The following is a 72,089-nucleotide window of genomic DNA, read 5'->3' as shown; positions in this document are numbered from 1 at the left end:
CACTATTTTCTTGGAAAGTTCTTTCATTTCTGTGTTGACCATTAGGCTCTAATTTATCTTATTAAGGTCATTATCTAAGGAAGATTGATCAAATGGATGATGTTCCTTCTCAAATTTGATTTAAGATATTTCATAAGCCTGGAAAGGCTCACTATGGTATAGACTTCCTATCCAAAAGTATGGAAGGTATCTTATCAATGTCCTTAAGAGACGAACCAGTGGGTGCTGAAATGTTTCAGACCATGACTACAGAAGAGCAAGATCTAAAGTGGCAGGATATGTATAATTTCCTAAAATATGGTGGAATAATAGAAGAGCTTTCACAATCGAGTAAAAAGGCCCTTATTCTCAAAAGTCTGAATTTTACTATCATAGCAAGGTAGTTAGGTACGTAGTGTTCGGTACAAATTCGGTACGTAGTACAGAATGGATTGAGTTTTTAGGTATGTAAAAATTCTTCCTTTTTTCCACAAAGCCTAAAACTGAGAGTACTTCATACATTTACTTATGTATTTAGCAAGACTTCAAATAAAGACTAGCAAATCAACAATACACCGTTACAAATGCCGAAAATGGAGTCCACGACTCTAACTGAACAATGAAAAGGCAAAGCTGAGATTAGCTAACAACTGATCAATGTCTACAAACAAATAATATCAGATGTCTGCTATCATGGTCACATAAAACTAAGAGCATCAAAATAAATACATAATTAATTATGAAAATGATAAATCCAAGACTGCAGTCTAGAGTCCCGACTCTAATAACTAGTAAGCACTAAAAACCGCACAGTCAGCTGAAACAGGGCTGAAATAGGACTGAAGATGATGATGAGGACTGAAATCGGCTGAAATAGGATTGAGGGACCCACCAGAGGGGGGAAAAAAACGTGTACGAAACCTATCCGTACATACTGAACCGTGCGGTACAGATGTACGATACGGATAGAATCCGTACGTACGTACGGATAGAATCCGTACTTATGTATGTATGCAACATTGTATCATAGCACGATCTTTATACAGACTAAGTATTGATGGAGTGTTAAGAAGGTGTGTACCATTGCAAGATAGCAAGTAATTATTGAAGTCCACACTGAGAGCTCATTGGGACACTTTACACAAGCATTACATACAAGAAAATTATTCAAGATGCTTTATGGTGGCATATATGATATCTGATGTGAGAACTTATTGCAAGACATGATATTTGCTAGAGCATGGGAAAACCACAAAAACAATATGTACATAGTCACGGCAACATGCTATGTTAATAAATGGGTGGAAACTAAGGTACTACTTAACAATACAACCAACTCCATAGCATGGTTCATATATGAGCTTATGATATGTCAGTATGGCTATCCTCTGGAGATAGTTCTAGATCACAAAAGCATTTCATAAATGATACTATTTGAATCTTGATTGAAATATTTTCTATCAAGCATCGAAAGTCAATGCCTTATTATTCTAGATGCAATGGACAGGCTGAGAGTATCAACAAGACCATCAAGATCATTTTAACTAAGATTGTATAAAAGGAAACCCACAACTAGGATGAGAAGCTTTTGTAACATTTAATGTACTAATAACTTGTGTGTAGAGGAAATTGATAACATAGTGAGCATTTCATTAAGAACAAGTTCTTAATGAGCATAGAGAGAGTACTTAATTGAGAAAGCAACATAGCAATTTACACCTAGCTAATTTGGCATTGACAATACTTGAAAGAGAGAGAAATAGAACAATTGACAAAACTTGAGGACCAGATTTACATGGAGCCGGTGCCCCCTCCATAAAGGCTTTGTATTATACCTTCTATCATCAAAGGAGACTTTTGTACAATACAATCTTTGTGTTCCTTGATAAAACTAGTTGGTGTGATGAAGATGGAAGCTTCATACACCAAATTATGCTTGAAAAACACACCTAGTGTCCCTAGCCTCAGTCCCAAGACCTTACACACCTTCAAAAATGGTGAGAGCTAGCAGGGAATGAGGATAGATTGAGAGGAAGAAGAGATATCTTACGAGAAAGAAGTATTCTCCTCACATAATCACTCTAATAGCATAGCTTAGCTTAGTAATTAGCATGGTAGAGGAGATGAGCATGTCATTGAGGCTTGGCTCTTGGTTGGATTTGCATTCCATAGCCAAAAGTTGTTGGTGTAGGCCTCCCTTCTCAAAAGATTGGGGAAGGTGATGAGCTTTCCATTAAATCTTGGAGAAGGAGAGAGAGTTCTTTGCTCCACACATGAGTTGTGTGAGCGTGTGTGTGATAATGCCTTTGCAAAATCAGCCCCCCCCCTCTCTCTTGGTCGACCCCTCTTGCTATTTCATCATGCTGGCATCCCATTGGCCCCTGTAAAGCTTAGCCAATCATAAATTAGAAGCATAATTGCCAGCCTTGTGACATGTGTCCCCCTTTCCCCTTTTGTGAGAGCTTTAGGTATTTAAATAATTCAATTAAACTTTCATTGGACCTCTTAGTCTTCTGGTCAATAGGAATCAGGCAAACCATTAGGTTGCTAAATGGCCATTGGACCCCTTGGTAGATTGTCCAATAGTCTTCTAGGGAGCTTAATTTCTATATTTTCTTTTATCAAGCATTTTTAAATTGTCCAATAGTCTTCTAGGGAGCTTAATTTCTATATTTTCTTTTATCAAGCATTTTTAAATTGATTAGACTAAATTTACTCTAGCCTATTTCTCACTGGTCCAACTCTATGGCCATCCAATAGGATTTGAGGGGAGGTTGGGGGCAACTGACCTAGGAGCTTGACATGTGCACAATATTCCCTTTGTGTAAAGGGGAAGCCTTGGAGTGTGTGTGTGTGTGTGTGTGTGTGTGTGTGTTTCTCTCTTATCCCCTACAAAATGGGCTCGCCCCCTCCTTCCTAGGGATGTGGGAAGACTTTTTAGTCTTCCCATAACCATCCACTTTCCCCTATGCTTTGGCCATTGGATAAAATGTTTAATTTTTGGAACCTTAGCCTATGGAAGCCTTAATGGAGCTAAACCTTAGGTCTTTTAAGCCCCATTGAAGCACATTTCTCTTTTGCAGGCTATCCCCCTTTGGATCCCTATTTTCCCTCCTTTGGATCCTTGACAGAGACCAGCGGCGGTCTGTAGCCTTACCGATATTCTAGCTTTTACTCCCCTGGTACTTCCCCATATTAAATCATGAGAAAATTTGGGAGTATTAGATATTAGTTTTGATGACATTACCTCTCTCTTGAAATCATAGTCGTCCTTGACTGTGAGGTAGAGAAGATAAATCCTAGTCATTAGTCCGTTTGCTAGCGGGTAGAGGATCCCTATTTAACCCTACGACATCGTCCCAGAATGGATGACTAGTCCATTTGGTGCTTGAGAGCATTAGCTACCGCAAGCATGTCTGCACATTAGTCCGTATCAATCTTCCATATTAGAGTGACAAGCTCTACTTGGTGTACGGGAGATGTCGTCTCCACAAACATGATCGTAAGCATGCATACTTATTAAAATTTGCGCACAATAAATAGAAAGAGAGTCTTATAAGACAAAAACTTTGTTCCTTTAAACATATTTACATTTGCTTACTCTACGGAAACATTGTAAGCATTGAGAAGGTTTAGGGTATCCTTTAGTTGTATGCCTTGCATCCATCTAGCATTTTCAAAAGGATAATTTTTAAACTTGATAAGATATCATCGGATAGTCTTACCGCCTTGTAATACCTTGTCTTTGTGTCGGAGAATGGACTCAGGCTTAGCACCTCTTTTTGGTCCTCGATCTCCGGTGGGTCTTCAATAATTGGTTCTTGAGGTGGCTCTCCTTTGTAAGGCTTTAGTAGGCTCACATGCAAAGCATTGTGTATGAGCCAATGGATGGGCAATTTGAGTTGATAGGCCATCTCATTGATTGGTCTAAAAATCTGGAAGGGACCATAGTACCTTTTTGCTAACTTAGCATAGTACTTTTGGTGTCTCGTAGGATTCTTGCCCATTGTGTGCCTTAATCGAGCCTTGGAAAACTTTAGCAAAACCCAATCATTTTGTTTAAAGGCTTGAGCTCTTTTGTGCTTTTTAGCAGCAGCCTTTTGCCTTTGCTGTGAGATAGAGATAGCATCCTTAATCTTTTGGAAAGATTCTTGTAGGTCTCGGCTATACTCATCTGCAGCAGCGAAGATCTTCCCATGTACCTTGAGTAGCAAGGGACTTTTTGATCTTCCCTCTATCACCTCAAAAGGTGCTTTTCCTGTGGAGGTATGTACAATGTTATTGTAAGCATACTCCACTAAGGGTAAGTACTTCTCCCATTGGGACTTTTGATCTACTCTATGACATAAGCTTTTAGTAGATGAAGAATGGTTAGGTTAGCTATTTCACTTTGGCCATCCGTTTGGGAATGATAGGCCGAAGAGAAGTTTAGCCTTCTACCTAAATTCTCAAAGAGACCCTTCTAGAAATTACTAGTCATTCTAGGATCTCTATCCGACACTATGGACATTGGCAAGCCGTGGTACTTGAAGATTTGTGATATAAAGAGGGTTGCCATTTGATGGGCTTTGATAGTCTTTTTGACAGGCATGAAATGTGCTTGTTTGCTAAACCTGTCTACTATCGTCCACATTCCTATATTCCCATGGACAGACTTAGGCAATCCAAAGATAAAATCCATGGATATGCTCTCCCATGGTGAATTAGGGATTGGCAAAGGTTGAAGCAATCTAGGTTGCTTCCCTCTATCAAACTTTGTCTTTTGGCATACCACACATTTTGAAACATACTCTTGTATGTTTGCTTTCATGGTAGGCCAATAGAAATATGTTTCTATACCTTTTAGGGTAGACTGGATCCCTCTATGCCCCTATAAGGAGAAACATGAGATTCATACATTACTTTCTCACGTACTGAGTTAGTAACACATAGTCTATTGCCATAGAGAAGATAACCATCTTGTAGGGTAAATGGTTCTTCTTTCTTCCCTAGTGCCAGGGCTGAAATCACATATAAAATCGGGATCAATAGCATGCTCATCTATCATAGAAGATAGATCATTGTGATTTTCTATGGATACTTAAGGCTTTGGTGATCTGTTCGCAGAATGAAAGGAGTCCCCAATAAATAGTGCTTCCACGAGTCTAGAGCATGTAGAATTGCTAAGAGTTCCATCTCATATATGCCTAGATCTTGCTCAACAAGGTTGGGACTTCGACTTTCATAGGCTATGGCGTGCCCTTCTTGGATCAAAACAACTTCAAGGCAATCACCATAGGCGTCGCATTGGACCTCAAATGGCTTTGAGACCATATATACCTAGCATTTTTCTTTGTTAGGTCATGTATGGTCCTGCAATTTATGAGAACTTTTCTATGAAGCATCTATAGTTTGCACACATAAAGCTTCTTAGTTCATGTAGATTCCTTGGATTAGGCCATCCTTTTATTACCTCTAGCTTTGTTGGATCCATTTGGATGCCATCTTGAGAGATAATATGACCTAAATACTGAATCTCTTGTAAGAAAAATTCACTTTTCTTTCTAAAACTTGGTTGGAAGTACACTATAAATTTAAACAACATTTTATATAAACCTTTTAATACTTTCTCTATCCCGTTTGACTTGTCACTGGAATGTAAATGTATGACACTTAATAGTTTTGCTAAGTTTCGTAAAAATGTGGAACCTTTTGGTATACATGTTCTTACGACCGACACTAATATTGACAGACATTTCATGCTAAAAGATTTCTTTTGTAAACAGCTAAACCATATTCCTATGGTCCCCTTAGACCTTATCAAAGATGCAAAAGAGTTGATTGTTGGTTGGCCAAAAATATGTAATATTCTGGGTATAGATGACTCTGTTATGCACCATAATATTATTTCTCAAAAAATTAATGAAGCATTTAGAGTCAATTTCCCTTTTCATAGGGTTAATCAATTACCTTGGCTTAAGGACTCTAATCTAATGAATGAAATTGATTTTTTACTTGAGCACCTTCTTATTTGTGGCTTGGATAAGTCATCCCAAACCCCCATATTTATTTGTAAAAAATTAGCCCGAATAAAAGAATTTCATCTGATGAACTTCAAATATCTCACAAATATGAGAGTGAAATCATCATAAATGTCCTACAATTTTCCTCGATTAATGAATTATTATTACCCTCTAAACATAGTCTTCCCTATCTTATGGGTAATTACAAAATTCACAAGCAGGATTTTAGATCGATAACCAATGCACATGACTATATATTCTCCCCATTGACTAACCTTGTGGCAACAATTCTCAAGGCAGTAAACATTGGCTTGGGTGAATATACTGAAGGTTTTCATACTAAACTAAAAACCTTCTCAAAGATTACTACTAATAGTTATTGGATTATCAATAATCAATACGATTTTTTGATAAATATTCCAGATAAAGTTTTCATAGCATACACATGTGATATTAAATCATGTTATGAGGCAATACCACATTATGGTAATAATGGGTTAGTTGATACACTACAACGTATAATAAAAATATTCAACGGAATGGGCTATAAAGGGTTTAAAAAATCTCACAAAAACATCATTCTCACCAAAAAACACAAGGAGATTGGATTGTCCTTTGAATTCTTTATCAATTTGAACCATTTTCTATTAAATGACTGTGTATCTAAACTGGGAAATTGCATTTTTTATCAGAAACAAGGGATCCCAATGGATTATGCTTATTCTCCATTATGGTGTAATCTATATTTAGCATGGTTTGAGTTAGACTACATCCGCAAATTGTCAAGAAAGCAAAAAATGACATGTTACAAGCATTTTTGTACACATGGAGGTACATAGACGATCTCCTATTCATTAACAATCGATATGTATTTGATTGCTTAAACCATAATAGACCTCTATCAACAGAGAATCCCTTTTCTATCTACCCACTTGATATTATCAATATCAAACCCACTTTTGACACCCATACTACGTCGTCGTACTTAAGTACCACAATCAAACTCATTCACCCCTTTATTGGGAACTTTGATACTTTCACATGTTGGGAAAAAGATGTATTACGAGGTAACCATGTAAATTTTATTCATGTGCATAGTAACAGACCTAAACAAATGGCCAAAAAAGTGTGCATATCTCAAGTTCTTCCGATTATTTACAATGCACTAAACACATCTTTAGCATTTATTGATTTATCACGACTCATCAGCCTATTTGAAAAACAATGGTTCTGTCAAAATAGGATCACTAGACATATTACACATTTTCTCAAGAGTAATCAACTCCCTAACATATAATTGATGTATCAGTACTTGTTAAGCTTTTGGTGGGGGTAGGTCCACTTGGTGGCCTATCTCCCACAAAGTGGACCTCTCCCTTGCGATGGGGGAGGGCCACACACACACACACACACACACACACACACACACACACACACACACACACACACACACACACTCATAGCATGGGATGATTTGGATGGATCACAAGAATAGTACGAGATTATACACATTCACCATATATACCTAAACTCATGAAATACCATGAAATCATGTATGTTTAATAAAAAGATTTTTAAATAAACACTGTGTCGGAATACTCATGCTAAAATATTCAAGCTAGCACTAATTCCAAGATAAGTATTGGTCTATATTCATGATTATGATTGTACATGATGTTTTATGCAAAAGAAAATTGCTTCAAGAAGTACTATGGCCATCAGTTTTCCCTTGGACAGCATATGAACGTGATTTTCACTCGACTTGGGTGAAGGAAATACTATGGTTGAATTTGCAAGCTTAACCTTAAATCGGAGATTCCCCCATTTTTTTCGATGTACTTGGATTTTGCCCAATATTGTAATGTTTTTAATATAAAAAAACCCTTCTTCTCTTTGGATGTCCCTTGATTTGCCTAGCACATGGCGGTGGGGGTATGATGCTAAGTTGGTTGGCTTACTATGTATAGTAGGGCTCTAACTACATAATGATATATTTGAATACTTTACCTAATACCCATCTGCGGTTTATTCATTACCTCGTTGGCACCCTGCCTGGTTTCATTGTATATAATGGCATGCGTAGGTAGGGTTTGCGCACACTGATACCTACATACATGCACACACGCGCAAGCTTACCTTTGCTATAGGATAGAACTCTGCCATTCATTGGGTCGGCTGTGGCAACGAGATTAGTCCTAATCACTGGCTACAGTATGCACACTCACACACACTCATATACACACTAGCATTTGCAAGGATTTCCGTCTACATGCGATCCTTGTCTCTTGGGAAAACGTAATCTCCTCCTGATTTGGCAACGAAAAGCTCTACTTCATCCTATATCGCATTAACATATGGCATCAACTAATTAGGTAGGTTGTCATACCTACTGGGATTATTTAGATTTGATGCTCGGATGATCTAAGTGAACTTATGAGTAGTTGTGCTATTTTTGCCTCATTTTTCAATTATACTGGCTTTTTTAAATATACAGAACTGCTCACTATTAGTTTCTAACATGAACACATTGTAGAAATGTAATGATTTCTTACATTAATCTAAGGTTTAGGTAAATACAATGGGGTTTGAAAGCATAATACAACTGTTGTGGGTTACATAATAGCCTGATGTCCGCTGCATAATTTCAGTACCTCTAACTCCAAACATGGTATGACCACTGAATGATACTTTGTGGATTATATTGATTGGTAAAGACCACTGAATGATACTTTGTGGATGATATTGATTGATAAAATAATATGTCTTGGTCAAATCAGACAGTGTACAAGGTGGGCATAATGTTGATATATGGTTTCTTTTGAAAATAGACTCAAAAAACAAACAAAATGATGGCGAAATTTTCAGCTTTTTGGCATTTTACATGAGTTTTTCCGACAATAACTTTACTGGAATTTTTTCATGATGATAGTAGCATTTTTTGGGTGGTATCTGTTGATTCATATTAAAGTATATATGGTAGTAGATGACTTATAAGTTTATAGTAATTATGGGTCTCATTATCAGAGGATTTCTTGGAATCTCATAAAAAAAATCCTTGATGGTAAACTACTTGCCATGCCTTTATGATGGGTATTATAACTAATTATTTAGCACACATAAAAAAATGATAATTCTTATCATCCAAAACTTAAATAGCAGGACATACTTGTTTGTTGGATACTAACCGCACACAATTGTACTATAAAATGACCGCTCGCTAAAGTTAACTTAAGATTGGATTTTTTTTTTGCATAACATATTGTTGCTTTTTATTAAAAAAAACCAAGATTTACAAAAAATTGGAAACAATAAAGCTGGTAAGGGTTTAAGCATAATATACATGCCTAATGGACAGATACACATGTGAGATATTCATATAATGTGGTATGGTAACTTGGACTTGTTTTTTAATTAACTGCTTTTAAAGTTACACTTTCCATTTGTTTTGCCAATATCTCCTAAATAGGTACGTATTTCAGGATCAAGCTAAGGGCATGGAATGCAATTACAAAAATACTCCTAGAATGATGTGTGTACTGATCATGTCAGGATGATAATTATCAATGAGAGAATATTGTTAGAACGTAACAAGCAAGAAACAAACCCCTTGGTAGTTGTTCACAATTCAAATGACATAACCTTGTCTGGGACTAGAGACCTTTTCTTGCCCAAAAAGCCAAAAATGTTGTATATTATCTTGAGTAAATAGCGTTGTACTAACAATTGAGTGTCGATGGATGTTTTATGGGATTGGCAGTGATGACAAGCGGTTGTTGTTGCGTTGTACCTGTCTTCCCACAATGTCTAGGTGTGTTCTAATACATCTGTATTGTTGGATGGTGGAAGGTATACACTTCAGTCTTATTCTGTAGAGGATTCGTTGCCACAATCTTTGTATCAAAATGATGTACTTTGATCATTGTTATGAATGAAAATGTTTTTACATACATGAATATTGTTTTATTGTATTGGTGTTTAGTCTAATTTAATTATACAATTTGTATATCAAAGGGCATTTTTATATCTCTCTCTCACACACACACACACACACACACACACACACACACAAGCTATACACAAGTTGTGGGCACTCCCTACTCAATTGGTTCCTTAGCTTAATGGATGGACATCCTCTCACTTACTTTGGCTCATAGGATCAAATCCATTAACCCTAGCCAAGTGGTTGGAACTGCTCATAGAATCAAATCCATTAACCCTAGCCAAGTGGCTCGAACTGACTAGCTACAATCCTTGTAGTTCATTAACTTGAACATGTAAAGTATTTACCTTATGCTTCTTATCCCCTACACCTACTTCCATATGAATGATGCCTATCGATTTCCTCTTCTAAGCAATGTCCTTACATCTTAAAGAGGTTTTGATTTTGAAAAGTGACCAGTACCTATTTGGTTGATTGATTGTCCTTCTTTGATTATTAATAGCCAAATTATAGAGCTGGACATGCTAGTCTTGGCTTGGTGGATGTGGATACCAACAAGTGACATTGCTCTCTTCTTCTATTTAAGATGAGGGATTCTTATACCTCACTTACCTTTACGAGTTCATCTTTTATATGAGAGAGAGAATGAGAGAGTGAGAGAGAGAGAGAGAGAGAGAGAGAGAGAGAGAGAGAGAGAGAGAGAGAGAGAGAGTTGAGAAGTTGTGTAGTAAGGTGTTAATTGAATTTTGAACACATTCGGTCCATCCACTCTCTTCTTAACATGGAAATTGTGGAAACTTCCTCAAGCTTTACACATTCCCTTCTAGAATTTGACTAATGCTTGTTAAGGCTTTTATTTGTGGAGAAACTTTCTTCCTCATAGGTTTTTCCTTTAAATACTTGAATGCTTATTGTGTCTTGGTTTATTTTTTGGTTTTAAAGAAAGGCTATGGGTTAATATGTTAGATAGTGGTGTTATTGGTTGCTTGCACTCAAAAGGATACATATACCTTGCTAAGGCTTTAAATGGGTTTGACTGGTTCGTATTTTGGCTAATTCTAGCAAATTTGACTTAATCATCCCAAAGACTCAGTCTGATCTTTGCTTGAAAATCTTGGTTGTGCCCAACTAATATGGATTGCAATGAATGTATGGTGGTTATTTCTTGACTCTTGTAAGCTCTGATGAATAGCAAGCGCTGAGCTTTGATTTGCTTATTGTAATGGATTGTTGTGTGACTAACCAGCTTTGCATTGAGAATGAAGTGTCTTTCTTTCTTCTTGCCCTCTTGTGATTTTAAATGGAACTTAATGTTTTTTATTGGTAAATTCCAGCCAAGCATAGTTTGAGATTTCTTTGAGAACAAAAGGATAAAGATTTTAATCCTATTTGATTTGCTTGAAGCACCACCTTTTTGTCATCCTTGAAATTTCTTTGAAATTGAACAATAATGCTTTGAAATGGCCCAAATACTAGTGCTTTTAAAATTAAGGTTATTTTATTTTTTCAAATAACTCTAGTAACCTATTAATTCTCAAGAAGCCTTGGCATTTTGATAGTTTCAAAGTACTGTGAAACTTGGACACTTTAGTGAACTATACAAAAGGTATTTTTTCTAATATTATAGTGTTTTCCTTATGGGATTCTTTGCATTGCTCCTAGTAATTCCCTTTACTGAGAGGACTTGATATAGCTGAATGGAAGTGGGTTGACCATTTTGGGATGGCTTGATTTACATTCTTTGATTCAATTTTCCCCCCTCATGTGGCAAAGTTCTTATCTTTTGACCTTGATTTGCTCATACCACTAGCTTTTCTTCTTTGGAGTGGCAACTTTAAACACTTGCTAGATTTTTCAAGCTTTAAATGCTTGCTGGGTTGCTTCACCCCGACCTCACTAGCAAATTCTAATCATTCTTTTGCTAGGTAGTTTATGACCATATTGCTTGGCTTCTTTGAAAGCACCTATTGATGTTTCTAGGAATTGAATGATGTTCTAAAACCTACTGGTTGTGTGTTTTTCTTGTTTACCTCCACAAAGGCCTTTTTTATGATAAATTGATGCTTACTTGCATAAAATTTGTGCCCTCAATTCTTGCATGACTATGCTATGCTTGTTAAAGAAGGAATGCCTTGCGTAAAAGGATTTTGTCATAGAATGGGGTTATTTTCCTTTACATTTTGTGACAAAATAATGTTATTTTCCTTTACATATTTGATTGAATTAGATCATCATTTTATTTCTTGAATTGGGGTGTTATTGGTTATAAGGATGGGTTTTCATTCATAAAAAACTTGATGTTGTTTTTAGGAATCTGTGTAAATGCACCTAATAGGGTGTTTTGAAAATTGAAGATACCTAGAGAAAAGGTTTGGCACCCACTTTACTAAAATGCCTAGCTACCTTTCATATCAATAGTTGGTGTTAATCCTCTAAATGATCATGGGGTGTCTTGATTAGGGCTCCTTTGAAACCTTAGGTAGGTCCGTGTTAGAAGTCTCTAGATGGAATTTGGACTTTATTGTACTCAATTGGGTGTGTGAAAAAAAAACTCTTGGAATGTGCCCTTGCTCACTTGAAATGTATATAATAATTGTTGAGGAATTGGTTGCATTTTGTGGCGTAGCCTGTTTGCTTTTCCTTGCATCATACAATTATTTTGGAGCCTTTGCATAACATGAGATACATTTTCTTTACATGGAGTAATCGCTCTCCATCAAGTTGGAAATTTAAGCTATGGAGCTTTATTATACTATCTAACATTGTACTTTTTTTAAAACCATAGTTCCTTCTAGAGGTTTGAATTGATAGTAATAACATGCTAGTTCACACATCTGGATGGCTTATGATGAGCTGGACCTTATCTTGAGTTTTTTTTCTAATTGCCTGGCATGAACTTTTGACCCTACACATCTGGGTGAAAGCATGAATAGGTGGAATGATATTTAAGCTATTAGATAGCATATCACAAAAACAATCTTGTGGAAAAAAGAATACAAACTAAATAAAATTTATAAGTGATTGCACTTCTACATTTTATTCTTTAAGAGCTATGCATTGACGTATATCATGATAGAAATTTTATGTGAATTCATGTCTAATTGTAGGCCAAAGTTTTTGATAGTAGGTGTCCATGGACACAGCTATTTGAGCCACCATTCCATGCTTTCACCCATCTATTGGCTGATTGATTGGCTTTGAGTGCATCCTCTTTCCGTCCTCCCCGTCTTGATATCATGATCACTTAGTATGGTTTTGTATCTATGCCTTTGTCCACCTTCTCCTCTAGCATATGGTTTGGCAGTGGGTGACCAACAAACCAACAATACACAAGGAACCAAAGGGATAGATGGAGAAGCTCCAAATCAAACTTAGAACCAGGAGGGTCGGACCCAGTCCAATCAGACTCATCAAGAGTCCACAAGGCAACAACGTGTTCAGAGGCTCAGAGATTAAGGTAAGGTAAGGGTATTCTTATAGATCTAGATTGATGTGGATTATTATACTAAGCGTTTGAGTCTGAGGAAGCAAAAGGCTACTCAAATACAAGAATTTTTGCATGATAAAGATACATATTTGGATTTGTAATTCTTTAAGATGATCTATGTGGGGCCTAGAAGGATGATAAATGATTGGCTGATGATAAGTTACCATAAATAGAATACCTGTCAATTATCCCCTCATACTAGAACCCATCAATTGCTTGAGCGAGTGTCCAAATATTTGATTTCTCCTGATGATCTTGTAGTCAACCCTAAACTGCAACAGTCTTCCATGATGAATTTGCTGAGTTTGGCACTTCAACTAGAAATAATGCTGGGTGATCAATCAACATATAGTTGCATGAAGGATATTATAGTTGAAATCAATGCTCGTGATCAAATTGCGGATTGCCAAAAGAGTCTTGGATCAAAAAGTTAAAATGTTTCTAGAAAATGATGCCAATAGTAATCGAGGACCCATAACTAGAGTGAGCCTACGGGAGCAAGAGATGGCTTTGAAAAGTCTCTATCATTTGGTTTGGATTTATAAAACATGTTACTGCACAAAAATCAAATTATTATGAATTTTATTGACTTTGTTCTTGATTCTCCTAGTCTGTTGTATGCTTTGCCAATGAAGGATGAAGAACTATCTAAGTTTTACCCTGATCTCTATCCCAAGTACAATGAATCAACTAATCCAACAAAAGGATTTAAAGATAGTGGAAAAGTCAAAGGAGTGGTATGAGCTAGCAAAGCAGATTGGGTAGCACATGGACAAATGTTCTAAACGATAGCGAACAAAAAACTAATGTGTTATAATTGAAGGAACATCTGCATCACTTTATAGGGATGATGAATCAGTGGTGGATAAAATTGGATGATTGATTTAATTAAATAACGAGCTCCTTCAACAATCAATTGAAGCTTCCAAAATCCCAAAAAAGGAGCTAAAGAGTAAAGCAACATCGGAGCCCCATTTTAGGGAAGTGGATGAGGTATCGTTCAGAGCATGCATCAAGATAAACCAACCAATTCCAGGGGGTTGGATCCACACAGCACCTGTTTGTCACCAAATGGCTAGAGCCAAACTCACCACGGGAAGACATCAAAAGTGGTCGGTGCTATGAAGGGGGAAAACTAGTGCTATGGGTACCCACAGGTGCATGATAGAGTGTTAGAGCAGGTATGAAGGCCCTAGGCAGACAAGGATATCAGGGAATGCATGCTTAAGGTGGTCTTCTAGGCCAAGAAGGCTCCAAGGTGGGCTAAATGGGTTGACAACTCCAAGTGTCCAAAGTTCTAGGATTGTACTTTGGAATGTGGTGTTCAAGATGCTCTGTAAGTCAGTCAACATGGCTCCTCAAATAGAGATATGATATGAACTATTCCTCAGTTCAAAGTTGGAATGCTTTGCCGATTGTCAAGAGACTAGGAAAGTGGAGGTGGATGGTCAGAGATGATTTGAGCAAATAGTATTAAAGTGCTCAAGTGTGGTGCATGTTTTTTCTTTTTGGATCCAATCAGAGCTCAGATGGGCAAGTTATGGCTAGTTGAAGTTTTGCCGTGGTCAGTTGGGTGGCAGTTTGTTCGCCTCGGTAGGCATGCCATCTGGAGTTTTTTTTGGGCTTGCCAGAATTGTTGGAGGAAGTGTGCAACATGTGGAACTAGCAAGAAGTTACGGCTCCTCAATCCAAGTCGTGTGTAGCAAGATATGCTCGATGGAAGGTTGTGTGCTTGGTAGCAACATGAGGGGTTCAAATGTTTTTTCCGCTTTCAAGATGCATTGTTCAAGGCTATGGGAAAGACGAAAGGCGGATAAGAAGTGCAAGGTTGGAGTCCGGTATTGAGACATTTTGTTGAATTTTGCAGCTCGAGCATCGGATCCATGAGTAGGACGTGGTAGAGGTTTGAATTGTGGGAAAAAACTTTGTTTTTTATGAGGATTATGGGGTTTGTTTTCAACTCACTAAGTGGGAGGGTATTGACGAGCTGCAACGTGACATGAAAGAGCTCCCATGTGCATATAATAGGCCTTAGAGGCCACAATATATAATGTGGAACGTGGCCTTCCTATTGTGCACAAGGTGAGAGGGAGAGGGAGCTCCCTTGTGGTAAGCCATGGCAGGGGTGCTTGCAACCTTTGTGTGCAACATTTGGTGGTGCCTTAGGGAAGTTCTAGCCGTAGTTGCATGCCACAATGGCCATGATGGGAAATGCGTAGGTGGTAGCGGCAATGATGATGTGGTTGGCCCTTGAGGGGCTGGTTTCCATGGCCTGAGAGGCCCCAACATTTTGTGAAGACAAAAAAACATCCCCCCCCCCCCCAACAACCTCACTAGTGCCAGGGGGAGGGAGTGCAATTTCTAAGTTGAGAGAGAGAGAGAGAGAGAGAGAGAGAGAGAGAGAGAGAGAGAGAGAGAGAGAGAGAGAGAGAGAATGAAGTTCCAAATCTTGAATTCCCAAGGGGCACTAGCGATGTCGCTAGTGCTTCCCCCAGCTCAAGAGAAGGAGCAAATGAAAAATGTCAAGCTAAGGGCGCCACCCTTAGAGAGGTGCCAAAATTGGATGACAAGTGGACCAATCGAAGGGAAAATTTTAAAATGATGCCAGGGGACCCCTACAAAAGAGATTTTTTAAATCATTTAAGGGCCTTTTTCCCAATCATTTGTAGGGAGCCAAGGAGGAGTGAGTGTGTTTTCTCTTAGGATGTTTGAAGCCGTTTGAGCCTATAAAGAGGGGCTTTTGGATAGAAGTGTGTGCCTTGGCAAGCCCATGCAATGTTTTTTTATGAGTGTGTCCATAGTGTTGTCATTGTAAGCTTTGTGAGTGTTCTTTTGAAGCAAGATCAAGCCATTGTGACCAATTTGGTGTCGTTTTCCCCTTCCCCCCTTGTCTTTCTCTTACTCTTGTTGTGTTCCACCGTCTCGACAGGGTGGATGTGTGTGTCCCCCAAATCGGTGGTGTTTTGTGCAAAAAGAGTGAGGTTGGAGTGGTGGCGTGTGTGTTAAGGGTTGAAACGAGCTGTGGTGGTGGGTGTGTGTTTTGCAATGATCTTACTAGGCATGTGTGCATGGGGTGGAGTGTAGATGGTGATCTGCTAGTGTGTGTTGTATCTTTTGAAGGTGTTTTTGAGAGGATAGGATGTTGTGAATGCCTTGAGATATAGAGAGGCCCTTGTGTTGTGTTCCCCCATTACCCTCTCCATCTTCTTGTGCCCCTACGGAAGAGCACATTAATTGCTCCCATTTTGAAGGTGAAGTGACGGTTTTGGAAATGCCAGAGGTGCATTTTTTGAAGACCACATCCTCCTAAGCAGGTGCTGCTTAGGAGGATGTGGTCTGGTTTTTCAATATTTACCGGGGTTGAAGATGTGGAGACATGCCTCCAAGATTATGGTTTGTTTCTGCTGGAGAGAAGCTTTTCAAGAGATGAAGGTGCAGTTTAGGTTTTTTCACTCCTGGTTCGTGGTAAAGCAAGGAGGTGGTACAACGGTCTATGTGAAGAAGAGAAGACAGATTGTGGCAGATGCACAACTGGATGATATGTTGTGTTTTGGGTGTGTTCCCCCATTCCACCTCTCCAACATACTTTGTATGATGCTGACACAAAGACCTGGAATGCTCTGACCCCATATGAAATGGAGATGATGATTACAAGGAGCAGTTGGAGGAGGAAACCATTTTTTGTCTCATTTAAAAGGATAATACTGCCACCAGTACTCAATGTACGGGTCAACCTTTGGCAATCAAGCTCCACCTCAGGCAATTTTGAAGGCCACAAGGAAGAAGGCTCCAGATAAAAGAAAATGTTGGCACTCAAAGGGTGTACTAAAAGCCCAAGAACGAGCATTTTAGAGAAGTCTGCAATCTATTATAGAAGAGTGAGCTGGAAGGAAAGTGGGAAGATTCAGACTCCTTCTTCAAGGATGTCAATTATTTTTAGAAGCATACGTGGAATTTTGGAAACACTTCAACATTCAAAGAAAAGGGAGAAGGAAATGTATGGGAACCGACCTAGTCAAAAATCAAAGAAGTAGTAGGAACTGGTAATTATGGGGTACAATTACCATGATAACTGCTTAGTGCACAATAAATTAGAGGCCCAAGCGATGGGTACATGTAAATAGGGCCCATTACTCATTTTGCAGATGATTGTTTTGCTGCTCATTCTTGAGTCCAGTTCTACTCTTGTACTCTTTTAGCATTTTCTATGAACATTACTTGGCTCTTGTGGTAATTGGGGTGAGTTTGTTGTCTAGCATTTGCATGACCTTCGAGAAAAAGGATACTATGAGTCCCATGTTGAAAAGTGGATACCAAACGTGCAGATAATGTAGAGCTTCCACCTGCCAGCTGAGGATACCAACAGAACGGTGTTGCAAGCTCACAGGGCAAGGGTATCCAATCACACCAATCTCTAGTAGGATAATCATAAATGGAAGCATGTTAATCAATAAATCATCATAAAAAGAACATATTGGTATGCTAGTTAGCATACTGTGAATGCTAGTTAGCATATTGTGTATGCTAGTTAGCACAGTGGACATGGTGGTTAGCATAGTTTGTATGCTAGTTTGCATAATGAGCTAGCATAGTGGGTAGGGTGGCTAGCATACTATGTATGCTAATTAGTATACACAGTTATGATAGTTACCATACCCAATTATCTAGTTAGCATACATAGCAAACTAGTTAGCATACCCAGTTATCCTAGTAAGCAAACATGATGCTACAATGTGTGCTAGTAAGCAAACCCAATTATGAAAGTAAGCATACATGCTGCTACTATGTATGCTAGTTAGCATACAGAGCTATGCTAGTAAGCAGACATGCTAATGCTTATGCTAGTTAGCATACCTAGTTATGCTACTTAGCATATACACCTATGCTAGTAAGCATACATGTTAATGTGTATGCTAGTTAGCATACAGAGTTATGCTAGTAAGCATACATGCTAATGTGTATGCTAGTTAGCATACGTAGTTATGCTACTTAGCATACACACCTATGCTAGTAAGCATACATGCTAATGTGTATGCTAGTTAGCATACGTAGTTATGCTACTTAGCATACACACCTATGCTAGTAAGCATACATACTATTGTGTATGCTAGTTAACATACCCACTTTTGATAGTAAGCATGCATGGTACTATGTATGCTAGTTAGCATACCCAATTATGCTAACTAGGTATGTTAAATAGCATACCCAATTATGCTATTTAACATACCTAGTTATGCTTGTTAGCATACATGGCATTGTGTATGCTAGTTAACAAAACTAGTTATTCTAGTTAGCATACATGGTACTTTGTATGCTAGTTAGCATACACAGTTATGCTATTTAGTTGACATGATTTTGTGTATGCTAGTCAGATGACATGCTTTTATGTATGCTAGTCAGCATACATTCTAATTATGCTATGTATGCTAGTTAATAGAGTCTGTATGCTAGCTAGCAAAGTCGATATGCTAGTTATCATAGGGGTATTATGGCTAGCATACTGTGTTTAGTTAGCATACCCACTTATGCTATTTAGCTGACCTACTTATGCTGTTTAGCACAAATGCTATTGTGTATGCTAGTTACTATACATGCTAGTTATGCTATGTATACTAGTTAGCATATTGGCTATGGTGGCCTGCATACCGAGTTATGCTAGTTAATATAAACGGTACTTTGTATGCTAGCTAGCACACCCAATTATGCTAGTTAGCATAGATGCTACTGTGTAATATGCTAGTCAACATAGTATCTCTGCTAGTTAGCATCTATTCTAATGTGTATGCTAGTCAGCATACATGCTTATTATGCTATGTATGCTAGTCAACATAGTGTGTATGATAGTTATTATACTGGGTATGCTGGCTAGCATACAAGGTTATGCTAGTTAGCATACATGGTAGATATTCTCTGTATGCTTGTTAGAATAGTTTGTATGCTGGATAGCATACTGTTTATGCTAATTAGCATAGCCATTTATGCTAGTTAGCATACCCAATTATGTTAGTCATGACATTGTAGGCTTGTTGGTATACTGTGAGAAATTGAAAGCATGCTTTTTTTAGCTAGTTACCTTAGTCTGCATGCTAGTTTTAACATCATGGGTATGGTGGCTAGTAGACACAATATGCTAGTTAGCATACCCATTTATGCTAATGATATCCGTTTTTACTATCCGTAATTGCCATAGTGACCTACCTCATTCTACCAAAATCAACCAAATAGTGTGGCTATCCTCACCTTTTCATTGTACATAGGCATGCGTGAGTTAGGAAACTTTCCCCATATCTCCTTAAAACCCTATCTAGCTAGTCACTGGGCTAGTTGAGCCAAAAATAAATAAAAATGAAAAAATATGATGACTCATTTGTGCGTAAATATTTCATTGTATATAGGGCTTAAAGATACAAATTTTTAGTATATTTATTTAAATATTTTTATCTGGGTGTGCGTTATTTGCCAAAGTATGTTATGTAGATGTACATTGACTCACCATTATCATAATTTTTCTTGCCAATGTGTATACTCTTTATTCTATAAAAAGATAAACACTCAAAAACTATGGCAAGACATTGTTTGCCACAAGCAGAAAGACCTAGATGACTACTACACCTACAAGCAGAAGTTTCTACATCTTTGGGGTATATGGATAAGGAATATTGCTAACCATGAGATGGTGCATAATTACTAAAGAAGGGGAGATTCATAGTGGGTTTATTCCCCACACTCAAGGTGAAAGTTGAGGTAGGTGCACTAGCTACCTTTGATGCTACTCAAACTAGGGCTTCCTTGAAGTACAAGAAACTGAAGTGTATTCAAGAAGAGCTTTGAATAGAGGGTCCTATACCTAAGGAGACAATGCAAGCATCCACGTCTAAACAAATACCCGAGGTAATTGAAAAGCTAAATGAATCCTTAATCAATTCATCTTGCACATGTTGTAGATCCCAAGGGACAAAAGAAGAGAGTTGAGGAGCGAGAGCCATGACCTAGGCGAGTACTACAGTGTTGGAATTGCGGGGAATCTGGGCATGGGATGTACATGGCCCCGTGGGGACTTGGAGACCTAACTTGAACTATCCAGTGATGAATGCACGTGAAGGAGCTAGTCAACAACCAATGCTTCTACAAAGACCAAATGGAGCAAGACCACCTCCACAAGGAGTGGAAGGAGTTCCACCTTTGCCAGATCCAAATGTGCATTTGGTAGAGGTGAAAAATTCAAATGAGGTTGACACAGAAGCAAATGGCATTAAGCATGGCCGTGGAAAAGGTAAGGAGAAAGAAGGAGTCACATCACGAAGTGACCATGGAGGAGGCAAGAAGGTGAAGGAGACCAAGGAAGCCAAGACATCGTATCAACCTCCAAGACTTCCCTCTTGGACAGGCTATGGTTCCATACAACCTATTGTAAGGCATGAGAGGTAAGGGTCCTTGGTCTATGGTCAAGAGGCTTTGCAACCTATTGAGCTCAACATCCCAACAATGTGGCTACACAAAAAAGGGATAGGGGAGATCATGATGCATGGGTAGATTGCCTTCTTACATTAGTGGATCTTGAGTGGAAGAGAGAAGTGGATTATGAGTGCTACAAGAGGAAAGCTACACAAGAAAAGGAGAAGCTTGACAAAAATTGAAGGACAAAGGAATCAAGGAAGGAGATCTTGTGCTAAGGTATGACAATTGACTTGATAATCATTTTGATGCCAAGTTTGAAACTGGATGGCAAGGACCATACATTGTCAAGAAGGATTTCAATTCAAGTTACTACCAGCTCATGGACTTGAATCATAAAGAGCACTCCAAGAAGGTAAATGCGTATCGGCTAAATCCCTATTTGAGTCATCTTCTACCAAAGGATCTACCAAAGAGCTATCAAAGAGCTACTATCTCATGTAATTTTTGTTGTATGATGCATGTGTGTGAATCAAACCAAAGTGACAAGGAGCCACACAATGAAAATTTTGTCAAGATACCAAGTATCACAGAGGACTTAGAACCACTCTCTTTGGAAAAGATGCCTTATGATGATACATGGATGTACCATCATCTTGGGGGAGGGCTAATGATAGCCATTTTTTAGCTATCCCTAATTGTCATAGTGAGCTACCTCATCCTACCAAAATCACCCAAACAATGTGGCTATCCTCACCTTTTCATTGTACATAGGCGTGTGTGAGTTAGGGGCCTTTCACCATATCTCCTTAAAACCCTCAGCTAGCTAGTCGTTGGGCTAGTTGAGCCAAAAAATAATAAAATAATAATATTATAGCCCATTTGTATGTAAATATTTCATTGTATATAGGACCTAAATATAGGCTTTTCAATTATAGTTATTTTGATATTTATTTAAATATTTTTACTTAGGTATGCGTTATTTGCCTAAGTATGTTATGTACATTGACTCACCATTACCATAATTTTTCTTGCCAGTGTGCATACTCTTTACTCTATAAAAAGATCTTTTCACCCAAGTCTATCTAAATTTTTGTGTAAATTCACTCCAAGAGAAGATCACAAAATACCTTTCACACAGTCATTCCCTTTTACGAAATTACCATTTTCTACATGCATTTTTTCTTACTTCTTGTAAATAGCCCTACATCAATAGAAACAAATGAGTACCTCCTCATTTGATTCCCTATATTTTCATATATATATAAAATATATATAAGGTGACACTATTCTAGATTCCATGAATTGTTTAAAGAATAACCCGTTTTCCCCATCATATCCATATATCATATTTGTGAATAATCCTAATCCATGCATGCTTTCAAACCCTCAAGAATCTATTAGGTCATGATTTCATACGAGGAGAGGCTCACCCTTGGAGCCTTATGCAAATTCAAAAAAAGGGGGGCCACTGTAAGACTTTTGCAAGGAGGAAAAACATGTATCTTGGTGGAAGTTTTAGCATCCACCTCCACTCCGAGTTTAAAAAAGTAATCAAAAGACAAAATGTAGCCTACAAGCTGAATAATCTCTCTAAATGTTTTCATAATTTTTGGTGGACCCTAGTCTGCGTACGTTTCTCACAAGTCACCCATAGTCTTCTCTCACCTCCTTTCACATTTCTACACACACACACACACACACACACACACACACACAAACACAATCATTCCTTTCCATCCCTCACTCAAAGCTGCACCTTCCATGGTTTCTCTCACCCACTTCACCATTATCCTTCCTTCTCACCTCCATAGCTCTCATATGAACTCTACACCCTCTCTATGCCTCTCTCTATCACCTCTAAATTACAATTCCTTCTTACCTATTCTTTATGTACATAAAATTCAGCATGTAAACCATGATTAACCTCTAAAAATTGAGGTATATCATAAACTAAATTTCCATTTTCATTGTGATAATAAACCTTGGCGGCGATGACATAAAGAGGAGGAGGAAGAAGAAAAGACCGACGGTCAATTTTTACGATCTACAGAAGGGTGAGTCCAAACTTCTTCAAAGCTTCACCATCACAAGAATTCCCTCTCTTCATTCACCCATCCTCTTTCAACCATTCAACTCAATCTACCCATTGTAAAGGTATTATTAACCTTTTAGTGATTACTAGCACTAACCACTAATCTCTAACCTACTAACACTGTAAAATATCCATTGACCTAACCTTAAAAGGCACCTCACCTCAAGACACGCACATAGTAAAAACTCTCTCTCTCTCTCTCTCTCTCTCTCTCTCTCTCTCCTCTTCCTTAACACTCTAATTTCACCCTATCTACCATCAATAATGTCTTCTCTTGAACCCACATCCATGACTCAAGTAGACAAAGAAGGGGTACTGTAGACAGTAGAGAAATGGATGACAATGATGACTTCATCATGATTACTCATGCCAAACCCAGATCTGCTACAGTTGATGAAATACGTGCTTCAGAGGAAACAGTCAGGAGTGTGCAAGAGGAAGCTATGAGGATTGACAACAAGCAGAATGTGCAAGACACCGATGATAACAACCCTCTCCTGGGTTTTGTAAACAAAGTGAATATGAAGAGGAAAGGTGGCCTAGAACAGAATCCAGAAGATTTTGGAGATGACATAATTGACCTTACGAAAGGTGAAAAGAAAGCCACTCAATCGTGTGCTTGCAAGAAACTATGTTGAACTTGTTCTCTATTGTGTCCAAATTTTGTAGTGCTAGCAAGATGTATATCTTATGGCATGTATCTCTCTGAATATTTACTATGAAGAAAATCTTGCTGGCATAATTATGTCTCTGTGAAACAATTCATTAGTTTTTTCTTATCCTTTATGATGTCTTCGTTCAATACCTTTACTGTGTTGCAAGGAAAGAGAAACTACAATTAATTACCTCGCTTGATATGAATGTCTCTATTGCATTGAAAAAGATATGAAAAAGGCATATCGCCAAGCCCAAACAATTGAGAAGAGAAAAAGATGAGATTGAGAAGTGCTCGGACCGCTACCTTAAACACTGTAGGAAATTTGGTGAGTACTTGAATTTTGTTCATCCCTCGGGGGAAGTTATTCTTGCTGAGTGGTATCCGTTGTCAAGCCCAATATGGGTACCCAAGCTATTGGCTGATGAGAAGTGCACTCGGGCTCTTGATTTAAATGACCTATTGATTAAAGTTGTAGAGTCAAAGCATGGTGAAGCTCCCCTTGAATATGTAGGGGAAATGATAAAGTGATGTATGCAAGATAGGTGGTAAGTATTTTATCACAAAGACATCCACCAATTTTTGGATTGGTGCCTCCAGTTTTTCATGTGTACATATGGAGCACCAGCATGCTATGTAAAGTAAATGCAATATTAGATACAATATTCAAACCATAGTGGACAAGGATAGAATGTGTTTTTGCATAGGAGCATTGTGGTAAGATGCCTTGACTGATACGTAATAAGCGTGTTTTCTTCAAGAACTTGGGTATGTTTTGGAGGGGCTTAACATAGTTTGGGTCCCAAAAAAACTCTGATAATTGATGACAGTAAGTACAAAGTGGGCTAGAACCATGAAGGACATTGTCTTATTACTCCCACGTTAGAAGACCAGGCTATTGAACAACGACAATAGTTTTTGGCAGACGCTTTGGCTCCCTAGCTATTTTTGTGGCTGTAATTGGAGGATCGTACAACATATACAACCAACAATCGGTTTTGATACTAGACCATACGTGTTTTTGCATGCAATCCTCATGAAGCTAGAAGCAGATTTGCGAGAAAGCGATGAGGCCAAGTGGAGGACAGGGATCTGTCAAAGACAAAGGGAGGCTAACGAAGAAGCTAAAAGGCATGAGAGGGAAAGACCCCAGAGAAAAAGATTAGATAAGCAACAACAATTTGAATTAGAAAGGCCAATGTAGGAACAAGAGGCTCAGAAAAGCTAGGAGCACAAGCACACTAGGTACTACAAGTGCAAGCACCCTAAGGCAGCACAAGCGGTTTGAAGAGTAGGAGACTCTTCGCATACTTGTAAAATTATGTACTATGATGGAAAGTTGTAATATCATGATGAGATTACCTTTTCAATGTTCATACCTATTTTCATTTCCAATCCAAATAGTAATGTTTATAAATTTTGTACTATTGTATTTTTTGGGGCCATACCTTGTGCTATGTTGGCATACTTTTTTGTCTTGTTAACACTATATGAATTCAATGGTAGCATATTAAGTGCTGCTTTTCACACCCAGTAAGCTAGTAACCCTAAGCAATAAGCTAGTTGACTTACCTAGTTTACTAATAGTATAGAGAGTTGTAGCCAGCATGAATGGTACTCTGTATGCTAGTTAGCATACCCGGTTATGCTAGTCACTCGCGAGTCAGCAGACATGCTTCTGTGTATGCTAGTCAACATACATGCTAGCTATGATATGTATGCTAGTTAGCAGAGTCTGTAGCTAGTTCATACTATGCAAGCTTGCTAGGCATGCTAACTAGCATACTCATTAAACTAAACAACACATTCAACATACTAGGAATGATAACTAGCATAAAACTTGTGTTAAAACAACATACTCAGAATGCATACTAAGTATGTTAACTAGCATAAAGGGTGTTAATTAGCATACATATTGTGTTAACCAACATACTCTATATGTTAGGTAGATTACTAGGCATGCTAACTAGCATACTCATTATGTTCAACAACATAGCTAGCATACTAGGAATTCTAACTAGCATAAAGATTGCGTTAAAAAACATACATAGCATGCTTAACAACATAATGGTATGTTAACTAGCATAACATATTGTGCTAACAAACATACTCTATATCCTAGGTAGATTACTAGGCATGCTAACTAGCATACTCATGGCATGCTACCTATCTTTCCTAGCATGGTAACAAGCTTTCTGACTATATGTACAATGTGGTTACTAGTATCAATCTACAGATGAGTATTCTATTGACCAGCATATACAAGTTATTATGCACTAGAGATGCAATACATAGAATGAAAAACTTATGACATGAGTATTTGATCGATCACTTCATAGGGTATTTTATGTAGCTTTTTCTCCCCCACTCTCTTTCGACAAACATCCTTCTTGTCGGGTGAAATGCTGGAGAAGCCCACTATGTAAAAATTGCATATAGCACGTGTGAACAAGAGGTATTTAAATATCCCTTACCTATATATTTTCAAGTATTATATGTAGCCCTTATGCATGCATTTTTGTAAAAAAACTAGCCCTTATGTATGAAAATTTTCACTTTCTCAATTAAAAAACCGTTTATGTAAGTACATTTTTATGTAAATGTATCTAATTATAAATCCCTTATTTTGTTCGCACATGTTATCTTACATATTTCCTAGTGGACACCGTGAGGTGAAACGCGAGTCTACTCTCTCCAAAATGTGTAGATCAATTCCTTAATTTCATCTACGATAGGGCTACGATGGTGCTGCTTGTGATATGCAGCCAATAAAAACAATCAACCATCGACACTAGGCTTCACCCGTTGTGATTTTGCCTTGAACAAGTGCGACGATCAACTTTTAGGACCTTGAAGAATTTTGCAATAGGCATGTTTTTCTTTGAGTTCAACATCATTTGCAATGCTGCATTCTTAAAAAACAACTTCTTGTTAGAACCTGGCTGCTTGACGGTAGCCACCCTGTTGCGAACATTAAGGACAATTGCACTATGTACAATTGCCTCATCCACTAAAGACTAATCATGGATTTCCCGAACAAGCGGATGTTGAGCAACAAGATTCTAGATTTCCCACTTTTCTTCTTTACTAAAACCTTCAGTCCTACTCTTGAAATCTATCATAATCCCATAGGAGATTTTCATTTTCTCCTCATCATTGACGGCATGATGTCCTTGCTTGGTTTTCATCTGTTTGCGCTCCCATTGTTTACTCTTTCTTTCTCTCTTATATTTCTTGATAACAAAAAGAGCTGGATCGTGGGAGTTGTAATTCATTGCGTGTAATGGCTCCCTTCTTCTTTCTCTTGAGGACTATAAACGTGCATAATATATTACTTACTTGAAATCACTTAAATGAATAGCTGTCAACAATTGATGCTGTAATTCCAAACATGCAATGATGTGACCAACTAAACAAATGACTTCATTTGGAGTGAGTGGGCTACCCACAAGATTTTCTTACCATCATATTACAACGTGCTTCCATTTCTAGCATTGGAACTAGAGGCAATAATGTTGTATGATGGTTCCCCATGTTTGTAGGTCTTTTCCGGAGTGAGGGAGAGAGATCAACTTTGACAACTCAACTTCGAGGTAGGATGCCTAAAGCAAGGAACAAATGAGAGAGAGAGAGAGAGAGAGAGAGAGAGAGAGAGAGAGAGAGAGAGAGAGAGAGAGTCCAATACCCAAGTGGTCTTCAGTACAACCAAAAAACCACGCCACACCCCAAAAGGGAGGGAATGAATGATATTTTTTATGGATATTTTAAATTCAAACTGCACTTGCTCTTTGGTTTTCAATATATGATAACAAGCACAAGTAACTAGCATTGTCCGGGGTAAAATTTTCAGTGACACGTTAACATGCTTATACCCACAAGCCTGACACACAATCTCAAAAGAGAAGTATCTCAGTCGGAGGTCATTCATTGATGGCTCCCAAGAATCCCATGGGGTGTAGTAACAACACTCAAGGGAGGAGAATGGGGAGATCTCAAACCCTTCTTTTGTTGCTCTTGCTTGCTGCTCCAAGATCCTCAGACACAACCAAGCTCTAATACCATGTTAAGAGATAGAGAAGGAGAGATCTTGAGCTCTTGATAGGGGAGAGCACACGGCACATGGATGAAGGCTAAACCTTCGTTCTCTTCTTCTTAATTATTACAAGATAAGAATTCTACAGTGCATAAAAGAGATAAAACAACATAAATGGAAAACAGTACAACGGCTTCTATGAATTCTTAGTGAGTGAGCTTGTGGGATAAGTGTGCCATTACTCTGATAGTAGGTAGACCAAGTTGGTGTAGTCAAGTTGTAGTATCACTCGCAAAGATATGGGTACTCACTAAAGCATGCCAATGATGATGACTATCAATGATAGTCATCCACGAGTAGAACATGTTGTGAGGTTAACATCTCAACATAACATAAGACAAGTGGTAGGTAGAGGTAGAAAATCTGGTAGACAATATGAAAGACCTTCAACTTAAAGATGATGTCCTCTACCTGACTATGAATATCCTCAGAATGAATATCAACAAAAAGTGGGATGATTGGGTATTCTCAAATCGTGAAAAGCTACAAATTTGCTCCCTCTCTCTTTGCTATATTGATTGATTTACCATTTTTGAGAAATCGGCCATTTGAGATCATAAGAAACGCTTTAAAAAAAAAATACTCTCTCCTCTGCAACTTGTGCATGCATTTCTACAATCTTGCCATCATTTGCATATCTAGATAGCTACAACTCTTGTTTGTTCACACATCTTTGAATTGAGTGCAAGGATCTTAGTAGCATCCTTGTAGCACCCTCATCTTTGAAAGCTTGATCTCTTTGAATTGCTCCTATTGACACTTGCACAGCTATGCTTTTGAATGATGCAACTGACAACTCTCGGACCTCCTATCATGCCTCTATCTTGAGTCTCTCACATAAGGTCACCATGTGCCCACCCAATTTTTTGTTATTCCTTTCCCACTCACCATCTTTTTCATTCCTATTTGTATAAGCCCCCATTTTTTACAGTAAAACCGTGCCTTCAAGTCACTAACTCCCACCCCCTTCCAAGGTCCGATTCTCGTGCCCAATAATTTCTCCAACTTTAGCATAGCTAAGACGTTCTTCCCATTGGGAAGCTCCTTGAGTCTCTAAATGTTCACCCTCCATAGAGGGGTTTCCCACAATAGGGAGATCTTTACCTTGAGCCTCCGAAAGTTGCCTTTGAAGAGAAGTCTTGACATTCAAAAAGGACCCAAGCACACAAAGTCTGCTCAGACTAGAAAGCAAAAGCAAGAGTAGAACATCAAAGATGATTCTCTCAAACTTCAAGAAAATGAAAAGTTTCTCACAATTTTGTCTCTTTCCTATAATTTCAAAACTAAAATTATGTCCATAATAACCCTTTGCATTGCATGTAATAATTCTAACCTACAAGGATAAGGTGAATCAAGTGCACTTGTGAGGAGGCTAGACAATGGCATTAGCTTATTGCTATTTGTTAAGACCTCTCTACCGGCACTATGGGAGAAAAGAGAATTGAAAAATTTAATAGCGAGGGTTTCTATATTTGGAAGACTAAGCTACAAGGTTACCTCATGCATCAACAACAATGGTCTGTAGTCAAACCAAGAGCAGCTAAACCATCCACAACTGAAAGTACACTCATCAGAGACCAGATTGCACAAGTTCAAGCCAGAGACAAATAAGATTTCAACATAATTATCACTTTACTACACAATAATCATGTTATACTTCATTGATAATTTCACCATGACCATCCAAGCATGGACCATTTTAGAGGACAATTTTGGTGGTGCCAAATAAAAATGAGCAAAATAAGTCTTAAAAGGAACCTTTACAAACTAATAATGAATCAAGGGGAGGATATTTTGAGCCTCGTGAACTGAGGTTGATGAGTATCACCACTCAATTAACCTATATCAAGTCTCAAATTCTAGAAAAATACAACGTTGCTATGCTCTTAAGTATTGTTCTCAGTTTTTTTGACAATATTATCACAGTGATAGAATAGAAGGATCCTACACCCACTTTGCAACATATGATTAATGAATTAATTGAAGAGGAGAAAAAGCAAGCAAAGCAGACCTCAACCAATGGAGGTCCTTTCATTGAATCATCATCGAGAGCTATATCTTCATCAACTATGACGAATAACAAAAGGTTCTGTGAGTGCGAAAAATTAGGGCATTTTTACAAAAATAAACTCTGTAGCAAATGCGGAATCAAAAGTCATCCACCGACAATATACCACAATAACAGTGATAACATCAAAGACAAAAGAAAAGGAAAAGTTAACCTTGTAGAGGAAGAAGACGAAGACAAAGATCAAGAGGAGGAGAATTATCTCCATGTTTTTACCCCTTTGATTAGTATTGTGCCTTTATTGATGTACTATATATAGATGAATGGTATTTTTTCTTTTTTATTAAAGGGGAGGATTCTTTAGTCTATGTGACACCATATCAGTTGAGACTAAAGTCTATGTGACTACCTAGTTTGTGTGACTACTAGCCTCTATGACATTGAGTTTTGATCCAACTTACTTTAGGAGAACCTCAAGCAGAGGATTGTTAGGTGGACATGTCCTATGCCCGATCTAATTTATTATTGTGTAGCATCTCCTACTTGTAGAATCCTATGAGGTAGATAAGTGCATGTGTGGTATACTATCCTAGATATTATATGTACCGTCATCATATATGCAAGCCTTTTCAGTATGGCTAAAAAATCCTATGTTGTACATATCATATGCCAATGCATTATTTTCTTTTTGTAATTTGAGTCCACTTTATGGGAAGCCATGTACTTTTCTTTCTTTCCCTCTCTAATTGTGTAAGCTATGGCTACCTATACCTTTAGGCCTCCTTGAACGAACGAACGCACACACACACACACACACACACACACACACACAATCAATTCCCAATTGAAGACAAATGAAACGGGAAAAATGAGACAAATAAAATTCCAAAAATGGCCACCATTTTTGCTCTAGTTTACTTGCATGCTACTATGTAGTTGTAACTAGTAGAGTCCATTCATTCTAAATCATGTAATTATGGACATGTAAAATCCCATTTTTAAATATTATAGAAAGCCTAAGGAGTTGATAGGGAAGTAGTAAGTGATTTTTCCTATAATTATCTAATGCTCACAAATCTTAGAAGTAAGTGTCACCGGTTTTGATTGCAGTCAAACCTCATTATGATAGATAGTCACTTTTAGCTCATTTTGAGGCCTTCAAAGTTCAGAAGTACTCCAAGTGAAAAAGTATAGAAGGAAAAGTGGTTGAGCTCTCAACGATATCAGTATGCATCTCTCAAGACCATTAATGTTGTGGTGTGTAAATAGTTTTAGCGCTTTAGATTAACTTCCAAGTTCACAAGATTGAGAATTTGTTTAATCGATGCAACATTATACTACACTGGCCACACCACGGTACAATGTAATTATACCATTATCGATGACTACTTAGCTTGGAAAAGAATACATTCATTATTTTTAAAGGAAAATTGGCATTTGAGAATACATCAAATAATAGTATACCTATTTGAATTATACTAACAGAAAATGTGTTTTCTTTGTATATTTTGTGTTGGTTTGTTTTGTTTTGTGTGTGTATGTGTGTGTGTGTGTGTGTGTGTGTGTGAGAGAGAGAGAGAGAGAGAGAGAGAGAGAGAGAGAGAGAGGCAAGGCATGAACACAAAATACAATGGTAGAATAGAGCATTATATTGATAACATGTCACACTATCAATACAAATAGATACATGTTACTAGTGGCTCAAAAGAAAACATGAGGAGAAACTCTTTTGTGAATGTATTAGATGAATCATGATCTTACGAACTCAATCATGTGGCTTTGATTACAAACTAGCCCATGCGTTAGAATTTCTCCTTGAATGGTAAGCATTACTAAATGTTACTGCCCTTTTCTATATATTGAGATATAGAGTTGATATGTTAGTATGTTACGATAGGAGAAAACGTGGGTGTATTGCTAGAAATACTCAAAATCTTGAGTAGTAAAATTCTTATGTTGAATGTTTAAAGATGAACCAAGTAAAGGAGGCCTCATTTCTCCGATAAGTGCCCAATTGAGGCCTTTGAAAAATGTATGTTGCTTGATTTCACAAGCCCCTCTAGATGATCCAAGACGTTTTGAGGGATCTTTAGTTAGCAATCCTTGTACAAGTGATTTGCATGCATTGTCTACTTGCAAAACCTCTGTATTTAGAGGAAACCTGGCAAAACCAAACAATTGACCACATGTTAATAGAAAAATACAAAAAATGAAATCTTTAACTTATTTTTTTGTTTTTCTATTTTTTTGTATCATATAATATTTGCTTTTGTTAACCTTATGGGGATAACATAATTTGCCAACATATATGTATTTTGATTTTTTTTTAAATTTTATAATGGAGAGCAATCACAACAAGAACCCCTTATGGCTCTCCATTACAACTAAATTAAAAAAATTAATACACAATTGGCATTTTTAAGATGCATGAATGGTACAACTTTTGGAGAGAAATTGGCAGAAAGATGAATAATAAAGGTCTCCAATGGTTGGCCCAGTTTTGGGACGACAATAGTAAGAGCTGGAAAGAAGCAAACTAGTTGGCTACCCAGTTCAATCTGAGTGGCATTGAAAGACTATTGGTGAGCAGAATTATTTAAGGACTCCTGAAAAATTATGTGATCCCTATTTGCGAGTCAAACCTTGAGTGGAGAGCTTGGCAATGGCCTAAGCATAGACAAATTTGTAAGCCGCAAACCAAGAGCGTTTACCAGACTTTGACATCCCAAGCTGATTGAATTTTCCCCCTGAACAAACAATGGGGTTTGCAATGGCCGACGCAAGCAAGACGGGCAATGGTAGCAAAAAATATATAGAATCCACTATGGTCGTTATCGATGAAGGTATTCATGTGGAAAGTTTTGTGGGGGGCTTTGCCGATAGGCATGAAGATTTTGGCAAGAGGTAATGGTTAGGTGTTTGGGGTGCAAACAAGCAAGTGAGGATATGCCTCACTTGTTTAAAGAGTGCCTGATGATTAGTGGCCTTGCAAGGAAGGTATGAAAATGGGTTCAAAGAACATGGGAAATCGAATTCTACAAGAAAGATTTGTTTTTTGGAGAGATGGTGATGAAAAGTCAAGTGTTGTTAATTTATGTGCAAATTGTCAGGTTTTGTTACTTTTAGCATGTATGGAAGGCCACAAACCATCGAATGTTTGAAAATGAATTATCAATAGCTAGCTTTATGGAGATTATTCAAGAAATCATGGAAAAGATTCTTGTCCTTGGAAAAAGAAGAAACTCGGACGAAGTGGTATCTGACCAATTCATCTACCACCAGGAGTAAGTAATTATGGATGTTGGCTAGTTTTGGGCTTGCCCTTGTAATATTTGGAGTGATCGAGACCTTCAGGCTCGGCATGAGCTTAAGGCTACTTTGTATAGCTCTTGAAATTAATACATTTACCCACTCACCATTGTGAGTTTGGCAAAAAAGAAAAAAAAGATGCATGAATGATACCATACTATATTATAGTTGGATGATATCTTGCGTGAAAGAATTGAACTTACGTTTGTGATAGGGTCAAGAGTAGCATCTGTTGAGCAAGCCAAAGACAGGAATCATGCACACAAAAGGCTTTCATTTTGTCTACTTTTTAGGTACTTCCATAAGTAAAAAAATATGACACTATTCACTACTGTTTAGGTACTTTCATAAGGAAAAAAGCATGAAAAGACTTTCATTTTTTCTACATTTTAGGTACTTTCACAACTAGAAAAGATGAGACCAGTGTTCTATATACGTATTGTCTCAACCAGTGTTCGAGAAAAAATCAATTTTGCAAACATACAAAATTCCCTTTAGGGTAGATACAAAGAGGAAATTATCGATTTTTTTAACAATTTAATTTTATTAAAAAAAAAATTCAAGCAGGCTTTCTCCTTCTTCCCCTCCCTTCAACCGACTGTTTTGATTTCTCAACCGGCTCAAGGCTAAGCTGAGTCACACTTAATTTCCCGAACACTGGACTCTCAACCTTAGGTCCATAATTACTTTTATGTACAATACATTCAAATGGTACATCTTATAAGTTTCAATATCATGGGTAGGTTATCAAATGATTTCAAATCTAGAGCATTAACCTTTTCATGCCTTTTGCTTTGTGGATGAACATGTTCTCCAGTGTAAGTTCTTGTGGATTAGACTTAATTATAGCACTTATCTTAATTCTTGGTATACACAAATTAAGGATTTTGTGTTTTATCCCTTTGTGGTATATGCCATTAATTTGTTTTCTCAACTTATAAAGGAAAAAATATATTCTAAAAGAGAAATATATAGCCTCCAACCTGAGCTTTCTCATTCTGATGTTGTGTAATGTGTGCTTGTTACTTTGTCCTTTAAATGGGGTAGTGCCATAAAGTAGCTCATAAATTAGAACTCCTAGCATCCACCAATCCACCGCACTACCATGCCCTAAGCCTCCCAATACTTCAGGTGCTAAGTATTCATGTGTACCCACCATCGACAAAGTACGCAGGTGCAATGGCTCAACCATAACCTCTGTATACATCATGCTAGGTCTCCTCTTCTTGGTAATGCCTTGCCTTGATTTCCTAGGGCTATGTTGTCCTTTTACCCATGAAGACTTTAGATATGACCAAATCGAATGAATCCAAATTGGTTTTCCTGGACAAATTTTAAAAAAGTGTGAAGAAAATACATTAGCATTGGCCAATCAATGAAATATAAACAGGTTTAGAGTTATTTAAAGTTATTTTATTTTTCTAAGTTTATCAGATAATGGCTAAGCATTGTGGATAATTAATTGGTTTAATTTATTAATGTCACGATTGCATGATGTCTAAAGCACCATCAGCTCATTTGAAATAATGAGAGAAATATAATGGTAGCATGTAGTACCCCAAGCATGTTATATGATAACAATATTAATCTCAAACAGCATTTGCAACAAGATTTTTGCAAGGATATGTTTACTACAAATTCAACATGTGCCATGTCATCTTATATGTATTTAATGGATAATTTTCAAAAACAAGTTCACCAAATTTATACAAAAATGTTAGCCTTCTTTAGTGTTTAATGCAAGAATTGTGAAACCTCAAGGTGGGTACCTATATTTGTTGACGAAGATTTTGATCTTAACTGTCGTTGAATGAGACGCCTCTTGCTTGGTGAGGAGATGGAAGCAATAGGCAATTTTATAACCCTTGCAGGCATGGATTCATGTCGATGCATACACAAGTCAAAATCTGATAGCATTATGTTTCCATTTTCTCTTAGTAGCACATTCTCAGGTTTCAAATCCCTATAAATGATACCTTGTAAATGCAAGTATTCTAATGCCACCACAAGTTGGGCTGCATAATATCTACAAAAAAATAATGACTCAAATCATCAGAGTTGGAAAATTCTTAACTCTTCAAGCTTCTAAAACTCGAAAGAAAATACTGCACATTTCATACATAAAATCTTCATCCTAGAAATTCTATACTACGTTTTGCAACATAGAGTCATTTGGAAATCTTTGTCACAATTCAACCACTAAGATAGAGCACCTTCGACAAAACATTGTGAATTAGAATTTTTAGGTTCTAAAGTTTTAGCGAGTCACATCTTGCTAGAACTAGACATGCTTGTGTGTGTCCATTGCTCCTCTAGGCTTGGCATCTATTGTACATATGGAACACAAACCAAATCAACCATGTATGTAAGCACATCTCTCTCTCTCTCTCTCTCTCTCACACACACACACACACACACACACACACATATGGAGATAGAAGTACATCTCTCTCTCTCTCTCTCTCTCTCTCTCTCTCTCTCTCTCACACACACACACACACACACACACACACACACACATATGGAGATAGAAATAGTCACACACAACCATGATATTCCCATATACATTAGGAGGTAGTTTTGGTACTTGACAAGGACAATGATGCAATGCAACTTGACTATGACATACACTATAGTACAAGAATACCTTAACAATTAAAAGTCAAACTTTTCTCATATAATATTATGATAGTGAACTTGAGTTATGTACAAACTAACAAGGTGAAGGTGATGGGGCTCGTTGGCATTTCTAAACAAATACCACTTTCCCTACATAGTGTAGGGAGTTTAGTAATATTTTTTCTTTCTAAAAGAAACCTTAGTGTTGTGTTGGGTTAGGGAGACTTTCATTGTTTTCAGTGCACGATGGAGACGTACTTTAAATGTTTATTTCAATTTCATTTCATATCCTCACATGTCTTGACTGTTTTTGTATTCTATTGTTTTAGAATGTTAAAGTGAAACTTCACTTGCATAATTCTAGTAAATTCTATGGATATACACACACACACACACACACACATATATATTAATGAGTTTTTTTAATTTCACAGCCTCACATGGCTTGATTTTTCTTATATTCTATAACTTAATTCTAGTCAATATTCAAGAAAGTCTCTTTTATTAAGCGGTCGATATAAAACTCTTACACATCAAATCTTATCATGCTTTAATTTTTACGCTTTGAAAAAAATTATACAGTGCTTTCAATTCTTTCACATTTCAAGAATTTTACTTTGGTACTAGTTCTTAATAAAAATTCTTCAATCACCAATAGAAACCTTTTTTAGAGCCATAATATTATTTTGGTAGTTTTGTTTTATCCCACATAATGAAAAAAGTAATAGAAAAAAAATAAAACATAGATCCATTGACAAATAAGAAAAAGTAAACCCAATAAGCATAAAAAATATAAAGCAATTTAACAAAATGAACTTTTTTGAGGTCCCTTAAGTGAAAGAACTCTTTCACAAATTAAAATGTTTTCTTTAAGACCTTTTTGAGCATGCGTGAAACTAATGTTTATCCTATAAAAGGATATAAAAAGGAAAGATAAGATGTTTTATTGATGTACCTCTTTTTGAGCTAAGAGGTAGCCAATATTCTCGAGTGCACATTATGATATTTTGTTGCAATAATTAGTGTCAAATTATATTATTATTACGAACAAGTATTTGAAAATGAAATTAAATTACATTAGAAAACCAACATACAAGAAACATTATTTCCATACCAAGAGGCAAAGTTATCAAATAGCCAAAAACAAGAGATTACAACTTGAATAATATTTTACAGAGAGAAGCATACAAGCCTTTTGGAAATTATACATAATAGTATAAAGTTAAAAAGATCAAGATAATTGGAGAAAATTTTGTTAACCTTCTTTTTGAAATATAATTTTAATTAATTACACTCTTTTTTTATTTGATAGATAATGAAACCCTTGCTTTTTGTTGCTATACAAAACAATTTTGATAATTTTTTGCAGTTTGGGATTTTCACAATCCTTTAAAAATGCTACATTGAAGCTACTAGCTACGGTTTAATGTGTGAAAAGCCTCTCATGCTATTTCACTTGGCCTCAAAATTTACTACTAACTATTTTGTTTAATCTTGAAAATACTTTTCAAAGTGTGACACAAATTTTATCTATTGTTTCCTATTAATTGAGTTTCCCACCATGAATATAAACCTTGAATCACTTCTGATATAACTTCATATAGCTCAACACAACAATATTTTGCATGTATCTCCATTGATTTCATACTTTACTCATGTCACAAAACCTAAACCCATTGGAATAAAGTACATATCTATCATATTTTTTGACCTCAAATCCATTTTAAGTGTACTCTTATCCCCTACTACAATGATACACATGTCATGTTTACTTGCTTTGGACTCGCTAAACGCTTTTGTACTAATTTTTCACATATATTTATTATGAATTTTGTAGGAATTGGTCTAGCCATAATCACTTTTCTACAAAGATGATCCAAAATTACTCATAAACAAGTGAAAGGATCATGACGGCTTTCAAAAACAATAAAAAAGTGATAAAATTGTTAAGTTGAATTAAACTGGTATCAGTGTTTGGGAAAGGTTTGCCTCAGCTTAGTCTTTAGCCGATTGAAAATCGAGACTAACTAGCTACAAATCATGGTAAACGAAAGAAGAACCGATGAAATATGTGAGAAAGTCGTTCAAAAATTTTACAAAGCTCAAAATTCTGTTAGTATTTACGGTTTTCTTCTTTGTGAGGAGGAAACTTGACCAGTAGCCGCTTAATAAAAGAGACTTTCTCGAACATTAACACTGACTGGAATCAAACTATAAAATACAAGAAATGTAAAACCATGTTGTGAAATGAAAGGTGAAAGAAAAAGAACTAATTATTTCATGTGTGTGTGTATAGAATTTATTAGAATTATGCAAGGTAAAGCTTCACTTTAATATTCTAATAAAAATCATATATGTGTGTGTGTAAAATTTACTAAAATTATGCAAAGTGAAGCTTCACTTTAGCATTCTGAAACAATAGAATGCAAGAAAAGTAAAGACATGTCAGGTTGTGAAATTAAAGATAAGTCTCCATCTTGGCACTGAAAACAATGAAAGTCTCCCTAACCCAACACAACACTAAGGTTTCTTTTAGAAAGCCAAAAATAGTGTAATAACAAAGTCCGACATAGAAAGGTATGTAGCTTTCATACTATAGTTTACTAAGAAGTACTATTGATAAAACAATCAAGACCTTAAATATTTTATAGATTGTAATGGAATTTTTTTGGAGTAGATCATAAAAAAAAAAAAACAATACTAGGTTCACTATGATCCATAATCATTAAAGAAGTCAAGTCTATGATTTTGGAACATTGGTATCAAAGCGTTGCAAGTATAAACACAAGATGAAAAACTAGAAATGTCTATTATATATGCTACATTTTTTTTAATTAAAAAAATCAATAAATGTATGGCTGGCCTATCATAGCAATTGATCGCTTTTTAATCACCTTATGCATGTTTACATATTTTCTAGCACAGATTGGTTTACAATAATATTGTAGCTTGTATTTTCTAATAACATACTTGTGTGCTTCTAAAAGTGTTTCAAAGACTTTCAAAATCACAATTGTTGCAAATTTATTAGAAGAAATGACACACAGTGTATGAAAATAATTATCCAAAGTCTTGTCAAAATGATAGTTATCAATAGACTAAATTGTTTTGAGACTTAATTAACACTAGAATGGTAACAGGACACTTTTATGTCCTTGGATACTTTTTTGTCCTGTTGAGTGACCATTTTGCTTGAATTATTTGAAGAGTATGAAAATGAATTTTTAGGTGCTATATATCCACAAAGTTGCCTTATGAGTTGAAAAAAACTTAGCTTTTTTTTTTTTGAGTATCGATCTCACCATTAACCTTACTCTTGCACAACATTTTTGAACCTAAATAGTGTGAAAAAACGGGTCCTGTTTTTGGTTTTTTTTTTCAATTTTTGACAACTATACCACTCTAAACTTCATGTTTGTGAGGTTTAGATGGCTAGAGGTTAGGCCTTCATAGTTATCAACATGTTTTGATGCTTGTACGGAGAGCTAAGTGTTAAAATTGAAAGTTATGACCAATTTACAAGAATTGCATAATCCTGTTTTTTGGCCAAAATTAGCACTTTTATGATTTTTTTGGTGACTTTCTTGATATCCAAATTCAATTTTGATTGTGTAAGTGTAATGTATAACATAAAGCTAATCTTCCTTGAGTTTTGGGGGACCTAATGTGCTATATAGCATAGTATATGATGATGGTTGAGTTTTTTGATTGCTGAAGAATACGATACATTTTAGAGTAGCAAGTATAACTTTCTCAATATTGCTAGTTTCTTAGGCCAATTGTGTGTATTTTGTAGGTAGTAACCATATCTAATCATAGACTACAAACTTGGCTAGATATTGAGTAGTTTCTATGGGTTTCTAGAGGTCATAATGCTAAACCTAGTTTTTTCATATTTGCTGTATTTAGCAATTTATCATTGCCCCCAAGGTTCCAATTGTAAAAGATCCATTATCCTTTTGAAATGCTCCATGGCTCCTTTTGAATCCAGAGGCCCAAAGGGAACTAAGAAAACATGTATATAGTATCTGTATTGAGCATGACTATAGAAACTTTGTGATAGGTCCGCAAAATGACAAAAATGCAACTTTTTTGTACCTATTTTTTTTGCCCAAAAAAAAATTAGTGAAGTAAAAGCAACCATCTGTTTTGGTCACCAACCCATTGAAGTTAACGAGGCATTTTATCTCATGTTCTACAAAAATCTCCACTCTTATTTATATGCAATCAACCGTAAGAAATTGCTGTTTTGAGAAAAATGCACTGGTCCATCAACTTTGGAGGCTTGTAATGACCAAGGGATGAGAAAAATTACAAGTTTATCATTTTTTTCATATGTAGTAGTTATTGAACTATAAACTCATGAAAGGATTTTTCAAAATAAGTGGATCTACTATGGTTTTGGAATTTTTTCCCAAAACCCTGAAAGGACTCTTTTATGTCCTGTTAGGTTACCATTCTAGTGTTAAGATGTAGGATCTAGAAAAAGGAGATCCTAGCATCCCTTAATGTCAAATTCCAAGTTTGTATGGCCCAACTTAAGAATGTTGTCACATAGGTAACTAGTGTAAATTCTACTTGAAATGAATGCTACAAGATACTATAATAGCTCCATATCAGGTCTTTACTTGTAAGAGCTTATAAACTATAGTCGTTATAGAGTGCAGCATCATGCAATGGAATAGTCTCAAGAAACTATTTTGAAAGGCAATCATCAAAAAATAGATGAATCCACACCTACTATAGAGACAAAAATTTGGAATATGTTTGAAATCTTGCTTATGTGTCCTCTTGTGATTTATAAAAAGGTATGCTATATTGAGACTTTGTCTCTAATCCCTTAAAAGCCGTAAAAATATCAAATATACTATCAATAAAAAATACAAGAAAAGACAATCTTGGTATTACCTAATTTTCCTTTTCATGAGCAATGCAACCCAATTTTTAAATTCCAACAATTTCTTAACTTACAAAATCTTCCCCAAAATTATTAATTTTTGAATAAGGTGTCTTTGTTATGCCTCCTCTATTGTATCCGTAATATGGCATTTTTCACAAGATTTGTTTCTTCCTTGACACTTACTTAGTCATAAGCTTTTGAAATCATGTCTTATGGTTGCCATAAATAGCTAGGGTGTCCAATATTTGCTAGTAAAATTAGCATCATTTATAGTACGAATTCCACAAACAAGTAAATCTTATAATTTGTAATTAATAACACTTTAGACAAAGAAGATGGAAAAGGATATAAAAACCTACCTCACAATCTTCAGACCAAGGCAATTTCTTGATTGGTGATGAATCAATGCATGCAAGTCACCTCCGGGACAATATTCCATGAGCAAGCAAGAGTACTTCCCCATTTCAAAATGTGCATACAAGGTTGGCAAGAAAGGATGATTTACAAGCTCCAAGATCTCCCTCTCTGTGTGTAGCCTATGTATCTTATTTTTCTTCAAGAGTTTTTCCTTGTCCACCACCTTTAAGGCAAAAAGACAGCTTGTGCCTGTAAGTCGAGTGAGATACACACTTCCACTGTCTCCTTGACCCAACTTGCATAACACCTGTAAGAATTGAGGTCGAAGCTTGTAGCTTATATATGTATGAACATAATCAAATCCCACTTACATTGCTCCTCCATTCGACATGCAAAATCAAAGTAGGAAATTATGATAGACTTACAAGTAGTGTTAAGTTTTATACTCACAAACTAAGTGAAAGATATCCAACATCAAACAACATCTAAAACTAGTTGTTGTAAAGAAGACATGTGATTTTGGAACTCAGAGAGGCCACCTATAATGTGTGCATCTATCACATGAGTTCAACAAAACTAAAGACGTTTTTCATTTCAAAACCTATCACTTTTACAAAGGGGTATCATTTAAGGAACTTCAATTCATGAAAAAAAAAATCACCGCGACTAAATAAAAAAGCATGCATAATTATAATAATGAAAAACTCACAATTAAGAGATCTTAATAATACCACATCTTTTGAATGCACATGATGTATTAGTTTTACATACAGAAAAAGCTTTTAATAGCTTCCCACAATTATTTCCACGTTGTGAATTACGACATCATGAGGTTCTGCAAGCGAGCACCGTGCACCTAGTTGGGTGCGGTTGGGGACAGAGGGTTGCCGACCATGTTCGGGGGGCCGGCAACCCCCAACCGCACCTAGCTAGGTGCACGGTGCCGACCCTACGTCAGAAGCTTATGGGAAAAAGTGGGGAAAGAGGACCTCCTTCCCAAAAGGGAAGCCGTCTAAAACTTCTTGTTATAGAGTAACCCGAGTTTGAAAACAAAGTAAATTTAGAAATGCATTGGAAGTTATTCAAAAGACATGGCACGTTGTAAAGGATTGCAAAGGTAGTAAAGGTTGGGATGTAGACATCTAGATAAGAGTTTGCTTGTAACGTGCAGAATAATGGAATATTTCTTCTTGCACATGATTTTGGTATGGTTTACAATCAAGTAATGCACATTGTTGCTATGGCGCACCACAGCATAATTAACATGCATGCAAATGTCTCTTGTAACCTTCACAACATTGAATCAATACATTTTTGATTTACCTTCAAGCTTGATATGCTGATATCTTCTCCTTCAAGTCTTAAGCGATTGATGGCATGCCAAGCAAGGTCTTGATCTTTCTGATGCTTGCTGGTGCTGATCTTTAAGGGACCAAGGTGAGTGAAGGATGTTGCGGCGGCGGTGTCGCAGCTACTGCGGCGAGTGGTACTCCCACTAGATGTAATGTCACTATTGCGACTGCTCGAAAGAGCACAACCACCACCACCACCACTACCACCAAAGTAACCACTAGTGCTACTTCTAGCACTACTGGCATCAGCAATGTCGCTTAGAGAAGTTTTGGGCGGCCCAGCATGATTTGCGTCCACCTCAAAGCTTCTAAGTATAAGGCCCAGCATGCCGAAGGATAATTAATGCTTCAAAGAGCTAGGAGCTTTGAGCAGAGTGTGTGGTAAGAGAGCTAGGGCATGATCTGTACTAGCAAATTTATCTTTGGACGTTGCATTATATATGGAGAGAGAGAGGGAGAGTTCGGAGAGGAATCATACATCGTAGGAACAATCCCGGGAGACCTCAAATATCTATTCGGCGAGTCTTGAACTCAGGACCTGATACTCCATAGCTGCGTGCTTGTGTGTGTGAGAGGGGGAGAGAGATGGTTTATCCGCCAGGTGATTTCGTGTCTCCCAAGTCCCGACCCGATGGTAGAGCTAAGAAAAGAGAGAGAGTCTAGAGATTTGGATTGGTGAGACATCCTTACAACCTCAGTTATGCCAATGTACGTACCCCTTAATTTGTATGTGTGTGTGTGTGTGGAGTGTGTGCGTATAGGCCGCCTAGAGAGAGAAAGATTTAGAACCACGAGGTTGTCGGCAACTTCCTGACAACGAGCTGCGCGTTCGGGTGTAGTAATCTACGTCACCAGTAGCCTAGCCAAGATTTAATCCACTGGGAGCTCCAATGACTCCATAGCTTTTCGTCCCATGCCACGATGCCGGCGTGGATCGTGGGCGCCTGCGCCACTGCTGGGAGAGAGACTGTGTGTGTGCGTGAGAGAGAGAGAGAGAGAGAGAGAGAGAGAGAGTGGGGGAGTGGGCAAGACCTTCAGGATGTATCCGACGGGGTTTGAGCTCAAGAGCTGCTAAGAAAGAGAGACAGACAGAGAGGGGGAGAGAGAGAGAGAGAGAGAGAGGGGGGGGGGGGGTTGGCTGTCAGAGGCCCGGATCCAAGCAGCCACTGCGTCTTCGGTGGCCTCTGCAGCTGTTCCCCACTTTGCGTGCAGTGCGGCACCTCCGCGTCATCCCACTACTGTACAGGTCACACCCACCACGTTGCCTTCTCTCGTCATCACGAGACTATCCTAATAGGACGATACAAAACTTTGATAAGGTGGTGGTCATACGAACATAGTTATCCACAAGAGATAACTCTCAAGGGCTCTGCTCTAAGAGAGTAGATAATCCTAGCTTGTTGGGGAAGCGAAGCCTCAAGTACTCCAGGGGAAACTAGTTACAAGAGCGTTTGTCCCAGGATCTTGGGTGCAGTTGAAGTCTCTGACGTCATCTCCTTCCCTTTCGTTTAATTTATATATACATATTTTTTATGTTTTGTTTTGGGGAGACAGCATCCCCGACTCCTAAAACAAAAGCATGAGATAACTATGCAAGCGAACCCCCCTCATTTGTACAGACTCATAACCATGACGTTTGGCATGGTCACACACTTTTTGCTTCATAGATATTATAGGCACGTGGAGATTGCTTGCTCCCTACATGGTCGATAATCATTGTTGTAGCTAGTGGAGAGGGAAAGAGAATGCACAGCATGGTCCAAGCTACAAAAGCAACATACCTGCCACATAGAAGTAAAGACAACAACAATCTGATGACTTGGATGCTTTATTATGCTCAATAACTTATTCCACTCAAGAAGCAAAAGGTTGGACTAACTGCCTTTCAATTCATAAACCCTAGTTATGCATACATCTAATCACTTGTAAGATTGTTTACTAAACAACTAGTCTCATATTACATACATAAATCAGGAAACCAATAGCCTAAAAATAGAGAACAACATCAAAGTGATCTCCGAAGTCATGAATACTTAGCTTCAAACCTATCTGCATAGGGGGTAGTAATAGCCTTGCTATAATCAAGAGTGAATCTATGCAACAATGTCTCAATGTACTTTGTTTGACACAAAGCAATACCACCATCAACCATCTTAAACTCTATCTACCCAAATAATGATGCAAAAGCCCAACATTTTGCATCTCAAAAGACTCATTCAAACACTATAACAGAATCAGGTGCCTTCAACGCAGATTTCGACGTCGATCGTCAAAAACTGCGTCGAAATGCACGTCCCTATGAAACAGTCGATATATGCATCGATAAAGCCAGTTTTCGACGCATATTTCGACGCCTATATCCATGCCTATATCGACGATCATAACCAAATTTTTTTTTCTTGGGCAGACGACAGGCAGCCTGGCCTGTGGCTGTGTCCAGTGAAAAGATGGACACAGCCACAGCCAGACTGCCTGTCCTCTATCCAAGAAAGCGAGCAACACCAAAATCAACCGTTCTCCCGTAGAAATTTTGGCAGAGTTCCCTTCGTTTTAATATAAACTTAAAAAAAAAAACCATATATACGCCTCCTACATGATATCCATGTAGGATCTCACATGAGATTTAAGGTACAACTTGATGGAAGAAATGAAAGTAAAAACGAATTGAACTTCATAACGAACTTTATGCATAACCATAACATAACCAAAGCCATAACCATGATCAAAACCATAACGTTTAACCATAACCATAACCATAAAGTTCGTTAAATTCTTGCATCATTACCATAACCATGATCAACACCTGTCCAAAACAATATATAACCATGTCCAAAACCATGATCAAAACCAGCCATAACCATAACCATAACTATAACCAAAACCATAACAAAACCATGATCAACATCTATATGTGCATGTCTATACAAGAAAGAAACAGAGAGATGTGTCTGTGTCTCACAAAATATATATAGAAAACCCACTGATGACTCGCGTGTCACAACCTGCACATAAAGGGACAAGTCACAAAATTAGTATGATATTACTTCACATATACTTAATTAATTAAGTCAACTCACACATATTATTTATCTCTATCAAACGTCTCACCTCAATTGATCAACGAAACTCTAAGGCCTCCCAGTCTACAGTCTCTCCTGCGGCGGCAACAAGATCATTCAATACATCATAAATGCCTTTCTGATATCCATCTGTGTCCTCCTGGCATATCGGGGCTCGATGCATTGCAAGATTCTGCGTTTATTCAAAAACCAAAGTAATTAAGAATACATGATTCATCGCTCTTGAAAAAAACGCCATAGCTAGGATTGGATTGGAAACTCACAAACTCATAGCGAAAGGTGTCGAAGTCTCCGCTGCCAAGATGAGATGTGCCCCTCGTCTCCTTATGACTCACCGCGGCCAGATGCTGTTGTCTGAACCTCGTGTCCGCTGTCTCCTCCTCCTCCCTGATCTGCTGCCACGACTCGTGTGAGATGCCCGTAGGATTCGGCGAGCCCTACCTGAAAGCCCAACGAGCTGCATCTCAATGATGTTTCACGGTGTCCCGTGCAACATTCGTGATCCACCTCCTCAAAACCTCCGTTGAAACCGGAGCAGGTCGATACTCTCTCAAGATGGTCTCCACTATATAATTGATTTCGCCGTGGTCCTTATGAGTCCAAGACGTCATGATGGTGCTAGAAAACCAATACTGAGACGCCTGTGCCATCTGAGAGGGCATCATCCGTGTGATGAAGCCCATAAATGCATCCGTACTCATAGAACCGGGATTTGGCGACTGGTCTGCCATACTAAAGTGCTGCACAAAGAAAGTAAAAGAAAGCGTTAGAACACCTTTGTTTAAATTAAGAAAGAGCTTAATTGTAAATCAACGTCTTCACACAAACACTTACAGGTCTCGACTAGTGAGGCATCATCGATAAGATCCTGCACCGTATCATCGTCTATCTTTAACTGCAGACATAAATCTGTCCTAACTCGTTCTGGTAGATTGTCTTCATCCATTGCATCTTCATCTACAAGTGTCATATCTACCTCGTCTGCGTCATCCCTCATATATTTGTCAGCTTCCTCTGTCATACCTTCGTCCATCTCATCTAATATCACAATAGTATCTGCGTCGTCTGGCTGACTTTCCTCGAGGAGCTCTTGCCCTTCAAATACTTGTTTATTTCTTGGAGCAACCTGAACCACAAACCACCATTGTGGCTCTCGAGGGTCAGATACAAAGACCACTTGCTCGCAATGTTTGGGGAGCGCAAACGTGTCGCTCGCATCTGTCCAAACCTTTGTAGAATCTATCTGCACAAGCTTGTTTCCATCTTTGCGTACCGTTGCATTGCGACCAGAGGTAATCACCATGAACCACTTCACATCCAACAAAAACATCTCAAACCGTCTAAAGCTGACTTTCAAGATATCTGACACCAAACCACAGTAATCCAGGTTGCTACTGCTCTCGTTCGTGTCTTTGGCACTGGCCCTGCTCTTTTGCATGAAACTAACCATTACCCCACTAACAAACTTTTTTCTTCTGCTATCAATTTGTTGTGTTCTGAAATGCTTTCCATGTGGCCACAATGCCATGTATCTATGATACCTCCAGTCACATCCAATAGCCAGCTCTTCCTCTTCTGGAGATATGGGTTCTCCGATCTGTCGAGTTGCTCTCACTGTCTTGTCCAATCATGCCATTGTAGGGAATTCAGGTAGAGGAGCGAGATGGTCTGGCAAGGGTAAGCCTCTAGTCGTTCGGCTTTGCCTAAAATTGTGTCGCTCCTTATTGCGTCTCTCTTTCTCTTCTTTTCGTACCTTTCAAGCCATTTTGCATTGGCTCTGAATTTAGTGTACAGAACTTCATGATATTTTCTCGCATGGCGTCGTCCATTTTCTTCGGCACCCCTTGCCCCTGCGGCTTCTCTCCCACCAATCTTGAATCCTCCTCATCGCTCCATAGACGAGGCATTTCTGGGTCAAAAACGGATAGAAATTCGATCTTCAAGACAAAGACTCTTGCACTAGCCATTCTTCTACCATGCTCCCCCCTGGACGCGCTTTTTGGTGAATAGAATCCTTAAGTGTTTTCATGAACCGCTCTAGAAAGAACATCCAACGGCTGTGGACTGTACCTGCCACTACAACCTCATCTACTACGTGGACGAGCAAGTGCATTTGGATAGTTAGGCAGCTCGTGGGTAGATACTTCTCAATCATGCAAACTGCCTCAATGGAGTTAGCCCTTGCGACTGCAATGGATTCCTCTCGTATTTCCTTGGAAGAGATCCACCGTACTAGCTCTGAAATCTTGTATATGCAGGACCGCACTTCCTCCGTTAAACACCCCTTGATTACAATTGGAAGAATAAATTGCAAGAACTTATGCCAGTCGTGCGATTTCAGTGCTGACAGTTGATCATCACGGGTGAATGCTGTCTTGAGACACCGCATGCATCCTGTTGGTGTCCTGAACTCTGAAATCACCCTTTTGACTTGTCGTTCCTCGCTTTTTAGGAATACCCATGGCGCTCTTGGAAGCTTTGTTTGGCCCGCTGCATTGGTGAAAGGCCACAGCTCTAGCATCTTTCCAATTGACTGCAAATCATCTCGTGAACCTCGATTGTCTTTCATTCCTCTGATTGTCTTCCAGAGGAGCTCTCCCACATTCTTGAATATATGCATTGGATCTAAAAAATGGTTAATTAGTAGATCACCCCAGCACGGCAACATATGGAGAGTGGACAAACGCTTCATTCCTGGAACAGGTTACTCCTCATGTTGCTCCCATCGGCGACGCTACTCTTGTACATGCATATAATGACATTCGACGCGACCAAGCTGACCTTCGCGCAAGTGATGTTCATCTGGAAGATAACGATGGTGGCCTTGATAAATTGTCTTTCAAAGCGAGGCAGAATAGCGCACATCCAAAGACGGCCTGCAAATTGGACATGCATTGTATCCCGAAGTTGTAAGCCCTGCATATATTAAAGCATGATTCAGTACTACACAAAGTGCTTGCGAATAGCGAGAATTTTGTAAATCATCCACCATTACCAGAAGCATCACCGTATCCTAGCCAATCATGCATAGTCCACATAAGAAGTCCATGGATCCTTGCATGCTGTTGTCCTGCTGGTTAAACCGTATCTGCTATGTCGATCCCATGCCATAACTTTTGGAGCTCATCTACTAGTGGTGCGAGATAAACATCCATGTTTTTTGCCTTGAACTTACCAGGCACAATCAAGCCTAATATCAAATGACCCTTCTTGATGGCAAGCCACGGTGGGAGGTTGTAATTGACAAGGCACACATGCCAAGTGCTCCATGACGAGCTTCTCAAGCCAAATGGATTGACTGCATCCATTGCCATGCTCAAACGCAAATTGCGTGGTTCACTCTTAAGATGAGGCCAAGTATCTTCAATGTGCCTCCAAGCCTTTGAATCAGTGGGCACCCTAAATGTTGCATCACTGGATCTATTCGTAGTATGCCACCGCATCAACTTTGCAATGGAACCACAACGAAACATGCTTTTTTTCCTCGGAATAATAGGTAAATGTCGCCATCCAGGAGTAGTTGCTCCCGCAACAACATGTTTAAGCCACATTAAATTAAAACCTCCCCAAGCACATCACCGTTGCAATTGGAAAATCTCTTTTGTAAGTTACATACCTAAATAAAGCAGTGACGCTTGCATCTGAACACCCGTACACTGACTGTAGATTCAAAAAAGACAGACAAGTACGAAGCACATATATTATGGCGCCTTCATAGATTGGTTGACGTGCCAACTTTCTCAACATGTCTTCAAGAGATCGGCGCACGTCTTCTGGTGCTGCTTCGTTAGCGTTCTCCTCGCTTGGCTGGAAGAAGGCATCCAACATCTCCTACATGCCGTCGTCTTGTGTCTGTAAGTCCTCCTTTATTTCCATCCTTGGCTCTGGATTGGTTGGACCTTCATGCTTAATCATTTCTCTCTCTCTCTCTCTCTCTCTCTCTCTCTCTCTCTCTCTCTCTCTCTCTCTCTCTCTCTCTCTCAGATGTAGGTGTTATGTCGCGAAAATCAATGCCCGTTCCGTAGGAGTCGTATTGTAGATTCTATACGGTTTCTCTAGCAAACTCTCCGTACTTGTGCACATGCTCATTACATATCCTACGCTTGTGCTGGATTTGATACTTGCAGAGCGTGCACGAGCATGCAATCTTTTCCTCCTTGTTAGTTGATGAAGTTGCCATCTACAATGATTATGAATGTTGTCTCAATATATATACTCGTCACAATGTAAACTACCTCACATTCTCTAGCCTTGCCCGATCTCCGCACACCTCGATCGAGAGGTGTACGGAGATCAGGACCACTGGGTCAAAATCTTGTCTTTATTGGTCAAATCCTATATGGGTGACACATACGTGCACACCCAGGTGTACATGACAATGCTTGTAGCGGGTAAAACCCAGGTGTACATGACAATGCATGTAGCAGGCAAAACCCCTTTGCCTCTTTTAGTTCCGTAGTTTCTTCTAGAGGGAGAGAGAGAGATAGTTTCTGTCATTTTCACACAATTGGTCAGCATCCAAGCTAACTCTTTCACCACTACTTTCTCTATCTACTACTATCTCTCTCTCTCTCTCTCTCTACTATCCATCTATTTCTCTCTCTCTCTCTCTCTCTCTCTCTCTCTCATTCTCTATTTCTCTCTTGTTTTCTCTATCTCTATATCTCTTTCTCTCTCTATTTCCCTATCTCTCTCTCTCTCTCTCTATTTCTCTCTTTCTCTCTCTCTCTCTCTCTATATATATATATATCACTCTCTCTCTACTTCCCTATCTCTCTCTTTCTCTATTTCTCTCTCTCTCTCTCTCTCTATTTGTCTTTCTCTCTCTATTTCCCTCTCTCTCTCTCTCTCTCTCTCTCTCTCTCTCTCTCTCTCACCAACTTTCTCCAAGTCAAGACACAAACACCCTACATGCTCTTACTTCTTGAGTCTGGATCCCTTCCCATTGAGGTCTTGGGCATGCAAAGGGTTGTGGAGTACATGCTTAAGACACAACATAGCCCTTTGTATCAACGTCCTAGAATTGCATATGAAGCAAGTCAAAAGATCCAAAAGACATGCAAGAGCAAAATACTAAGTTCGGGGTGGATGCTTGACATCAAGAAATGGTTTGGAAGATGGGATGCATGTCACTTGGTCAAGGATGCGTCGATTGACTCCCAAGTTAATGAGGCCTTCTTACAACGCCAATGTATCATGGCTTGGGAGAAATCCGAAGGTTCTCTCCTCAGCCATTACACCACACACATTGCCCCAAACTACAAATCTCTCTTCTTCTCCGAATGCAGTAATCGAACCCATCCCTACATCCTTGAGCCCATCCCATTGAGTGCAATCCGCACCATTGCCTCCATTCGTCTTAGCTCCCATTCTCTATGCTGCGAGACAGGACGTTGGGGCACTGGCGAAGAGTCTCATCGACTTTGCACTTTACGCCCTCGTCAAGTGCGAGAGAGTGAGTACTGCACACTACTTGAGTGCTCAGCTTTTGACCACATTAGGTCCTCTTTTCCCCATATATTCAGCCATGAGCTCTCCCTACATACCTTCCTCTCCCAACCACGATGTGAACTCTCTATTGCGATGCTCATTTCAGCCATTTTGAGCATCGAGAGTCACTTATGACCTCCAGTCACACCACGTGACATGTTCATTTGGTCCCATAGGTCATATTTGACCTTCGAGGACAATAATAGAACTATATCTCTCTCTCTATCTCTCTCTCTCTCTCTCTCTCTCTCTCTCTCTCTCTCTCTTTCTCTTTTTCCCTCTCTCGCTCTCTATATCTCTTTCTCTATTTCCCTCTCTCTCTCTCTCTCTACTTCCCTCTCTCTCTCTCTCTCTCTCTCTCTCTCTCTCTATTTCACACACACACACACACACACTCACTCACCCACCCCTCTCTCTCTCTCTCTCTCTCTCTCTCTCTCTCTCTCTCTCTCTCTCTTTAATTTCCTACACACACACACATACACACATTTCTCTCTCTCTCTCTCTCTCTCTCTCTCTCTTTCCTTCACACCTCTCTCTCTCTCTCTCTCTCTCTCTCTCTCTCTCTCTCTCTCTCTCTCTTTCCTACACATACACACACAACAATGTAGCTTGAGGGAGAGAGAGAGAGAGAGAGATGGGGGGGGGAGGGAGAACAATATCTGCACTGCAGGTTTCCAAGAAGCAGGGGCTAGATTTGTGCGCACAGGCAAAAATGACTGCCTGCGCGCGGGTGGGGGTTTTTCCCCCAATTTTTTGAGCATTGATATATGCGTCGATATGCGCGTGGAAATACAAATGGCTGTTATGCAATTTTGACGGACATTGGCATGTGTGTTGTCACGTACATATCGACGCGTATATCGACGTCCGCTATGCGCGTCAAAATGTGCGTCGAAAGGTACACCGCATCGAAATACTACGCGTCAAAAAGCACGTAGAGTGTTGCAATGAAATTAGATTTAAAAATAGCAATATGTCCGTCATTGGTCTAGTGAGTAACACGTCATCAGCATAAACCACAACAACCTAAATACTCGCCTAAATACATAATTTGCATGCTTGACATACAAAGTTTTGTTGGTAGGACAACCAACCAAGCAAGAATCTTCTCATACAAGAACTCGAAACTTGCTTTAAACCATGGAAATCCTTCTTAAGCCTTCACACCTTGTTTTCTTTTTTAAACAAAACCATGAGAATATGATACATATAATTTCTATCCAAATCACCCTTCAAAAACATTGTCTTTATGTACAAATGATGTACATTCCAACAATCATGAGCTACCAATGCACAAATGGTAGTCCTACAACAAGTGCAAGCCAAAAATCAATGGTCTTCTCCTATTTATCATACCCCTTTTCCACAATTCTAGCCTTATAGAGATTAACACACTATCATGCTCATGTGCTAACTTAAAAACCCACTTAATGCCAATCACTTTTTGTGAAGAGGCAATTCACACAAAGACCCTATGTCATCCTTCACAATAGCATCACACTCAAATTCCATTATGTCAAACCCATTTCTTGACTTTTGTGCCTTGGCAAATGACAAATTCATCATCACGTATAGTAGACACAAACCAAACCATAAAAATTTAATTCAGAAGAAGCATGTTGAGAACTTGAACAAGTACTACTAGACAAAGGTCCACTCAATTTATTCTCATTCAAGGTTGACACTAGCTTTGCATACCTCTAGCCTACTCATTCTCATCCCTATCCTCATGAATCACATGTATCTATGAATCTACGCCAAAAAATGGTCTAGGGATATAGAACATGTATTCCTAGAGCATGGTCTTACAACATAACCACACATAATGTTCCAAACTCCAATCTCAACAAGGACATGTTGCAACATGTATTCCCAAAGTGGACAATTGTCCCCATCTAGTTTTCCCTTAAGAAACAACATGTGGTAGACATTAGTGTTGTTAACCATGGTCGGTGACTATGCCAAATGCAAAAGTTGCATTTATAGAAGAAAACTGCACAAAAAACCAACTTGTGCAATTTACCACAACCCACAATAGACTACATTAAAGTCTGTGTTTTGTAACAATTATGAATACTGGAAAACCTGCACAACAAAAGGACAAAGTTAGTCACAATTCTAATGACCTCTCAATCAAAGATTTGTCCCAAAGGTTATGTCGCCCTATGAATGGTCACCAGAAATCACCTCAATCACAGAACCTTAGCTGGAAGGGTACTAGGTGACATTACCTATTTTGTTACCAAGTGTTGGAAATAATAGGCTACAAGAATGTAGAGAATGGGAAGATTAAGAAACCTAGGAGCACATATGAAGTAATATTATCGAGTGTGCTAATACAAAGATAAGATTCCCTGAGATGATGGATGTATATACAAGTCAGAGAGAAAACCCTCTTAATGAGGGAAAAAATTCCTTAGTGGTCTTTTTTGGCCAAAAGACTTTGTAACTTTTAATGGCCTAGTAACTTGCGTGTAGGGGAAAATAGAATGAACATAGTGAGCATTTCATTAGAATAGATTCCTTATGAGAATAACAAGAGTGCTTGGGTGGAGAGAGCAACAAAAAGTATACCGCCTAGTTAAATAGCATGAACAATACTTCAAAAGAGAGAGAGAAATCAAGCTATTGACAAAAATTGAGGACTGGATTTACATGGAGCCGGTCCCCCTCCAAAAGGCTTTGTATTATGGTTTCTCCCATCAAGAGAGAAATTTTACAATACACTTCTTTGTGTTCCTTCAATAGTAGCTAGTGCAATGAAGATGGAAACTTCAAGCACTAAGCAAAACACTTATTAAACACAACATCAATTCCCTCACGGTCTCAGACCCAAGACCTCACACACCTTCAAAGATGGTGAGAGGTAGCGGGGTATGAGAGTAGATTGAGAGGAAGAAGGAGTAGTCTTACGAGAAAGATGTACATCTCCTCACATAATCACTCATATTAGCATAGATTAGCTCAATAATTAGCATGGTAGAGGAGATGATCATGCATTGAAGCTTGCTCTTGGTTGGATTTGCATCACAAAGCCAAGAGTTGTTGGTGTAGGCCTCCCTTCTCACAAGCTTGGAGTAGGTGATAAGCTTTCCATTAAAGCTTGAGAAGGAGAGAGAGAGTCTTCTTGCTTCACACATGAGTTTGTGTGAGTGTGTGTGGATAATGCCTTGAGAAAGTTAGCCCCCTCTCCCTCTTGGTCGACCCCTCTTGCTTTGCTCATGCTGCAATCTTATTGGCCCTTTCCAGGCTTAGCCAATGAGTATTAAGAAGCATAAGTGATAGCCTTCTGACATGTGTCCCCCTTTCCCCTTTTGTGAGAGCTTTAGTTAATTAATAAATGCAACTAAACTCTCATTTTGCCTACTGGACAATAGGAATCAGGCAAGCCATTGGGCTGATGAATGCTCATTGGACCCCTTGGTAAACTGTCCAATAGTCTTCTGGAGAGCTTAATTCTTATTGGTTCTTTTATTAAGTGTTTTTAAATTAATTAAACTAGATCTTTTCTATCCTAATTCTCATCGGTCCACCTCCATGGCCATCCAATAGGATTGAGTACACCTTGTGGGCATTTGGGCTAGGGAACTGACATGTGTCCCTCTTTCCCCTTGTGTAAAGGAACCTTGTGAGTGAGTGTGTGTGTGTGTGTGTGTGTGTGTGTTTCTCCGTGGTCGCACTGTTCCACTTGTAAATCCTCTTGCTTTTGATAAGTCAATGAAGAGCTCAGTTTCTGCGTACAAGATTTTTGTCAAAGAGTCTCTAAAAGATATTAATGTTTCATCAAATGTAAATGGTAGGAATCAAGAAGAGTTAGACTTATCTAATTTTCTAAAAGGATTCCAAGATGTGTTCATCGATGATATCCCTATGGACTTACCTCCAAAATGAGGGGATGATGACCATCACATTGAGCTCCTTCCTGGAAGCTCACCACCTAACAAGCCTCCTTATCAAGTCTCACAAGCTCAACAAGAGGAGATCATGAGGCAAGTACAAGAGCTGGTAGACAAAGGGATGGTGAGGCCTAGTTTCTCTCCCTTTTGTTCTCCAGTCCTTTTAGTGCAAAAGAAAGATGGTACATACCATATGTGTGTGGACTATCGAGCATTAAACCATATCACTATCAAAAACAGATTTCCCGTGCCTCGGGTAGAAGACCTGTTTGATAAGCTACAAGGCTCTACCTACTTCAATAGGATTGACCTTGAAAGTGGCTATCATCAAATAAGGATAGTGGATGAAGGTATCCTAAAGACTGCATTTCGCATAACATTTGGTCTTTATGAATATCTAGTCATGCCTTTTGGCTTGACTAATGCACCAGCTACATTCAATTCTCTGATGCCTTTTTAAACCTTATTGCAAATTCACTGGAGTGTTCTTTGATGATATCATCATCTATTCCAAGTCTTTGGAGGAACATAAGCAACATCTCCAAGTGATTTTTCAAGCATTGAGGGAGAACAAGCTTTTTCTCAACCAAAAGAAAAGCAAATTCTTCCTTCAAGAGATTCAATACCTAGGTCATATTATATCTAAAGATGGTATCCGTATGGATCCATCAAAGTTAGAGGTAATAAAAGCATAGCCTAACCCAAGAAATCTACATGAGCTAAGAAGCTTTATTGGTATGTGCGCATACTATAGACGCTTCAAAGAAAAATTCTCTCAAGTAGTAGGACCACTACACGACTTAACTAAGAAGAACGTTAAGTATGTAGGGACTGCTACAGAGAAAAATGCTTTTGATAAGCTCAAAGAGAAGCTTACTTCCCAACCAGTCCTCGTACTTCCAGATCTCTCAAAAGCATTTGAGGTCCAATGTGATGCTTGTGGTGATTGCCTTGGAGCAGTTTTGATTCAAGAAGGGCATGCCATAGCATATGAGAGCCGAAGGCTCAATATTGATGAACGAGTCTTGGGCATTTATGAGAAAGAGCTTTTAGCTGTTCCACATGCCCTAGACACATGGAAGCACTACCTATTGGGGACTCCATTTATCCTACGAACCGACCACCAAAGTCTCAAGTATTTCATGACGCAAACCAAGCTTTCTGACAAACAAATGAGGTGGGCAAATTTTCTTTCGCAATTTAATTTTCATATTGCTCATATTTCTCACATTGCTGGTAAGCACAATCAAGTGGCCGATGCACTTTCACAACGATCAAAAGTTAATGCGGTATCTATAGCTACTCACAATGATCTATCTTCTATTATAGATGAGTATGCTACTGACCCTGACTTCCTTGCTTTGAGGAAGAAAGAGGAACCATTCACCTTGCAGGATGGTTATCTTCTCCACGACAATAGGCTATGTGTTACACATTCCCTTCGTGATAAAGTTATGTATGAATCCCATGCTCCTCCATATGCCGGGCATAGAGGTATTCAACCTACTCTCCAAGAAATAGAGACATACTTCTATTGGCCTACCATGAAAGCAGACATACAAGAGTATGTTTCAAAATGTGTAGTATGCCAAAAGACCATGCATGATAGAGGGAAGCAACCTGGATTACTCCAGCCATTGCCTATCCCAAATTCACCATGGGAGAGTATATCCATGGATTTCATCTTTGGATTACCCAAGTCTATCCATGGGAATACGGGAATATGGACAATAGTAGACAGGTTTAGCAAACGAGCACATTTTATTCCTGTCAAAAAGACTATTAAGGCACATTAAATGGCAACTCTCTTCATATCTCAGATTTTCAAGCACCATGGATTACCCACATCCATCGTGTCGGATAGAGATCCTAGAATGACCAATAATTTATGGAAAGGTCTCTTTGAAAATCTAGGAACAATCACCCACAAACGGATGGCCAAAGTGAGATATCCAATCTTACGATACTCGATCTACTCAAGACTTATGTTATTTGAAGTAGATCAACGATCACAATGGAAAAAGTACTTACCTCTTGTAGAGTATGCCTACAATAATACTGTACATAGTTCTACGGGAAAAGCACCTTTTGAGGTCATTGAGGGAAGACCTAAAAGTCCCTTGCTACTCAAAGTACATGGGAAGATCTTTGTCACCGATGAGTATAGCCGTGACCTACAAGAATCTTTTCAAAAGATCAAGGAGGCTATATCCATCTCTCAACAAAGGCAAAAAGCTACTGCTGATAAGCACAGAAGAGCCTTAATGTTCAAAGAAAATGATTGGGTCTTACTCAAGTTTCCTAAGGCTTGATTAAGGCAAACGACAAGCAAAAATCCTACGGGCCATCAATAGTATTATGCTAAACTAGCAAAAAGATACTATGGTCCTTTCCAAATCTTGAAGCCCATCAATGAGACGGCTTATCAAGTTGCCCAACCATTGGCTCATCCACAATGCCTTTCATGTAAGCCTACTTAAACCCTACAAAGGAGAGCCACCAACTGAACCAATTATTGAAGACCCTCCTAAAGTTGAACACCAAGAAGAGGTGCTACAACCCGAATGTTTTTGTCTTATAAGACTAGTCCTCTTTTTAATTATGCACAAATTTAACTACTATGCATGCTTAGAATCATGTTTGTGATGACGACGTCTCTCAAACACCAAGTAGAATTTGTCACTCTACTTTGGGAGAATGAATTGGAGTAAAGAGCAGACATGCCTGTGGCAGATATGTCTCCCAAGCATCAAATGGATTAGTCATCCATCTTGGAAAGATGTTGTAGGGTAAAAAGGGATCCTCTACCCGCTAAGTAGAATTGACTAATGAGTAAGGCTTTATCTCTTCTACCTCATAGTCAAGGATGACTATGATATCAAGAGAGAGGTAATGTCATAAAATCTAATATCTAATATCTAACCAACCCAAATGATTTTCTCATATTAAACTGATCTCTTAATGTGGGAGAATAAACGGGAACAGGGGTTAAGATATAGACATGTGCTTAAAGATCTATCTCAACACGGGGCCAATGGTAAAGGGGCCCAAATGAGAGATGATCTATCAAAGAGCAAGGCTAACCAATGGAGCATAAGACCTTAGGGTTAGCTTCATTGAAGACCTCCAATAATGTGTGTAAAAGTCCTTTGACCTTAGGTAAGCTAGGGCTGATCTTGAGGCGCGGGAACCCGACCCAGCTCGAGGTGCTTGTTTTGCTTGTCATGCTTGATGACTAAGGTGATTGAGGTACTTGATGATTGAGGTGCTTGAGATTCTTGAAGTGCTTGATGATTGAGATGCTTGAGGTGCTTGACATGCTTGAGATGCTAGGGTTGCACTTGAGGTGAGAACCCAGCCCAAGCTTAAAGTGCTCAAGGGCCAAGCTTGTGGTGGGAACTAGGCCTATGCATGAGGAGATTGAGGTGTCAAAAAGTCAAATATTCAATCCCTACAAGGGGGGGGCGAGCCCTACATGAGGGGGGATGAGAGAGAACACCCACACACTCACACAAGGCATGCATGGTACAAAGAAAGCAAGAGGGACACTTGTCAAGTTCCTCCTCATGTTGCCCTCATGGTGTGCCTGAAGCCTATTGGTTGGCCACCCAAAGGGTCCAATTATAATTTAGGATATTTAATTAATTTATTTTTCATTTATCAAGCCCTCTCTCTCAAAGGGGAAAGGGGGACACTTGTCCCAAGGCTACCCTTGTTGCTTGTAATGCCTCCTGCTTGTGATTGGCTAGGCCTGGAGGGGTCCAATGAGCTTCAAGCATGAGCTACAAGGGGGGGTCGACCCAAGAAATCTGGGGGGTTGCTTACGGGGTATACTCACCTACACACACCCACAAACACTCTCATTGTGTGCTATGCAAAGTGCAAGAGCTCCCTCTCCTTCTCCAAGCAAGTAGAGGAGACTACACCAACACTCTTGGCTATGGAGTGCAAATCCTACCAAGAGCGATGCTTCAATGCTTAAACTTGCCATCTCCTTCTTCCTCATTACTATGCTATTATGTATGTTAGCAAAAAGAGTTATGATAAGTGAGGAACTAATTCTTTCTCCTATAAAATGTTTCTTCTTCCTCTTCCCTATACCCTCATTCCCTGCAAGCTCTCTCCACCTTCGAAGGTGTTTGAGGTCTTGGGACTGAGGCTTGGGATAGTTAAATCTTTCTTCAATTTTATGTTATGCTTGTGATGCATGAAGTTTTCCATCTTCATTGCCTCACCTAGGTTACAAGGAACACAAAGATTGTATTGTAACAAGTCTCTCTTAATGGGAGATATCATAATACAAATGCCACTATTGGAGGGGGAACCGGCTCCACATAAATCCGGTCCTCAAGTGTTGTCAAGTTCTCTAAATTCTCTCTCTTGCAAAAGTATTGTTCATGCCAAGTTAACTAATTGTTATGATTATGTTGCTATCTTCAATTTTGTTCACCCGCTATGCTCACAAAGTCATTTCTCAAAAGTACTCTCAGTAATTTCCGCCTACTCTCAAGTTAAATAGGCCAACTCCATTACAAGAATACTTCTTCTTCTTCTAGATCTACTCTCATACCCCACTAGCTCTCACCATCTTTGAAGGTATGTGAGGTCTTGGGTCACAGACCATGACGGAATTGATGTTGTGTTTTTCAAGTGTAAGCTTGGTGCTTAAAGCTTCCATCTTCATTGCATCAGCAAGTTATTGAAGAAACACAAAGTATTGTGTTGTAAAATGTCTTCCTTGATGGGGAAAACCTATTATACAAAGCCTTTTGGAGGGGAAACCGGCTCCATGTACATCTGGTCCTCAACTATTGTCAATAGCTTAATTTCTCTCTCTCTTTTTGAAGTATTGTTTATGCCTAATTCTAACAAGGTGTTATGATTTTGTTGTTCTCTCTCTCTCCAACCAAGCACTCTTGCAATGCTCATTTAGGAATCTATTCTTAATGAAATGCTCACTATGTCTATGTTAATTTACGCTACACATAAGTTACTACCCCATTAAATGCTACATTGGTATCAGAGCATGAGGTTTCTCTTTTCTTGCTCAAGAAGAGAGGTCCTCAAGCTGACTATAAATGGTTGGTATTATTAATTGCATTTGAGTAAGTAGAATAGGGATTTTTCAGCCTTGCAGTGCGCCTACTTCATGTAGATAATGGGGAAATACAGTCGAGAGATATGGTCTTAATAGTGGAGTCCTACGAGGCTTGCCTACAGCTTAACCACTATTGAGCTATTAGAAGCTTGCCCCATGAGCTAGTGTTGTTTTGGTGGTGAAAGACCCTCTCTTATATTCCTTGCAATTAATGATATTCAAGCCATGGGTACAGGAGCTGGAGTGCTTTTCTAAAGGGTTAAGAGGAGTAGCAGCTAGGTCTTGAAGTGCCAAAGTAAACTTAAAAGTTTTACACCTAAAATTTGTTAGAATGGCTGACAATAGTGAAGAGAGTGAAATTAATGTTGATAGCTTTGATTTTTCTAATGAAAGAGCAACTAATGATGCCCCTATGCTTGTAAACTATCTTGTTTCTAGGCTACAACAAGCCCTGGGCAACCCATCCCTCTAAGGAAAAGTGCTATAGCAATTGTGCACCCATGGTATTCTCCAAACTCCCACCAAGAAGAGAGACTACTGAGGCTGTCCGAGGCGGGCAACAAGAGAGGCGACCTCTAAACACCCCTCAAGGCTCCCGTGCTGCTCAATTGGGGATGGGGCAACCACAAACACAGAAACAACAACAACAAACCCATAGCCAAACAAGTGAAAGGGCACCACCTAGTTATGGTATGCAAACTAGGACGCAAGAGAGATTTTGGCACAACCAAGAAGATGGACCACACAACACACACAAGCAACCTCACACCAAGACACACATAAAATGGACCAGAGAGAGCTAGAGCAAAGGGAAGAGAGAGAGGAAAGGATCTTGCGTAATACCTTATTTGTGACTTGCAAATGAAGATGGTTCGTTATGATGCTATCGTAGAACTTGCACAAAACTCACTCAATGCTTAGTGATTGCTAAACATTGCCAAAACACACACACTGTCTTAGGGTGTGGGAGACCTCTCACCACAATACCCTCTTACAATGGACACAAAATTGGCAATGGAAAACACACTAGAACACTTCCTAAAATCAAGATCAACCAATAAAAACTCAAAATACACAAGTCACCTTGAATTCACCAAACCGTATTGCACAAATGGAAGGACGAAGATTTGAACGTCGAATCACGCCTTTGATGCACCAAACCTCAATTTATTGATGATGAAGGAGCATATACAATAGTGGTTTTGAGATTTGTGGAACTCACTCTCTCTGACTTGCAATGTGTAGCTTGAAAGCTTCTCTCACACCAAGAGTGAAGCTCACAAGTGGTTGCTACACCTAAGTTTCTCCTCACACATAGAGTGTTGGGGTGCTATGTGAGATATTGGAGGTTGTTTTACAAGAAGGAGAGGGGCCTATTTATAGGTTGGAGACCCCTCATTAAGATTATTGGAAATCCTAATTTACAAGATAACAAATCAGGATTATGATTTTTTTGAATATCAAAACATTGCGGGTCTTCTTTGTCTGCTTGAGTCATGGGTGTGGGCTCAAAAGAGAGCATTATTGATGGTAGATAAGGTGAAAGTAAGTAAGGAGGGAGAGAGAGAGAGAGAGAGAGAGAGAGAGAGAGAGAGAGAGAGAGAGAGAGAGAGAGTGAGTTACTATACACATGTCTTTTATGGTTAGGTCAATGGCTATTTTGTGTTAGTATGTTAGTGGTTAGTGTTAGTAATCACTAAAAAGTTATATTTACAATGGGTAGAATGGGGTGGATGGTTGAAGTAAGATGGTTGAATGAAGTGAGGAAATCCTTGTGATGGTGAAGCTTGAAGAAGGACTTACTCGTGTAGGTTCTCAAAATGACTATCGATCTTCTTCTTTGTCTTCTCTTCTTTACGCCACCGCCGCCAAGGTTGATTATTGCGATGAAAATGATAATTTGTTGATGAGATCTCTTGATTTGCAGAGTTTAAGCATGGTTTACATGCTGAATTTCATGTATATAGAGAAGGGGTAAGATGGACTTGTACTTTGGAGATAATAGAGAGAGGCATAGAGATGGTGTATGTACATGTGGAGCTCATATGAGAGCTATGGGAGTAAGAGGAGAGGTTAATGGTGAAGAAGGTGAGGGAAACCATTGAAGGTGCAGGTTTGAGTGAGGGATTGAGAGGAATGTGTGTGTGTGTGTGTGTGTGTGTGTGTGTAGAAGTGTGGAAAGAGGTGAGAGAAGACTATGGGCTACTTGTGAGAAAAGTGGGCAGATTGGGGTCCACTCAAAAAATCATAGCTCACCGGTGGTTCCCCAAAAATCACCAAAATGTTTGAGGTGATTATTCAGCTCTTGGTCCACATTTTCTCTTTTGACCACCGCTTCAAATTTGGAGTGGAGATGGATATTAAAAATCCCACCAAAAGACCTGTTTTTTCTTCACAAAAAGTCTTTAGTGGCCCCCCTTTTGTTGAATTTGCATATGGCTCCAAAGGGGAGCCCCTCCTTGCATGGGAGCATGACATAATTGATTCCTAAGGGTTTGAAAATGTGCATGGTTGTGGATTATGCACAATATAATACATGGATATGATGAAAAAAGACGGGCTAGTATATATAAACAATTTATGGAATCTAGAATAGTGTGGGCTATAAATATATAAAAAATAAATATATGAAAATATAGGGAATCAAATGAGGAGGGCCCTCATTTGTTTTTTTGATGTATATTTATTTACAAGACTTAAGAAATAATACCTGTAAGAAATAGGAATTTAGTGAAAGGTAATGACTGATGGTGGAAAGTATTTTTGAGTTTTTTTTAAAGGAGTGGATTCACATAAAAAATAAGAGAAGCTTGTGTGAAGATATTTTTATAGGAATAAAGAGCATGCAAAATGGTAAGAAAATTGTGGTAATGGTGAGTCAATGTACATAGCATACATAGGCAAATAACACACACCTAGGTAGAAATATTTAAATAAATACCAAAATAATTATGAAAATTCCTTATATTTAGGCCCTATATACAATGAAATATTTACACACAAATGGGCCATAATATATCTTATTTTTTTTTATTTTTTTGGCTCAACTAGCTCAATGACTAGTTAACTGAGGGTTTTAAGAAGATATGGGAAAAACCCCCTAACTCACACACGCCTATGTACAATGAAAAGGTAAAAATAGCCACAATGTTTAGGTGATTTTGGTAGGGTGGAGTAACTCACTATGGCAATTACGGAGAGCCGAAAAATGGCTATCATTAGCCCTCCCCGAGGATGATGGTATATTCATGTACCATCATAGAGCATCTTTTCCAAAGAGAGTGCTTCAGAGTCCTTGACGCCATCTTCATTGTTTGGCCCCTTGGAATCTTGGCTTGAGTTACACTCATGCTTCATGGAACAATATTTACATGAGATAGCTGCCCTTTGAAAGATCTTTGGTAGATCCTTTGGTAGAAGGCGACTCAAATAGGGCTTCAAGCGATACTCATTTACCTTCCTGGAGTGCTCTTTACCATTGAAGTCCATAAGTTGATAGTAACTTGAGTTGAAAGCCTTTTTTACTATGTATGGCCCCTGTCACATAGTTTCAAACTTGGCATCAAAACGATTATCGAGTCAATTGTCATACCTTAGCACAAGATCTCCTTCATTGATGCCTTTGCCCTTCAGTTTCTTGTCAAGCTTCTCCTTCGCCTGTGTAACTTTCCTCTTGTAACACTCATAGGCTGCTTCTCTTTTCCACTCAAGCTCCACTAGTGTAAGAAGTCGATCCATCCATACCTCTTGATCATCTTGTGCACCTTTGCCATGAAGCCGTATTGTTGGGATATTGAGCTCGATAGGATGCAAAGCCTCTTGACCATAGACCAAGTGAAATGGTGTGAACTCCATGGCTTCCCTATATGTGGTTCGATATACCCACAAAGCACCATCCAAGAAGTCATCCCATAATTTTGTCTTGTTTTGCACCATCTTTCTAATGATTCCTGCAATGACACCATTAGCCTTCTCTACCAAACCATTTGACTGTGGGTAGTATGGTGTGCTATGATGATGTAGAATATGAAGCTCTTCACAAACTTTTGTGAGTAAACCCTTCTTGAATCCCGGACCATTATCCGAAACAAGCTCTAGAGGTGTGCCAAATCTACAACAAATATTACTGTAGACAAACTTGCTCACTGTTTTCCCATTTACCCTTGCCACACTTTGAGCCTCTACCCACCTAGTCATGTAGTCCACAGCCACTAGAATGTAGAGTTTACCATTCTTTGTTTTAGGCAGAGGACCCATAGCATCAATGCCCCATTGTTCAAAGGGTCCATTTGAAGGCACTATTTTCCTCGGGCCATGCACCAAACTTCTATTTCCATTTATCTGACAATTGTGATAGCTTTTACACCAATGTTGAACATCCACATGCAAGATTGGCCAAACATACTCCGCAAGCAAAATCTTCTTCACAGTTAATTCTTGGGAAAAATGACCACCACATGCTTCTTCATGAAAACCTTTTAGAATGGCTGGAATTTCCTCGATAGTTGGTACTCTTCTGCACACTTGATCCTTCCCTCTTTGATAAAGGGAACCTTCTAGGAAGAGATAGAAACTTGCCTTCTTTATGAGTCTCTTCTTTTGAGCTTTAGTGAAGTCTTGTGGAAACTCGCCCTCCAAGATGTAGCCAATAATGAGAGCCAATGACTCCAACCCCTGGTATCTTGGTTGCTTGACAACTGCTGCCACCATGATGACCTGCACTTCTTTCTCAACACATGTAATTGCTTGTTGTGCAAGTAAATCGGCATCTTCATTTTGTTTCCTAGGAATATGATATAGTTGCACTTCTTCAAACTGATTAAACAACCTATGAATGGCATGAACCTTTGTCCTGAGGCTTTCATTCTTGCATGCCCAAATGCCTAAAATCTGTTTAACAATGAGAACTGCATCTCCCTTTACCATAAGACGTTGTATCCCTTGGCCAATAAACATATTCAAACCATGAAGTAGTGTGTCGTATTCTGCTTCATTGTTGCTATTTGAACCTGGTAGATTGACCTTCTCTTTCATGACCACCTCTCCACTTGGGTTGAGCAATACTAGCCCTCCCCCTAATTTTCCTGTGACTCGTCGAAAAGCTCCATCAAAGAACAAGGTAAAAGCATTAGAAATACTTTTAGGTGGTGGCAATGGTAGGGTCTTTACTTCAGGCACCTTAAGCTCCTTCTCATGTATCCTATAAGTAAGGATCCCTGCCAATTGTGCACGCACACTATCTTCTACCTTGAAAGAGTATTGGAACTCTTGCAATTCCATAATCCACTTTGAGATCCTAGTGCTAAGATTCATTTGAGATGACACCCAAGGAAACAAATTTTATGCAGCGAGAATTACAAAAGGTTTTGGTAGCAGGTAGGATCTAAACTTTCTCACCGCAAACATGAGAGAAAGCATCATGAGTTCTGCTTCTGTGTAGCCTCTCTCCAAAGTATTCATGACCCTACTAGCAAAGTAGATGGGTCGCATCCTGGTATTGTGGGGATCTTGTTGTAATAAAACTGCACCAATTGTTTCCTTCCCAACACTAGAGCTAACAAAGAATGTGTACTCCCAAGAAGGAGGCATGAGTGTTGGTAGCTCTGACAAAATGACTTTAATGTTACAAAAATATTCTTCAAGCTCATCAGACCAAACAAACTCGACTTTTTGTGTCAACTTTTGCAAAGGATGAAGAAACTCCGAAGCTAAGTGAATAAAGCGTGACATATACTTCACCTTTTGAATGAATGAGATGACCTCTTTGAGATTCTTGGGTGATGGGAGCTCAATAAGAGCCTTTGCATTTGAAGGATCCACCTCAATGCCTTTATAGGAAACCTTGTGACCAAGCAAGATGACTTCATCCTCACCTATGTGACACTTGTCAGGGTTGAGCTGACCTCCCATGTCGTAGAGCTTCTTTAAACCTTCTTCCACCCTTTGTACATGCAATGATTTTGAGCTATAAATGCAAAAATCATCAATAAAAACCCTAATGGACATTCCAAAGAATGCTTGAAACACCATATTCATGAAGCGTTGGAAAGTTGCAGGAGCATTTGTCAGACCAAATGGAATGACTCTAAAAGCATAACAACCCCAAGGAGTGATGAAGGTTGTTTTCAACTGCTCTTCCAATGCGATACCTAATTGAAAGTAGCTTGAGTAGCCATCACACACAGTGTACTTCTCATGACCAACTACCTCATTTAATATCTCATCCTGAAATGGGAGGGAAAAGTGATCTCTTTTTGTTGCCTCATTAAGTGGACGGTAATCCACACACACCCTCCACTTGCCGTTCTTTTTGGGAGTGACAACAATGGGAGAGACCCACTCTGAATTCTCCACTGGATAAATGAAACCTGCTGCTAGAAGCTTTCTTGCCTCTTTGAGTAGAGCCTGCTCCTTGATGACTCCTAGCCTTTGTAGCTTTTAAGCTTTAGGTTTGGCCTCTGGCTTTAGCTCAATCTTGTGTTGAACAACATCTACTCCACGCACATCGGTGTAATCTTTAGCAAAAAGCCTAGGAAATTTCCTTAACACACCTTTGAACTCCTCTCTTTCATCCTTTGTAAGTGTTGTAGACAACATACCTTCTAACATTCCTTCCTCTTCCACATTTTGGTTCTCTTGGGAACCTACCTCCTCCAAACCTTTACAAAAGGTCTCTTGGTTGGTTGGCTTAAACCTTACCCCCATGACTTCGATGGAAGACTCCTCTTCAGTAATGCTGCCGCTACTTTCTTCTTCTGAAGTGTTATCTATCCAATCTTCTTCCATCTCACTTTGAGACGATTCTTCATGGAGCTCCTCTTGGCGTTGCTCCTTCATGTCAAAGACAACCTTCTTATGATTGTCATTCCTGCAAATTAGCTTTCCACTCTCCCAATCCTGCAAAGCTCGCATTTTCATTAGCCATGGTCTTCCTAGGATAAATGGATAACCGCTTCCCTTGGTCGACATAACATAAAAATCCACTGCCTTCTTAATGCCAAAGGCCTCTACAAAGACATTTTTACAAATGCCTACGCACCTAGCCTTGCTATTGTTTGCCATCTTGACTTTGATTTTAGGTGTCTCATGGATGTGCATGCCTAGTCTTTTCATGAGTCCCTCTGTCATGATGCAAATTTGTGCACCCCCATCCACTAGACCTTTCCTAAACAATCTCCCTTTTATGTAACAATCTAGCACATGTGTAATGTCCTCATTCATTTTAGCTTGTGCAATTTTTACAACAGGCACACTCTCTTTTACCTTTCTCCTCGTGCTAACTGCCTTTGTTAAATCCCTCCTAACTTGTGGACATAATGGATGAGGAGACCTGTGATGCGGCGAGTCTCATATCTCTCTTTGCTGCTGCTGATCATGAATGATCTAGCAGGCTAGGGGATGGGCAAATTATGTCAGGAGTTTTTTGGAGCAAGGGATTGCACATATGTACATATACATGCATGGTGCATCGAATAAAGGATTGCCCATTTTCTAGAGCCAGGTGGTTATGTGGGGCCCACATGTGTACAGGTAGGATAGCATGTACATAGTGCATCGATTTTCACTATTACCAGTACTACTGTGTTTTTCTACAATGATGAGGAGTTTATAGCGCGTAAAAATTCTCGAGGAAGCTATCCGCGGGCCGACGACGTGAGGTCAGCAGGTGCGTCAGATGGCATCTAGTGGCGTCAGGAGGGCGAACGAGGTCAATATTTGCACGCGGATGAGGACGGACACAACGTGGGTGTTTTCTTGTGAGAGTTATGCAGAAAGGTCATCATTAGGACCACTTTTTTGGGGCCACTTCACGTGGTGGCGAGATGCATTATTGGAAAAAAACTGAGTGCCAGGTGTGCGAATGATGCAAAAAGGTGACAACTATGCATTGCGAGGTCAGTTTTTGGCTTGTTCGGGGTCCGTTTGAGGTCATCTAAAAGGCCAAGGGTGCCCAACTAATAAATCTAAGTGTGGGAACTGAAAAAACAGAGAGAAGACCAGAAAAAACGTGGAGAAAAGAGGAGGAACAGCCGCAGGTGTGTTTTTTTGGGTTTTTGGAGCCTGTTTTGGCCGTAAACTGCTCATCCGAGGTCGGATTTGAGCACTTTGACATTGTAGACTGGGGTTTTGGGCCGTTCCGGACGTGATGGCGCTGTCCATTTTGCCAAATTCCTCACTCTTTTCCTGCTGTTTTTCTGTGTAAGTTTCTCCTATGAGCGAAGTTTCTGCTCCAGTTTGTGATTGTATCTGGCTTCTTTTACCCATATTGTGTGAGCTATTTGCCCCATTGTTGTTGGCCCAAGCTCAATTGTATCTAAACATCAGAAATTCTTCTCTTTTGAGCTGAGTTTTTTGGGTGTGTGTGTGTGTGTGTGTGGAGCGGGCAAGTGGATAGTCTCTCTCCTCTCACTCCTGAGGTGTGTTCCCTGTCTCGGCCAGGTGTGTTGTCTAAGCCGAGTGGTGCCCCATAGTGTGTGTGTGTGTATCTTCCCAAGAGTGTGTGTCGGGTCGTTATAGAGGCACTGTGTGTGTTTTCATCCCGCTCACACCGTGATTAGGGGCTGAGAATCCTCTTAAATTTCTGATGCAATGAATCCTCAAGATGGGAATTTCGGCAACACCTCCCTCCTTGCTTCTCCTTCAAAAGCTGTGTGTGTGCCGACAACACCTTCCCAGTGTGTAGGTGTGTGAGTATGCAATAGTGTGAGCATATATGTCTGTGTGTGTGTGTGTGTGTGTGTAGGCCTTTAAATAGGCTCCTACAGGCTGAAAATCGATTTGTGTTGCTAATTGCATCTGGATGAGCACTCAGTCCTTGCATGGCAAGCAAGTGTCCAGTAGGCTCAGTAAAATGACTCTCACACTGAGTTGCAGGCTTGGCAGCTTCCCCAAGACTCCCACAAAGCAAGAGGGCGCCCCCTAGTTGCTAAAGCAGGTCTGGAGTGGGTTGCGACTTGTTCCCACACAACCTTGGGCCTTGGGCCCCCGGTGCCTCTCGGACAATTTTGTGAAAAATTGGTTTTAGGCTAAAACGGGCCATACGAGTCGGATTTTGATGCCGTAAATTGCTATACTAAGCTCTAACTAAGACGTACGGGTCTGAGTACCTGCCATATTTAGCAGCCCCCCGAGGTCCGAAAATGCATTTTTTTCAAATTCGGGGTACGGGTGCAGATTTTCGAGACGGTCGAGACTGGACGGGTCGGGTGACCAAAAACTTACTATTTTTAGAAATTTTTCACAAAAATTATTTTAATTCACATTTTGAAGCTTTATAACATTCTAAACATCATGGCACTGACAGAATATGGAAAACTGCTAAAAATAGTAACTTATTTCATTGTATTCATTTCGTGGTACAAGGGTGCTCTTGTGATCGGGTCGGAGACCTTACACCCCACTAGCTCTCACCATCTTCGAAGGTGTGTGAGGTCTTAGGTCTGAGATTGTGAGGGAATTGATGTGTTTTTCAAGTGTAAGCTTGGTGCTTGAAGCTTCTATCTTCATTACACCAGCAAGTTATTGAAGGAACACAAAGTATGTATTGTAAAATGTCTCCCTTGACGGGGGAGATCTATAATACAAAGATTTTTGGAGGGGGGGCCGGCTCCATGTACATCCGGTCCTCAATTATTGTCAATAGCTTAACTTCTCTCTCTTTTTGAAGCAATGTTCATGCCTAATTCTAACGAGGTGTTATGCTTTTGTTGCTCTCTCTCCAACCACGCACTCTTGCTATGCTCATTAGGAATCTATTCTTAGGAAAATGCTCACTATGTCTATGTTAATTTCCTCTACACATAAGTTACTACCCCATTAAATGTTACTGTGTAGTGTGTGTGTGTTAGAGAGAGAGAGAGAGAGAGAGAGAGAGAGAGAGAGAGAGAGAGAGAGAGAGAGAGAGAGAGAGATCACAAAGAGGTTGATTTTCAATAGTTGTGCACGAAAAATTATCCTCAGTTTTTAGTGAAAAATGATTAACTGTTTTTTCCTTGCGATGAGATAAAGGTAAAGAAGAGTAGTGACTAAGGTTTTTGAAGGTACTAAAGAAAAAATTAATTCTATACATAAGTTTAATTAGCATGGCTGACAATAATCAAGAGAGTAGAATGAATATTGACAACTTTGATTTTGCACATGAAGGTGCTAATGATGATGCCCCCATGTTTGTTAATTATCTTGTTACTAGGTTGCAACAAGCTATGGGCAACCCTGCTTTGCAAGCCAAATCTACTCAATAACTTTGTGCTTATGGGATTTTCCTTCCTCTCCAAGAGGAGAGAGCGTTTAGGAGGCCTGTTGATGAGACTCCATAAGACGACTCTCTCCCACAAGAGAGAAGGAATCCAAAGAACGAGAAAGAAGCGAATTACTAAGTTCCTCTGAAGATGTGGCTCCACGAAGACGACAGTCTAGAGGGTCGCCAACTCCTCCCAAGAGGAAATGGTCAACCCATAGTTCTTCTTCTCATCACTCCAAAAGGGAAGAGAGGAAACAAAGGAAGAAAAGGGCTTAAAGAAAAAAAAAAAAGGTCACCCTCTTCTCCTCCTCCTTATCTTCCTCCTCTTCTGGCACAACTATTCTCCTAGAGAATATAAGAGGAGAGGACATCACAAATCCAACCCTGCATGGAGAAGGTTCCAAAATCTCAAGAAATTCAAAGAGGTAGAAAAGAGTATCTCTTTTCTTACCTATGACGGAACCTTTGGTGCTACTGACAAAGTATTGGCCTTCATCCAACAATTGACGCGGCCTTTAGCGACAAGGGATTTACAGAGTCCTCCAAGCTACACCATGTAGCTACATTCTTCAGAAATATGATTGTCAATGGTGGGCTAGCCTTTGTGGCAATGGCGAAGCCCCAAAGACATGGAAAACTCTACGAGTTTCCATCATGAAGCAATTCCTTGCAAGTGATGCAAAGGATGCAAAGCACTTTGTCCTTTGCAAGTGATGCAAAGGACAAAGTGCTTACCGAATGGAAAAGTTTGAAGCTACTCTCCAAAAGTCTATCCTCAAATATGTGGAAAAGTTTTGGGATTTATATCTCAAGGCTACTATCTTTCAAAAGATAGACTTACTCGTCGAGGAAAAGCAACAATTCTATGCGAGATTACCTGAAGAAATGGCCGAGTATGTCAACTCCCAATGGCCTGGTTCTATCACCAAAGTAATCTACCACACTATGGTAGCTTCACGCATCAATTTCCAACAAGGGGATAAAAGGAATGCCAAGCCCATGGAAAACAAATATCGAATGAAGCAAAGGGGAAGAACAATGCCCAAAACTCTTCCCAAGGCAATTCCAACAACAATCTGTCCAAGGAGAAGGGAGTTTACAAAGGTAAAAATAAACTCTCTCCTAAAGAGTTAGAATCTTTTTGTAAGGACCACAAATGCTTTAAGTGTGGGGATCACCAAAAGAAATACCCACAATGAGACTCCTAGAGCTTCCACGGTTGAAGCTCCAAAAGAGGATGCTCATTGAAAAGGATCACCTCTCTCCTATGCTTGGGTAATGGTAAGAGAGCATGGTACCTTCATCCGGTTTGACTCTGGCTCTACTCACAACTTCATATCAACGGAGTTGGCCACTAAGTTGGGCATTCAAGCTTTTGAGATGGGAGATATTGTAACTACCGATGGAGCTTTCAAGGGACAACAAGCCTCCGTTACTCTCTTGATTGGGAAGTTGAGGCTTCTTGTCCAAAGCTACAGATAAAAAAAGAAGACTTTTGTAATCTCTCCTCTCCAACATGAGGATGTTATCCTATGGGCACCATGGTTCACTCGCATGGCTGCCACTATGAAGTTCCCTGAAAGGAGAATTTATTTCAATTACAGGGAAAAATCCATGTATATAGATGATAATGAGTCAGGGAACACCATATCTTTGGTAAATATACATGCTTTGATAAGTCCATGAAAAGGTATATGATTTATGTTGGAGAATCTGTAAATGATTCCAATGTTTTCACAAGTAGCAATAAAGGGAGTCAAGAGGAATTAGAGTTGTCTAATTTCCTAAATGGATTCCAAGATGTTTTCATTGATGACATCCCTAGTGAGCTACCTTCAAAGCGAGGGATGGTGACCATGAAATAGAGTGAGCTTCTACCAGGAAGCTCGCCGCCTAATAAACTTCCTTATCAAGTTTTACAAGCTCAACACGAGGAGACCATTAGGCAAGTGCATGAATTGGTGGAAAAAGGGATGATGAGTCCTAGCTCCTCTCCATCCTGTTCACCAACACTTTTAGTGCAAAACAAAGACGACACATATCACATGTGTGTCGACTATAGAGCACTAAGTAGGATCACTTCAAAAAAAA

The 72,089-nt window shown here is 39.0% G+C and overlaps 1 protein-coding gene across 1 annotated transcript; it reads right to left on the bottom strand.

The window, feature by feature from the left end:
• Positions 1-31,285: 31,285 nt before the first annotated feature.
• Positions 31,286-42,829, bottom strand: LOC147439365 (protein kinase PINOID-like). The gene is made up of 5 exons (XM_086485201.1): positions 42,163-42,829; positions 40,842-41,146; positions 34,733-34,989; positions 33,947-34,286; positions 31,286-31,815 (listed from the first exon to the last, which is right to left on the bottom strand). Exons 1-5 carry the CDS (start codon positions 42,517-42,519, stop codon positions 31,572-31,574), a joined length of 1,503 nt encoding a protein of 500 aa, XP_086341327.1. The 5' UTR covers positions 42,520-42,829; the 3' UTR covers positions 31,286-31,571.
• Positions 42,830-72,089: the final 29,260 nt, after the last annotated feature.

This window comes from Adiantum capillus-veneris, chromosome 16, assembly GCF_014529385.1.
Source record: "Adiantum capillus-veneris isolate H3 chromosome 16, ASM1452938v2, whole genome shotgun sequence".
Classification (NCBI taxonomy): Eukaryota; Viridiplantae; Streptophyta; class Polypodiopsida; order Polypodiales; family Pteridaceae; genus Adiantum; species Adiantum capillus-veneris.
The sequence above is the reverse complement of the archived record's forward strand: the minus strand, read 5'-3'. Positions and strand labels throughout refer to the sequence as shown.

Excerpts from the sequence above, each read along its gene's own strand:
- LOC147439365 (XM_086485201.1), bottom strand. The coding sequence starts at position 42,519 with ATGCTGGGCCTTATACTTAGAAGCTTTGAGGTGGACGCAAATCATGCT. Across the intron at positions 41,147-42,162 it reads TCAGCATATCAAGCTTGAAG|GTGTTATGCAAGTTGGGTCA; the intron begins GTAAATCAAAAA and ends CAATTCTTACAG. Across the intron at positions 31,816-33,946 it reads ATCAGAATGAGAAAGCTCAG|GTTTCCTCTAAATACAGAGG; the intron begins GTTGGAGGCTAT and ends TGGTTTTGCCAG.